Raw genomic sequence first — 59,633 nt, forward strand, 5'->3', positions numbered from 1 at the left:
ATTGCAAAAGTTAACATACAGAGAAAAATTTGTGAAATATGATGACTTTGTTATTTTCATAACTGCTATGTTGAATTATTTTGGTATTCCGTAAATTATTTTATTTATTATTATTGTACATTTTTTTATCTATATAATTTTTTCATTATTTTATCAATTGACTAGCGGAAGTTAGTAGTTTTATGACAAAACACGGCTTATAATTTTTCAAAGGTAGTGAAATATAGGACCGCAACTGTACAATTTAGTAGTGATGCGCGATAATACATTTTTCAACCGATAACGATAACCGATAATTTCCTCCTCATTCCAACCGATAACCGATAATGTCAAGCCGATAATTCTATTAAAAGATTTATGTAAAATTTTAAAGTATACACAAAAGAAAATTACTGTGCAAAAATATAATTTATTGCTGTTTTTTTTCAACGTAAAATATGAACAAGTATTCAATTCCAACATCTAAATAATGACAGATTGTCTGACATTGTGTAATGGTAAACTTTTGGCAACAATTACTTACAGAGTAAATACCTAAGTTGCATAAAAAAGCCTTTAAAAGTAAGCCATTCCTAACATATATAACATTAATACACTGCAAAACACACCTCCTTAAAACTAGTCAGTTTTAAGTGTAAATCTATTGGAAATAAGTGAAATTATCTGCCAGCGCTTCAAGTGTATTTCTCTTAGATTTCTCGGAAGAAAAATAGCTAGCTGAAAATAATCTTAACAGCCTTATTTTAAGCAATACAATATTATACTTAATCCTAAAAATAAAACTTGGAAGAAGAAAAGATTTTGAATAATATTTGTGGCTACAGAATATTATTGTTATTTCATTACAACAGGAATGTGCATATTTAAATTGATAAGTGTTAATAAGTGCCAATAAGTTTTGATTATCTACTGTGACTGTAATTGAGCAGGCAAATAAGTTAAATTAATTTGAAAAGTGATTGCTAATGTTATATGCATTGTTGCACACTGTGAAAATGATTAATTCCAAAAGAGCGAGATGTCATGTACCCATTCTGCAGCGCTTTGTTTACATTTGCGGCACTCACGACATTTGCTTTACAGCAGCTAAACTGATACACGGCAGTACTATTTGGATGGAGTTGGAGCTCGCATCTCCATGAGTGTGAGTTTTGTTAAGCCGAAAATAAAGGCAGCGTTACAAAGTCATCTGACCGCTCGTCATTTTACATACTGAATGCATTATTGACTGGCTGACTTCGTTTTCTCCATGTTTAAATTATCATCTAACCACTGTGCCGTCATGTTAAGCTTGCTTACTGGACATCACTTTTCCAAATGTACGTGGTGAAAATGTGATTGGCATGTTTATCATGAAGACTGGTGGTCGTATAAAATGCATTATTTTTTTATCCAGGGCTTTGGTTCTCGGGTCATTTCGGTAAAAAAAAATCGCATCTCGTCTCGGCGGCTACGTTTGTACCGGATAATCCGCCCGCACCGGCCAGTTCGCCGCGGCGTATTCGGGGCCTGGCTCTGCTCGCACGCCGTGGGGGAACGCTCGAGAAACCGGGGTGTTCGCCGGAGGTCCTGAAGCCGGGGAACCGGGCTCTGCCCACCCCGCCAGCGGCGAGGCGGCGGCCTGCCGGACCGGTCAGAGCGGTGGGCTCCGTCGGAAGATGGCTACTTGCAGACTATCGGTCTCCAGTCGTGCCGGTGTTTAGCCTTAGATGCGAGTTTACCACCCGCCTTGGGCTGCTTTCCCAAATAACCCGACTCTGTATTGTCACAAGTCCCGTAGTTTAGCTTGTGTTTACAATAGCTTTAGCATTCCCGCTAGCAGCAGCCTCGTATTCGTTCCAAAAATCTTTGTGATGCAGTTTTAAATGGATGCTGGGTTAGTGGTTTTGAATGAGGACGCTTTCTTTCGGCCTTGTGGAACTTTTGCGGTACATGTTTCGCAGATGGCGAGAACGTCGTTTTATAAGTAACTGCCGCCATAATTTTCAACTATTTCTTGTCGTGTAACTCCGCCTCCTCCGCCTCCTCAACCCTTCCTCCCTCAGGGGCTTCAGAGAGGGGAGGGGTTGAGGAGGCGGCGTGCTGAATTCTTCGGTTGTGCACATTTGGAGGCTAAATCAAGTATATAATTATCGGATTGCATTATCGGTTGAATTTTTTTATTTATCTGGATTATCTGTGTGACGTCATAATTGCCATTATCGGCCGATAATTATCGGCGACCGATATTATCTTGTTCTTTACAATTTACCCATCATGTTAAGTGAATTCAATTGTGACATACTTAATAGTTATTTATAAAGAGTCTTAAAAATTGCCAACAGTGTACAAGTAATCGCATGAGGTGCATTAAGCAAAAGGAAACAGAAAATTATATTTGCTTTATATTTACACTTGAGTGCTACAGAAAAATATTTGTGAAATATATGGAAGTATATTATTATTGCTTGCGAGAGCCTTAAATAATGCTGTATCGATGTAGTCATGTTGACAACAACTGGGGGAAAAAATGAATTTATGTCAAAGTTGTCCTAAAAAATTAATAGATAATCTTGATTTTTAACATCTTTTACTCATTCTCTGCCATTACAGGTCACAAAGTATGTGCTGTTGTAGTTGGTAAACATAGAAAAATGACATAAATTATTGAATCCCATTGACAGTGATAGGCGTCTTGCTCCGTCAATGACATTGGAACATGATCGTTCAATGCCAACCATCAGTCTATTGCTGTTAATGGCCGTGTAAAAGTTAAACGGTAACGGCTCAGTTTTATGTAGTCCTTTCCTTCTCCAGCTCTCTCCTAACCTGTTATTTGAGTGCACATGCTATAGTATATCAAATTAGTTTAGCCCTTAAAATAGCCCCAAATAAATCACATTTTGTACTTCTGTGTCGGCTTTTATTGCGAAAGGCTGCGGTTTTATGGCAAAAAAACAGGGGCAACTACAAGTTGACAGTGTGTTGGCATGTAATAAATGTGCACAGCGTGAAATATGAGGCCTCTCAGTGTAGTATTGCAAAGAGCGCCGCCCTCTGTTAGGATGAGGCACTGTTACGGAATTTTGAGTCAAAGCATGTTCTAGCTTTTTTTATTTTCTTGGTCACCAAAATTTTCTCACATGTGTCCTCTCACATTTCACACCCAATTCACAATGTTTCACCTCCAAAATGTTCTAAAAATTCACGTGGCGCAAGGCTGATTTTTTTTTATTAGCCCAGAAATGCACAATTCCCCCTCTTGCAAAAATGCTCTGTTTCCTATGGCATATTCATCCTAACACTTTGACATTGCCCATTCAATTTACATTGTCACATATTAACACCCACAAAATGATTTCCATACACTCATATTGATTTTCCAACTTGGACCCACAAAAAAAATCTCTATTGGCGGGCCTACAAAAACAAAATCTCTACTGGTTGTTATTATTTATTAAACAAAGTGACCCAAAATTAACAGCGCGTGACCTGGAAATGCCCCAAAATTAAAAAGAAATGACCCGGAAATGTCCATAAATTAATAGGAAATCACTTGTTTTTGGAACAAGCGAGTGAGGTAAAAAAAAAAAAAAATTAACAAAAGAAAAACGGCCACTGAAATGTTTGTTACTATGGGGTCCGGTTACCCACGGTTTCTTCAGAATCAGTACCAAATTGGTGCCGTGTTTCGGTGCCCAACCCTATTAGCAAGTGATCTGGGAACGCCAAAGTATGATCAGGAATTGACCAGAAATCGACAGGAACTGCCCCAGAATCTACAGGAAGTCACCCGAAAATATCACAATAAACAAAATAACTTCTTTCACTCTAACATTATTCCTCAACATTCACATACTGGCCAGCATGAATCATTTCTACGGAATCACATTTTGTAGTGTGATAAGCTTGTTTTTTAAGTGGAGATTGTGGCTCATTTAGCCAGCTCTATCCTGATCTCATAGAGTCGTGTCTTTGCGCGCATCCATTTGCCATCTTTGTGGCAAAGAGTGCTTGTCAACATTGGATTTGATCAGTTGCAGCTGGGAAACTTGGAAGTGGGGTGAAAGGAGCCGAGACAAGATAAACAGGGAGCTAACAATACGCCACATCCTGACCCGTCCCGGGTCGCACAAGCGCTGCGTGCCTCCGAACAAGAGACGCCTTGTTTGTCTTTCCTGGGATCGGTAAACATCCTCGACACAAAACAGGAGCGAGAGAGGAGAGAAACTCACACCAACGTGGGCAGCTGCACTCTCATCTCACTCCGCCGACTTCTTTGATGTGCCGCTGCGTCCGCAACTCAGCATCATGCACACTTTTCCATGTTAGATCTCATGTAAGCCTTGTTCTTGATATTTTGCCTGCTAGGAGTGGGGCGCGTATCTACTCTGGTGACCCATATTCTATTTTTGGATAGCTCCCTTGCAGTTTGTTTGCATTGTCAAGAATTTTCACCGTTGCAGCTGTCTTTGCCTGTTTAAAATAGAACACTTCTTCAAAACTTGCTGCTAATATTTCGGTATTTTTCCAGTTATCGGGTGCAATATTCAGACAGCGAATTTTGGCGGAAGTTGCATTCCAGACTCGTACCGATTATTTTTGCCATCACTCAACTAATCAGCTCATAGATAAAACAGTTCCACACACATCATACTCCACAGGAGAGGTCTGGCAAAGGGTGGTGGGACGGGCAGCTGGGCTGAATTTCCAAGCCAAGATCTCCTATTTTGATGCATACATAGCACTACCCTCCCCTCACAATCCCATCACGGTGCTGGGTTATGGCTGCCAGGCCACAGTAATAGGGTGGTAGGTTGGTCCCACACGTCTTTCTATGGCATGGCTCCCGAAGTGTGGCCTCCTCTCTGCCTGAGCTGCCAGCCGCGGGAGTGGGGGGAGGTCAGGGCTCCGGTCTCGCGTCGCCCCACGGCGGCTCCTTGGTGTTCTTCTGCCTCCGCCTTCCCTTCTCTTCTCTAACTGGGTATCTGCCCTGTGCTCTGCCGCGGATCGCTGGCTGGGCGGGGGAGTATCGGCTGGATGTTGCCTGCTACGGCGGGGGACCCTGCCCTGCCCTGGGCTTGGTGGGCCGCTGGGGGCCCCGTGGCGTGCCGTGTCGGCTGGGGGGCTGCGGTGGCGGCTCGTGGTGGGCGGACGGGGTTGGGGACGGGCGTGGGGTTGGTGGTACATCCCTTCTTGGCATCCCCAAGGGCCGGTAGATGGGTGCGCGGGTGGCCCGGGAGACCACCCTAGATTCCGGGGGGGGGTCCTTCGCTGGGGTGCAGGACGAGGGATGGGCTGCGCTGCACCCCCGCACCCCCACAGCTAGCCGACATGCTAACCCGAATCGAGTGAAATCTCAAAGTCTTATTTTCACTTTCGAAGCGAAAAATCACACAAAACTAGCCCAGATCATGTCACATGGCCGCGGCGTTGTCGAATCTCTTCGCTGATCGGCAACCCGCCCGGCGGCAAGCAAGTTACAGCTCGTTTCCCTGCTACGGACAGGAGAGCTCGCCGGGGAAGGAGCTGGAGAGTACCGCCGGACAAACAGGCTGACGTCGGAGGAGCGCGTAGCTGCCACATGGTTTAATGGTTTTAATCTGCCGGTTAGCCACGCCTACCATTATAGGGCTCTAGTGTCCCCAACAGGTGGATGACGTCAGCGGAGTCACGATTTCGTCTGATTTCGTATGCAGCCGATTGAGGGGGAATTATTCACAACGAGGAAAACGCGACAAAGAGAGCCGCAAAATGTCAGTTGCCACGTTTACATGGAGCCAAATATTCCAATTACAATCAGAATATTTGTTCAAACCGAATAAATGTGTTCCATATAAACACCTTATTCAGAATGAACAGGCCCAAACCGAATGGAATTTCATTCCGATTCACAGGGGTGGAATATTCCTTTTCCCAAACCGATTAGAAGTAAAATTATATCATGTAAACAGGGAAGCGGAATGGTGTCTGGTTGCGTTCTTTCTGCGCATGCGCCGTACTGACGTGGTGACGTCACTCGGTGACGTAAGTAACGTCACTTGCAACATGGCTTCCAAGCACACGCACAGCGCACCCACACAACTTTTTAAATGAACGGCGTATCATTCTGAAGTTTTGTTTCCACTCGAAAAGTTAAAACAGCAGCTGATCTGACGATCGATCTCCATGTTTTGCAACGTGACGCTTTGTTTTGATTAATCTGCGCATGTCAGACGGCAGTTGTCAAACGTCCTTTCGGAATAAAGGCAGTCACATGTAAACGCTGGATCAGAATAGATGAAGTGACATGTAAACAGCTGATGTGAAATTTCCATTCGGAATGATTTGAATCGGTATGAATAAAAGTCAGCATGTAAACGTGGCTACTGTTTCAGTCTCACTACGCCAATATTTTTACAGGATATTCTTTTTATCCAAGTATTTTCCCCAATAGGTAAATAAATGAATTGCGAAGGACCAGTCAGCCCGTTGAGGGGGAATTATTCAGAACGAGGAAAACGCGAAGAAGAGAGCCGCAAAATGTTATTGTTCCAGTCTCTCTCCTCCAATATTTTTACAGGATATTCTTTTCAACCAAGTATTTTTCCCCAATAGCTAAATAAATGGCTTGAGAAGGACCAGTCAGCCCGTTGGAGGGGAATTATTCAGAACGAGGAAAACGTGACATAGAGAGCCGCAAAATGTCATTGTTTCAGTCTCTCTTAGGGGTGCACGATATCCATTTTTTGAAAGCGATACCGATATCGATAACTTCCTGCTCCTCAAAGCCGATACCGATATCGATAACCAATAATAAATATACAATTCTTTAAATGTATAGCCTGAGTTTTTGAACACCTGGAGGTTTAAAAAAAAAAAAAAAAGTGGTGGATTCAACATAGATTTGCCTTTGATCTCATCAGATTTTTCATAATGACATGAACAAAACAGTGCGTTTCACTTCTGCACTGCCCAACAGCCAGCTAAGAATGAATGCACTTCCATAAACCACAAGGCTTCGTCTTTTCTTGCTTTTATGGGAAGACACTCATCTTACTATTGTGAAAGTACAACAGAAAAATACACATATTCAATACTCAATATACAACAAACTGCACAATACACTTATATACACAACTATTATATGTATAGCATAGCACACTAGCTTGAGCGACTAAAGCATTGGCTGACTTCTATAACACAACTTATGAAGTTCTGTACATATGACCCTTCACCACAGAAGTAAACATATTTTGCAAATCCATATGTAATAGTAAACATAAAATACTTACATATATTTCCGAGGCGGAAACGTAACAGAAAGCATTCACGACTGTCATTGCTACCACTAGACACTACAATGTGTAAGTGATTGAACCAAACTACTGTAACAAAAAATAGGTGCATTGAATTATTCTGACCAGCAGGTGGGAGCAATGCCCCGCAAATGGTCAACTGATTTCCCATACTATTGTGTAAACTGCAAAGCCAGAACAGTACATATTATTGGTCCTATTATAAATGTTATTGGATTTATCGGGATGACGTCATAATTCCTATTATCGGACCGATAATTATCGTGCACCAGTAGTCTCACTGTTCCAATATTTTACAGGATATTCTTATTATCCAAGTATTTTTCTCCAATAGCTAAATAAATGGCATGGCCATGACAAATAAGTCTTTTGCTAAATGGAATATGAAATAATAAAAATACATTTATTTTGGACGACATGGCAAAATTACTCCATAATGGTCAAAACTGTCGACTTCACCTTAACTGTTGCACCTTCCGAACGATATTTTATACCACCTAAATCGGGCTTATGTCATTTCCCTTCCCCGGCTTCGGAGAATGTAAACAAACCAAGAGGCGTGACAGCTAGCCGACATGCTAACCCCAACCGAGTGATGTTTCAAAGTCTTCGAAGCAGAAAATCACACATAACTAGCCTGGATCATTTCACATGACGACTGGGTTGTCGATTGTCTTCGCTGATCGGCAAACCGCCCGGCGGAGAGCAATTTACAGCTCGTTCCCCTGCTACTACGGACAAGAGAGCTCGCCGGGGAAGCAGCTGGACAATGACCGCTGAACAAACTGGCCGACGTTGGAGGAGCGTGCAGCTGCCAAATGGTCAACACGAATCTGGCAAAATAATGCTTTACTACACAGCGAAGTTGTAAACAGCCAGAGAGAGTCATAGGCGAGCGGCTGCAGTTGTTGTGCAGCTAACGTGTACAGCTAATGTGTATGAGGAGAGCTTTTTACATGCCTATCCATGATCAAACGTAAGTAGTCCTTTATTTAAAGAAAGTTTGTAGTGTTTACTTTGTAATCGCTGTATTCGTGGCTATTTTTAACTAAAAGTTGCCATTTCTGATCGGTCGGAAAACTTGACAGAACACCGGGCACATGAAGAGGGGAATAAGCCGAGTATAGTGCTCTCCCAGCGGGGGGATGTGTGACAAGCCGCCGGTTGTCGGCCGAGGGGGCAAGGAGCATGTCAGCCACAAAATGCAAGCCACCTACATATTAAAATGATCCCAGTATTTGACATAATACAAAACATGATGTTTACTCATTTCCTGGTAAGTCCAATGGTCCCACAGTAGTAGGGCTTGTTTTGGCCAATATCCACCGGTGAATGGGAACCTTTTGAAACCCCAAAAAAGCGCACACGCCTCTCCCTCGTACAGCAAGATTTTTCTGTAGCCGTTTGGCTGGCGTGATGCGAAAAATAAACGTATTAATCCGCAAAATCAGCTGAATCCTTAGTCCTTCTCATACAACAGTACGGCTGTATAGTGAAGAGGACTCCTTCCTTCGTGCACGTCACAGCGCCCTCTTTCTCAACTCGAGACTGTTGTCGGAAGTCACTCATTTTCATGGCGCGGGATTCAAAAAACTAAATAAATATAGCGATCGCTTCCACACACATCCTAGCGGTCCATTTCATTCAGGAGCATAAAATACCACGTGTATTGTGAAATAAACATGCTTTCTCGTGTCACAGGCACTTTAAGTAATTGCAGGTTCACAAATGTTCATATTCTGCGATATTGAGCCACAAAAAAACTCTTTTCTACACCTGGAATTCTCCCTTTAACTCATTCACTGCCACTCCATGTATCTGTGTAGTATTTACAAAGTATGTGTTGTAAATAATGATAAAATAAAAAGAGAAATTATATGAAATACACCAATTGACAGCCATAGACGTGTAATCGAAATGGATTGGACGTTTATGGCTGTCGAAATGGCACTTAACAAGTCAACAAATAATAAATTAGGAATTTGTTTTTATTAGCCTAGTATATGCTGTTTTGGTGGACTGTTGCTAAGGGGAAAGCAAGAATAGTGCAACCCCCGACCCCTTTGGCTAGCAGTGGTTACAAAGAAGACAACTTGTATCTTGCCCTGGGGAGGTCAGCCAGGCATTTGGTTCAGGCCGTGGCGTGTCAGCGCAGCCCCCGGGCCCTGTCTGGCCCGCGTGTCACTGCTTTTAATCAGTGACTTATGAGCGCGCTCAGCAGACCGCACTGTGACACACAGAGCATGTGAAGCATGTGCTGGCTTACGCGGCTGTGGATGTTTTGGTCCGCGTAAATTTGCTCAGTTTATCTTCAAGGGCCGGCTTGTTTGTACCTGCCGCGCGGTCACGCTCGTCCGCCCAGCGTGACACCCCATAGCCCCATGAGATCAAAAGAGATGGCTGATGTTTATCAGATAATATTCGAGTGCATCCTCCTCGCAGTGTGGACCCGAGCCGTGCGCGCCGTTCCTTATGGCCCTTTGGACTTTCCTCTTCTTATCAGTGTGATGGCCAGCCTGCGATAAGGTGGTCCGCCCTGGGGACACTGCTGCTGGCTGGCCACTCTTCTTCTTGCATCACATTGGAGGGCAGCAGGGAGGTTATCTGACCTTTATGTCGGCGGCACGCTCGCAAAAGTGGAAAAAGTGAGACATGTCCCACTGTTTAAATCGTTATTGTAGTTTGGAGTGCTTTAGCTACACTTGACAGATCATTGGCTTAATTGCAACCCTCTAAGTACCATCAAGCGTTTTGTCATTGAAGTTTTAATATCATTTTACTGGTAGCTAAAATTCACTAACATAATGCTAGAATATAATGCTAACATCATTGTGAGGCCATTGTATATGACTACAAATGTTGCTGTGAACACAAATGGTGCAGCGACACAAACATAGTAAACGATTACTGTAGTTTTCGTATTATAAGGCGCAGCTGACTATAAGCTACGACCCACCAAATTTGACACAAAAACGGCATTTGTTCATAGATAAGCTGCACTGGACTGTAAGCCGCAGCTGTCCTCACTGTATTATGGGATATTTACACCAAAAGATATTAACCCTTTAAGGTCTGGGCCTATTTTGTCTGATTTTGCATGCCTTTGAAGTTGCCTTTATATTTCAAAGAAAGAATTGTTTACGATGGCCTGGTTTGGTCCCTTTTTTTGTGACACCTTGAACTTCATGTCCAAACTGTTGTGTCCTTCACTGACCAATTATAAATCATCATTTTGGGCCCAAAAAGACCAAAAATTCCAAAATCGTTTTGTCAAAATTTGTAATATTGATGTCCAATTGACAATCAAACATGCGTAACGAACCGTTTTGAAACTTTGTAATATTTATTCAACATGTTAGGATGAACATTCAACCAAAAAAATTTAGAATAAATAGTCTTATATTTGACAATTCAACATAAACAACAGGTATAGCCATAGGCATTTTTTGCCTTTATACATGCTCTAGTCAAAACAGGTTATATACAGCAGCCCAAACAGTGAAGAACAGTGAAAAAATATACCATCTAACACAAAAAGTGTTTAGAGGCCATCTCTTTATGAGTTTAGGTATTGCGGCCCATCACCTGATGAAAACTATGTACACACAATCAAGCTTCTTGAACACACATTTATATACACAAATTGAGAAGACTGATTGTGGGAAAATAAAAAAATATATATAACATTGGGAAAAAAAGTATTTTCAAAAATATTTACAATAAACAAGTTAAATTTTTTTCAGGCATGCCACTCCGAAAAGCAGTTTCGTCATGGAATTAGACACAGGGCTGCATCACACAGCCCACACTTCCATGGGGTGTCGGTCCTCTTTCCACCCTTCCATTTTCATTTCACTTTACTTTCATTGTCACTATAAATGTACATGAAAAAAAGTCAGTATTTATGAAAATAATAAAGTATAAAATAAAAATATATACAGCAATAAATAATAATGGAAATCTATATGTATGACAATAGAAAGAATACCATAGCTGAATATGTGCTACATCCCTAATCTTCATATAGAAAGAAGAACACCACAAATTATAAATTCCTGCCTGGGATACACACAGTGCACGTAGGACTTTGATTTGATATGCACATTTTATTATTATACACACAAACACACTTATATTGCATCAAAATTAACTTTGTCTTGCAATATCAAAAGTAACTTTCCAAAAGAAACTTTTTCAGCATAAAAAAAAAAAAAAGTGAGTTGGCTTACCTCTGCTCGTCGTTGGCGTCACCCACGTGTTCAAATCCGTCACTATCTTCACTCGAGGACTCTTCCGAAGAAGACGATGATGACGAATTTGGACCATCCTCTTCCTCAAGTTGATCAAAAAGCACAATCGCTTACGCTAAATTTAGTTTTCCGTTCATTCTCAAAGTCACACAAAGTCGCTGCTCGATCCAAATGGCCGTCGCTCGCCACCTCGCTGCTTCAGAACACTCTCCCCTCTCGTTCGGTGGAACCTCGCACGGCAGTTATATTTATATTTTTTAAAAAAACACATTTTGTGCATCCACTGTGACTTCGAAAGGGTTCGTTTGATTTGTGTTTTTTTCCATGGAGCTTCCGTTTTGAAAAAGGACAAGAAATGATGGAAATATAGACATAAACAAATGATCCATGCAGCGTTTTAATGTTTTTTTGAGAGGACAATAAAACTATAAAACTTAAATGACAATATCTCACGTTTTAGTTGGTCGATTGACTTCAAATAATAACGAGAGTAAACCGCAACTTCCGCACTTTAAAACGAGACCAACCAACGGCATGTGAGTGACGTAATTAAAACGTGAGGGCCCTTCAAAGACGACGTGCGCTGAGGACGCGCCGGCGCGTCCTTCGACTCTCAAGGGTTAACCGGTAACACTTTATTTGACAGTGGCATCATAAGACTGTCATAAGACCAAATGAACCCCCATGTTTGAATCAATTTGCTGCAAAGCTTCATTGCATCAAGAAGCTTGATTTGGCCATCACTGCTCCGTACCTGTCAAGTTGTACGGTTTCGGCGTAATTTGTGCAAGTGAGCATTGATTTTTAAATGTGTACGCCGTACGTTCAAAATCTGTACGTTTTTCGTGCATTACGTTTTTTTTTTCCCGTTCAGATTTTGTCACTGTTTCGGAAACGAGACAATGTTCGTTACAATGCGTTACTACGTTGGTTGAATGACGCAAGAAAAGTCAGAGACACTGAAAGAAAAGTGTCTGTTGTGACACTTTAGCTAACGCGATGCTAGGCTGGGTGGCACCAATATTTCCTGACTGTAGCCGACAGCCTACAATCTACGCCCAAATCACATGCTTATAGAACTACATGTGAAATGACAGACGGTGGCTTTAATAAACAGCCGCCATTTTGAGACAGTAGCAAAAGAAATGTTCCCTGACTCTCAAAGATTGCATCGGTAAGTTAATTTTATCAATTGACCTTTTTAATTTATAATTGGACACACTAACGAACTACCTTCAAGTCAAACTGAATTGCAAGCTGAAGTGCCATGATGTGCAGCCATCAAGACATGATAGAAATAGCCAAAAGTGCTACATGCATTTATAACAAAAGTTTTTAAATTAAATTAAAGTGCCTGTGACACGAAAAAGCATGTTTATTTCATAATATACGCGGTATTTTATGCCCCTGAATGATATGGACCGCTTGGATGTGTGTGGAAGCGATCGCTATATTTATTTAGTTTTTTGAATCCCGCGCCATGAAAATGAGTGACTTCCGGCTTCGGTCTTGCATTGAGGAGGAGGGTGCTGTGACGTGTACGGAAGAAGACGTTCTCTTCACTATACAGTGTACTGTTGTGTATGAGGACGAAGGATTCAGCTGATTTTGCGGATTAATACTTTTATTTTTTGCATCACGCCAGCCAAACGGCTGCAGAAAAATCATTCTGTATGCGGGAGAGGCGTATGCGCCTTTTTTGAGTTTCAGAAGGTTCCCATTCACCGTGGATATTTACTGTGGGACCATTGGACTTACAAGGAAGTGAGTAAACATCTTGTTTTGTATTATGTCAAATACGAATACAGTGATTACAAACACTATAAAATTCCTTTAAATAAAGGACTACTTACGTTTGATCATTGATAGGCATGTAAAAAGCTATCCTCATGCTCATTAGCAGTTAGCTGTTAGCACGCTAGCTGCACAACAATTCCAGCCACCCTCCTCCAGGGAACGAACTGTAAATTGCTCTCCACCGGGCGGTTTGCCGATCCGCAAAGAAACTCGACAACCGGGTCGTCATGTCAAATAATCCAGGCTAGTTATGTGTGATTTTCCACTTCGAAGACTTTGAAACATCCCTCGGTTCGGGTTAGCATGTCGGCTAGCTGTCACTCCTTCTGATCTGTTTACATTCTCCGAAGCCGGGGAAGGGAAATTACATATGTCCGATTTAGGTGTCATAAAATATCGTTCGGGAGGTGTGACAGTAAAGGTGAAGTCGACTGTTTTGACTATTATGGAGTAATTTTGCCATGTCGTCTTGAATAAATGGATTTTTATTATTTTATATTCCATTTAGCACAAGATTGTTATTTGTCATGACCATGCCATTTATTTAGCAATTGGGGAAAGTACTTGGGTAAAAAGAATATCCTGTAAAAATATTGAAGTAAAGAGACAGAAACAATGACATTTTGCCGCTCTCTTCGTCTCGTTTTCCTCATTGTGAATAGTTCCCCTTCGACGGGCTGACTGGTCCTTCTCAAGCCATTTATATAGCTATTGGGGAAAAATACTTGGATGAAAAGAATATCCTGTAAAAATATTGGGAGTCGAGAGACTGAAACAATGACATTTTGCAGCTCTCTTCGTTGCGTTTTCCTCGTTCTGAACAATTCCCCCTCAATGGGCTGAATAGTAAAACCGATGAGCCTAGTCTACCGCTGACGTCATCCACCTGTTGGGGACGCTAAAGCCCTATAATTGTAGGCGTGGCTAACCGGCAGATTAAAAGACTAATTTCTCGTCATCTGCGCTTTGCTAAATTGTTGTATATAGTCGAATCGTCTCAAAATATGATTCTAATTCACATAATAATGCCATTTAAGACTTTTTTTCTGGTGTCATATGCTCTTTAAAGTTAGTTAAATTTTAGTAATCAAGATGTAGCTTAAGATGTTCAAGATGTAGCTGAAGATATTGACTGTTCTTTGATTGCACCAGGTTATGTTACAATATTACCAATAAATTCCATGTTATTTTAAAAATGAGTTTGATTTTTGTTTCATATTGCATGCTATATAGAATGTTGTAAGATTAGTCACCAATTTTTAAGGGCATACGTCACTATTTGTAAGATTGCCAATGGCCTCGGGTTGACAGATATGCTGCTCCCTTGAGGGAGACTGTCAACCTCTGCTACCACCTGCTGTCGTCCAACATGCCTCCTAGCATGCATGGCAGCACTAAAGATGTAAATAACAAATCGAAATTCATGATCTGTGCTAATTATTTCTTCAGTTACTGTTCCAGTTGTTTCATTAATTGCTAATGATGGTATTCGGGTATTCGGTAACACTTTATTTAGTGGTGCCATACGACTGTCATGACACCATCATAATTATGACATGACACTGCCATGAGCATAAATAAATGCTTATGACAGATATCATTTTGTGTCATCCGGCAAATGATCTCACTTTTGAATTGATGTAAAAGTTATGAACTGGACAGAAATAGAGTTAGTAACATAATTTGCCGGAGGACAGTTAATGACAACTGCCATATGCATTCACCTTAATGCCCATGATAGTGTCATGTCATAATTATGGCAGTCTTTTGGCAGTCTTATGACGCCGCTGTCAAATGAAGTGTTACCTATTAACCCAATAAATCAAAAAAATGAGCTGCACTCGACTATAAACCACAGGATTCAAAATGAGGGGAAAAAGTAGCGGCCTATAGCCCGAAAATTACGGTACTACGTACTTCTTAATTATAAAATATTCATTATGTAATTGTGAAAAAGAGTTCAACAGTAATATTGACAATTGAGGAGCAATGGTATTGGTGTTGTTAACAAATTGGGTGCCACAGAGATGGCAGTCCAATCTGTTTCAAACTGCCAGTTGACATGGATTGGATGTCTATTGCTTCCAATGGCAGCCAATGTGTTAAACAACCAGCATAAGAATACTTACACAAGCCCAAAAGAAATGCTGCAAAAATATTATTAAATAAACAATGAATGTAATGAATATGTATGAATATAATGAGATATTATTTATAAAAAATAAATAAAGTACACACACAATTGGGGATGTCCCAGATCTTATCATGTAATCGGAAATCGGACCCAATCACTTCACTTCAGAGGACTGGAATTGGGTGAAAAAGATCGAGTTTGTGAAGTGTATTTTATATTATAGATTATTATAGATTTTAAGTAAATAAAAGCAAAACAATCCAGCCATACATGGATTTTGCTAAAAGAAAAAATATACAGTACATAGATTTTAACACTACACCATATTGCAAGGATTTGTAAATATATATTTTTAATTGGTTGAATCCACTGCTAATTAATTGGTTTATTCCACTTTTATATGGCTGTCATGTTGGGATATTAAAAAAAAAAAAAGGGGGGGACCATATGTATATGTTCTTTTTCCCCCTCTAAATACTTTGCCAATGCATCGGATCGGATCTAGGTACCGGTAAATCTCAAAATTAGAACGGCTCGTTATTCGGGTACAAAAAACATTAACTGAGACATCTCTACCTATAATATGATATTCACACAGATAAATTTATATTGATATAATCATAATAGAAATAAGAATAAAATAAAAGTGATATTCAAGTATATTTATTTTGCCCCTGGTGGCCAAAGCATGCACAACAAAAGGAGCAGCACAATGTCAATTGTATTCAAGTAAACATTCTTGTTGTTTCAATTTAATTACAACTATTTTGTGAATTTTTGACATTTTGGAGGTGAAATATTCCCCCTTATTAGTTATGATTTTTTTATTTAACACATCCACTGTCTTATGCTATTTTCCGTAAACAAAAAACTGGAGCCGATCTATGCAATTCCCTACCATTTCATAGCCAAATGTTGATTTTTTTTTTTTTTTTATACTTGATTTATGATTTCAAAACTATCACAAGTTTCTAGTGGCATAGCATTTCAATGATTGAGAGTGATTGAGATAGACAGACTGACAAGGCAAGACAGTGTCCAAAGTCATGACCCTGCCCTGACCCGGATGAAGGAAATGGTCACGCTGGCGGAGACAAAGCAGGCCAAAAGAGTCTGAGAGGGGTCGGTCTGCTTGGTCCGCTAACAATGGCCGCGTGCTCGGAGATCTTTAGGAGCACGGGCCACACAAAGGCCACAGACCCCCGCCGCACCCCCTCTTTTCCCCTCTCCCACATTGCAATGGAACTGGCATTTCACACTGGCTTGTGAACAGCCATTCAATCAAACTACTGTTTAACCTGACCCCTGGCCTCCACTCAGACCTGGAAGAGTCTGGCGGGACCTCTTTCCATCTAAATGACCTTTAGGCCTGTCCTGTTCTGGCTGTCAGTGGCACTTTCAAATTGATGCGTCAAATCAATAAAGTGACCTTTCGAATTGTTGTTTTTATAGTGTTTGCTATGTAACAACTCAAGACTCTTAGGTAGCACAAAGCATTATTTTTTATTGTCGATTAAATCATTGGCTCCCATTGAAGGTGGTAGAGGTCCAAGCCATTTTGACAGGGAGGAATGGCAGCGAATGAACGAATAATGTCTCAGTTCCAGCCATCGCAAATGGATTTCATGTCCATTACCGTCAATGACAGGGAATGAGATAATTACCCATTATATTTGCCTCTAGTGGTCTTATCAGCATCACAGAAATCACGTTATTTACTGTTCTATCTTTCCTGGTGAAACATTTTAGCAATGACTTGTTTATTTTTTTAATAAATTAAAATAAATGTAAAAAGCTACTATTATTTTAATCTAAACTAATGATATAAAATGACAAAAAATACATTTTTTTTTCTTTTTTTCTTTTAAAAATATTGAAAATCTTAGAATTAAAAACATTTGGTTTTGTACTTAAACAAAAGATTTATTGACGATAAAATTTTTTGCTCTTGTTTTTTCATATTAAAAAAGTTTTTGTAAATATAACAGAAGGAAAATGTTTAGTTTTTTCCATTTTGGTTTTAATTTATTGTTATTTTGTTTTTACATTTTCAATATTTGAAATTCTTGGTGTTGCTTCATCTGCGCGTATTTTTTTTTTTTTTTTTTTCCCTGTGGCATTTTTAATGGCATTTTAATCATGGTATTTGGATATTTTCACCCCTTGACTTCAATGTAGTTAAATATTTACATACATCATAGATTACACTGCCTCATACTTCACGCATCATGAAATGTTCATCACAATCATGCCCATTATCTCTCTTTAACTTATCAGAATGAATTATTTAATTGTTTGTTCCTGTGCATTCTTGTAATTTTAGGTGGAAAATTGAATAGACCAAAAACTGGTGTTCATTTTGGCAGTAAAGTACATATTTGATATAGTAAAATCCATCATAATCTTAAAGATATTGTATTTATACAAGATGCAATTTTTTTTATTTTATTTTGCTTCCCTTGAAAAGATTAGATTTAAATTCCATCCATTTACTTTCCTTCCCGAGACAAATGTACGACCATTTCAGTAGGGCGTCCGTCCGAGGGGCCCCCGAGGGAAGGAGCGACAGCAGCAGACCCCTTGTCTGGGTCGACTCCCCTTCGGCCTGCTCAATGGGCTGCTCCTCCCCGCTACCTGCGCACGGGTGGGATCAAGGTGCGGGGGCCGCATATCAAACAGGCCGGGGGATCCCTTTGATGTGGATGGAAACACAAACACTGATTTGAGGAGAGTCGTAATAGCTTATTTGTTCCCTTTAGTCATTCATGGAGCCGCCGCTCGCATGTGTAAGCCTTCAAAGGGAGGCCCGACCGGCCAGCAGCATGCCAACCGCCTGACCGCCAGCCTGTCGCTAGCTACAGTAGCCGAGCGGGCCCTCGGAGCGCCCCGCTTGTGGGAAGGCCATCTGGCTTCCTCTTCCTTTAGATTTGATATTGATTTATTGGCCGTACGCGGCCAGATAAGGGCTACCAGCTGCCGTGACTTCTCCGCCGCATCCTCGCAGACAATGGGCCTCCCCGTTATCTACATCCTGCTAAATAGTTGATGCACCATTCCTGGGTAGGATTTACAACGGACTCAAATTCAACCTGGTTTTTGGAGATGCTGGGTTGCTCATCCAAGGCACAGTTTACATTGGGAAAAATGTCAAGGCACATTACCAAACAAGGTTCTTCTGGGAGAAGCAACACAAAGATCTCGAGATTATTTTTGCGATTAATCAACTCATCGGAACATATAATTGTTTTCAGTGTTCTATTAATCGGTATTAACATTTTTGCAAGAAATGGCCATTGAATACAACAAGCAGGAGTGTCCTTAAAATACTGTATTGGCTGAATGAAGGCTGTGTGAGCATGCCCTCTACTGATTAACTCGTAAACTACAGGCAACACAGGCACCAATAAATTTGAAATTAATTAATCAGCAATGATAGAAAACAATAAGAAACGGGAATCCGAGGATTGGTAGATACTAGCCCATGCTTCTCTAGTTTGACGACAATCGGTTTTCAAATATCAGAGGAGTAGGAGTTCAAAGTTAGTTTCCACAAGAACGATACGATGAAGAACTACAACTACTTCAGTGGTGACTTGACAGGATCCCTTCAGCCTGTAAAAATGATGCATTCTGAAAAATTGGACTATGAATAAGATACATCTATGAACTGTATCATTATTTTCCAACGCTAATGTTTGCAAATTTTGATCATCTGCTTTCATCAAATATAAATCTGGGAATGTTTACAGATGTTTCCTTTAGTTTTTTAAAATTAAAAAATAAAAATAAAATAAGTCATATAGGCTATAAACATTTTGAAAGATATTGTGAAAATAAAATATTTGTAATACCTCCTGTTTTTAAAATTTTGTAAATATCAATACATATACAGTGGGGAGAACAAGTATTTGATAAACAGCCAATGGGTTTTCCCATTGTGAGTGTATCAAATACTTGTTCTCCCCACTGTATATAGTTTTTTTTTTGTTTGTTTTTTGTTTTTTAATAAGAAAGAAAATATAATAATATAATAAATAAGTTTAAAAAATAACACTACTAGAGGAAGACTGAGAGAGCAGCCTAATTAGCCAAATTCAAAGCATCGCCAGTTTTAGTAGCGTGGGCACTCCCTTAAAACTCATTCGTTTCCATTGAAAGTGTTACACATCAAATCCATTTCAACTGGTGTGGCTGGCATTGAATGGTCATGTTTCATTGCCTTTCAAGGCGGTAGACTGCCAATCCAATTTGACTTGAGAGCTAGCAGTGGCTTCCCAGTCAAAATGGATTGGGCGTCTTCTGCTTTTTAAGGCAGCCAATGAGTTATGTATGAATAAAGTTATAGCTAAATTATTTTTCTGACATCTGTGACCTTTGACCTTATGACAGCAAACTTTAATTACCTCTTCTGTTTCATATTGCAAACATAACATGCAAATTTCACAATAATCCCTTTATTCGTTCTTGAGTTATTGCGAAACTTCTTTTCTGATTCATTTACCCTCTTTACCTCCAAATTTATTCACCTCTTCGGTTTCATGTTCCGAACATATCCTGTTTGATATACAGTGGGGCAAATAAGTATTTAGTCAACCACTAATTGTTTATGTTCTCCCACATGAAAATATTAGAGAGGCCTGTAATTGTCAACATGGGTAAACCTCAACCATGAGAGACAGAAAGTGGGGGGGGGGGGGGGGGGGGGGATAACAAATGGAAAATCACATTGTTTGATTTTAAAAGAATTTATTTGCAAATCATGGTGGAAAATAAGCATTTGGTCAATACCAAAAGTTCATCTCAATACTTTGTTATGTAAACTTTGTTGGCAATAACGGAGGCCAAATGTTTTCTGTAACTCTTCACAAGCTTTGCACACACTGTTGCTGGTATTTTGGCCCATTCTTTCATGCAGATCTCCTCTAGAGCAGTAATGTTTTGGGGCTGTCGTTGGGCAACAAGGACTTTCAACTCCCTCCACAGATTTTCTATGGGGTTGAGATCTGGAGACTGGCTTGGCCACTCCAGGACCTTGAAATGCTTCTTATGAAGCCACTCCTTTGTTGCCCTGGCTGTGTGTTTGGGATCATTGTCATGCTGAAAGACCCAGCCACGTCTCATCTTCAATGCCCTTGCTGATGGAAGGAGATTTTCACTCAAAATCTCTCGATACATGGCCCCATTCATTCTTTCCTTTACACAGATCAGTCATCCTGGTCCCTTTGCAGAGAAACAGCCCCAAAGCATGATGTTCCCACCCCCATGCTTCACAGTGGGTATGGCGTTCTTCGGATGCAATTCAGTATTCTTTTTCCTCCAAACACGAGAACCTGTGTTTCTACCAAAATGTTCTATTTTGGTTTCATCTGACCATAACACATTCTCCCAGTCCTCTTCTGGATCATCCAAATGCTCTCTAGCCAACCGCAGATGGGCCTGGATGTGTACTGGCTTCAGCAGGGGGACACGTCTGGCAGTGCAGGATTTGAGTCCCTGGCAGCGCATTGTGTTACTGATAGTAGCCTTTGTTGCTGTGGTCCCAGCTCTCTGTAGGTCATTCACTTTTTGCTCACCGTTCTTGTTATGTTGACGCCATGGAGTGAGATCTTGCATGGAGCCCCAGATCGAGGGAGATTATCAGTGGTCCTGTACGTCTTCAATTTTCTAATAATTGCTCCCACAGTTGATTTCTTTACACCAAGCATTTTACCTATTGCAGATTCAGTCTTCCCAGCCTGGTGCAGGTCTACAATTTTGTCTCTGGTGTCCTTCGACAGCTCTTTGGTCTTGGCCATAGTGGAGTTTGGAGTGTGACTGACTGAGGCAGTGGACAGGTGTCTTTTATACCGATAACGAGTTAAAACAGGTGCCATTAATACAGGTAATGAGTGGAGCCTCGTTAGACCTCGTTAGAAGTTAGACCTCTTTGACAGTCAGAAATCTTGCTTGTTTGTAGGTGACCAAATACTTATTTTCCACTCTAATTTGGAAATAAATTATTTAAAAATCAAACAATGTGATTTTCTGTTTTTTTTTTTCCACATTGTCTCTCGTGGTTGAGGTTTACCCATGTTGACAATTACAGGCCTCTCTAATCTTTTCAAGTAGAACTTGCACAATTGGTGGTTGACTAAATACTTATTCACCCCACTGTATTTTTTAACCTGTCTTGTTCAGCTGCCTAGCGACAGAGAAGAAGAATCTGAGTGTCCTTATAGAATGAACAGTTTTAACGTGCCACATGGAGTTTCATATACACCTCGCTATGTCGCGGCTAAACTTTCGTGCCCTCAGTGCATCAAAAGAGTTCTTAAACACAAACATAAAGACAAACAATAGATGAACAGACATATGCAACTGTATACATAACCTCCGCTACCGCAGGTTCCACCTGCTAACGGAGGTAATAATTACTGTTTAGAGGTTAAAAGTAGACGATTTCGAGCATTTTTGGTCAAATGTGTCTCTAAATGACTTAGCAACTCAAAGAAGGTGTCAATTAATTTGAAAATGGATTAGATTACAATTTTTCGACTCATAGTGGCAGCCCTCATTTTGGATAATTCCTCTAGCAAAAAAAGTGTATGTGAGAAATTTGACGAAGAGAAATTGGATGGCTTTCCGCGGCACCTCAATGAGTTTGCCAATGACCGTATTAGTGCAAAGAGAGTGTCAGCTCTAATGAGGTGCAAAGCTACGTTACACCAAACCCTGATAGCCTTTCACTGAAACTATACTGGAAAGTGGGCTCTTTTGCATAACATGTCTCCCATTCCTGCTAAGTGAGCCGGGAAGATTGGGGCGTTGGGGGTCTTGTTGTCAGAGGTGGCAACATCAATTGTGCTTATGCCTGATTTTTCTCACCAGTGCACCACCCCCAGAAGAAGACACACAAACAGACAGACTATGGTGTGACCACCCCAGCCTTTTTTCATTGGGGCGGGCTGCTCACCCTCCCCTACCCACACAAGCCTGTGATGTGACTGTCTCAGATAATGAGGTGAGAATTTTATTGTAGGCCTCTGTGATCCTGGCACCAGTCTGTGAGAATGACAGCGGGCCCAGCGCATCTCCCCTGATACCCCCACGTTGTGGTGCCGGGCGCCCCCTCTTGGCCCCCTTAGCTTTTTCGACATGCCATGAAGTCATTCGCAAAGCTTGGTGCTCCCTCTAGTGGTACATGAGAAAATCACGCAAGGTTCTATTTTTTAGCGCAAAAACTAACTCATTGGCTGCCTTTGACAATGATAGACAATGATAAACCCACTCCATTTGAACTGTGAGGGCTGACAGTGATGTCTACTTGTGACAAACTAAATTCACAGCAGAAGGATGAAACGAGCCACATGATTGGACGTTTCTTCATCAATGGCACTGAAAGAGTTAATGTTAGTAGTGCTCCCCAATGGTTTATTGGTCAAAGTTAAATTGCACCTTCTAGTAGACAAAAAATGACGGGTTATGAAAAAACATGAGTAAAAGTCAATGATCATATTTCAGGTTCACTGACAGAGATAAACAGCCAATCATTTGAACAGGCCAGCCCTGCAAGTTCACATTGATTGGAGGTCAGTGTCCGCAACCACTGAGTAAAAACTTGGTATGGACTAAAGGCGAAATCAGCTTTCCACTGTGCACTTCAAAGTGAGACTTCAAGGGTGGACTTGCGCATGCCATGTGAGGAATGACAATGCCTGAGCCACAGCGCTGCGCTGCTCCCTGAAGACACAATAGCCGGCAGCCCACTCCCGAGCTGAGGAAGTCCTCATTCAACAGTACCTTATACATACAGGAAGACGCTGGCCAGACTCTTTGCTATACAAACGAAAGAAAGAAGGCCACTGTGAAACACAAATATTGTCAATGCTGTCCTGTCACAACACTGCTCTTGACCTTTACCTGCATTGAAGATGAACCTTGAGTTGATGATATGGTGTCATGCTAGGATTATGGAAGTAATCGCTGCCATCCCTCCGAGTCCAAATGAATTAGACGTCTAGTGCCGTCATTCACAGCCAATGAGTTAAATCTGTGCCGTACAAAGGGTTAAAGCAGTTACAACAGTACTAGAAAGCTTGATGTGTTTCCTTAGTTTGAGGCAAGGGGTAAAATGCCAGTTACTGTGTGGTCCATGTAAAAACAGCTTATTTTTAGTGCAAATCTAGTTCAGGCTCACATTTCACACACACTGTACCTACAATACATTGGAGTTATACTTCCTGTATTTAGATGACACTTCAGCTTGTTGCTAGGCATGATTGCTTTACCTGCTCATTTCACAGGTGTTTGTGTGTCATCTTGTGGAGAAAAGGGTCTACTGCAACTCTCTAAAGCAGGGGTCGCCAACCTGTTCCACAAAGGCCTACTGTGGGTGCAGGCTTTCATTCCAACCAAATAAGATAAAATCTTTTCACCAAATTGGTGTTTTACAAGTGGAATCAGTGGATCGCAGTGAGGTGCTGCTTGTTTTAGCAGAAACCTCATTGGCTCAACTGTCGGCTGGATCGGTTGGAACAAAAGTCAGGACCCACAGCAGCCCTCAAGAACCGGTTTGGAGACCCGTGCTCTAAAGTGATACTACTTTTACCATTGTCAACAAACAGCGCGGAAATTTAAAGTGATCCTCTAACTTAAATACATACATGCTCTAATAAACCACAATTGTTCTCTTGTACTAAAATATGTTGTTAGAAACACATAAAATGTTAAATCAACGGCAATATTTTTTAAATTTTAGTCCATATTTTGACCGTTAGTTGGCGCCATGGTTTGCGGGCTCACAGTGATGATGTAATGGCGTACCGCAAGCAAGACGTCACTTCCGCTCATTCATGACATTAGCTACTGTTGCTAAGTAAGGACAAGTCACCGTTTGTCCCTAATAGGAAATGAATGGAAATCGTGTACGAAGGAGATGTTTACAGAGTTAAACCTACCAATTCTCTCTGAAAATGATGTGCCTGGTGCCAAATTCACTGGCAAAGATGTGGAAGAACATAAAAATGTTCAGTTAAAGACATGGCTTTAGTGTCGAAGGCTGAAAAAGACGAAAAAAACGAGCCGACCTAAGCATAGCTTTAGCTTTTTTATCGACGCGACTGACAATGACATTCTCCTGTTTCAACAAGCTATCCTTTACCATCAGCCCTGTCTTTCTTATATATCCTCTGGTTGTCCTATGTCTCTTACCGTTCTTGGGGGTAATTTAGTTAGCTTTGTGTAGCAATCGCAAATGCTACTCAGTGACAGCCAACGAACACTTTTAATTTTTTCATGAGAACACATCCTAATCCTATGATTTATTTACATTCCCCCCTTACTAATGTTGTTATATATATATATATATATATATATAAAACGGTAACAGTGGCAGTCAGATACCATTGTAATTCTTTTCTTTTCATTGTCAGACAGAAGCAGTATGGCACAACGTTACGCAAAAAAAATAAGTTAAAAATATGAAAATGGCTTACCTCTTTGTCCTCTGAAAGACCATGCCAACCCAACATAATGTTTACTGCATATGAAATGTGAATGGATTCACCGAGCTGGTGTTAAAGTCCGCGCAAGTTGATTCGGTCTTCACATTTTTACCTCCCGAGTTTTTGGTTTCCGGAAACGTATGAAGAAAACACCCTTCGTGTGTCGTAATGTCTAGAGTCGTTTCTACAAGTTCCAAAAAAGCAATGCGTGATCGGCATGTTCGTTTTTGAAAGATTACCGGCGAAAAGTAGCACTAATTGCGTTGTGTCTATGCGAGGGCGGGTCTATAATGTCCCACTTCGGCTTTACTTCCGCTTTACGATGCGACGTCACGGTCTAAAAATAGCCTGCGTGCGGTACGCCATTGGGATCGCTCCAAATGTGTAGCGTGTTCAACAATTGCTAATTGCTGCGTAAACTCGCAAAGTAAAATGCCACGATGTGCTGCTTTTGGATGCAATTTCCAGTCAAATGGAAACAAGGGGAGTAAAGTGAGTGGTCAAGGTGGAACTCTTATTTTTTGTGAATAAATGTGCATAAGTGGAAGCTTCTCCCCCTTTTTGGTCCCTGTATGCAGTATCCTACCCACCACGCGTTATAACTGGCGCCCGAACATTTTTCCTGGATCCTCAATCAAGTAAGGGATCTGTCTATTTTCTGGATCCGACGGTCCCACCGCGTCTGCAATATTGGTTTCGGATATTTTTTTGATTCGTCGGGCCCACAGCGGCTTTTCGGATCAGTCTTTTTTGTGGAATCGACGGCCTGGTCACGGCTGCGACTTTGCCATGGGATCGGTCTGATTCCTGGATCTTCGAGTGAGTAAAAAACGCGGATTTGGATTACTATTGCGATCTTTTTTGTTGACTATTCTTCGTGGGAGTTTTCCCCAAATCATACTAAATAATTAAAGCACTATGGCACGCTACAGTGACGACAGTGACTCTGACGTGGACTTTACAACAATGTTGGAGTTGGTCAGGGAACGCGTGTTTGCGTACTGCTGAGCTCCCGAGTGAAGATTGGTCAAGGTGGAAATATTATTTTTTGTGAATAAATGTGCATAGTTGGAAGCTTCTCCCCTTTTTGGTACTTTTATACACGTATCCTAGCTATCACGCTTTACAATGTACAAGACATTGATTACACAAGGTGTGCTCTTTGGCCTGTACTGTATGTAAAGCACACGACAGCTCTGGATGCTAACAATCCACATAATTATATTGGGATAAGTTTGAAAACGCAATATGCTTACCTTGACTATCTGCTAATAAAACCGGACAGCATACACTCTCGCTCTCAACCGGAGTTCCCAACAGGACTCTCTCGCATCACCAGTTTTGCCCAACTTTTGTCTTATCAGGTATTTGCTGCACGCAATTATTCCCTGAAGCTCGTCTTGTGAACGACCGACAGTGCTGTCCTGCTCTTCACTTTTCAGATCTGGTTCAAATAGGAAGGGTAGAACTGACGACATGTTGGGAACGCTAACGAGTGACACGCTGGAATTTCGGCAACGGGACCAGTGACGTCACGCACTGCGACGTAACAAGAATGGCGACCTATCACTTAAAATAATTTTACAAACTTTATTAAAACAAAAACATTAAGAGGGGTTTTAATATCAAATTATTATAACTCATACTAACATTTATCTATTAAGAATTACTTGTCTTAAAAATAGAGGATCCCTTTAAAAACTCTTTTTACTGGTTATGAGGAAAAACTTGAAATTAACCATAAGCATTTGTTCCAAATGTGATGAGTGAGTGACCTAATGAACATTAATTTCAATGTTTTTGTTCACCGAGTTAAAAATGGTTTCCTAGCTACTGGTCACTTAACAAATACAATTCCAATGAAGTTGAGATGTTCTATTAAACACAAATGAAGACAGAATGCATTGATTTTAAAATCATGTGCAATGTATATTTATTGAATACACTACAAAGACAAGATATTTAATGTTCAAACTGATAAACTTTGTTCAAAAATTGTTTAAAATTGTTTTTAGAAAATAATCATTAACTTTGAATGTTATGGCTGTAACATGTCCAAAAGAACTGGGACGGGTGGGAAAAAAAGACTGAAGGGCCATTAACATGGTGACGCTCCCAGAATACGACACATTTCATGTTTGCATTTACATGGTTCCAACTGGGTTCCGTCTCCATTCGAACGATTTCGCAATTCTGCTCGGAAACGATGTGGTATTCATGCCAGGCTATAGGGGGCGGAGCAGTTTTACAAGGCGACAGTCAATGATCCACTTCCTTGGCAGCAACCTCCTCACCCCAGAAAACAACAAAACGGCCCATTCGAAGCAATGGCGTCTACGTGTTTTTGCTTCAAAAGGCATTTAAAAAAAAAAAAAAACACTAACATAAAATATACTTACATAAAAAATATTATAAAAACAGTATATTAAAACCGACATTCCACCATGTTTGCTGTTTTGAAGGTTTAGTAGCAGCGACTGCGCATGCCCAAAATGACGTGTGCGAGTGCTGACGTCATCGGAGCGAGAGCGTTCCATTCATATGGTTGCGGAGCAATCCCCGCAATCAAATCGTTCTGCTTTGGAGGCCAGAATCAAAAGTTTGTGTCTTTGGGGCAGTTTACATGGTGACTCTCCGAAAAGACGAAAAATTTCTCATTTGCATTTATATGGTTCCGTCTCCATTCGAACAATGTCGCAATTCCACATGAAAACGATGTAATATTCATGCCAGGCCCTAGGGGGCAGTGCAGATTTACAAGGCGACAGCGAATGATGCACTTTGACCTCCTCAGCCCGGAATACAACATGCCCGCCAACTCCAAGCATTGGCATTTTCTTTTGTTATAAAATTAGGGGTGTAACAGTACACAAAAATCTCGGTTCGGTACGTACCTCGGTTTTGAGGTCACGGTTCAGTTCATTTTCAGTACAGTAAGAAAACGAAATGCAAAATATAAATGTGCTAGTTGATTAATACACGCTTTTGTGCTTTCAACAATTGGAACATTAGCCTATACAAAGCTAGAATTCCGCTCAAAATGTAGCGGGTATTTATCCAACAACAATTTGCCTTTCACACCCCGCGTATTGGTCAGCTTTCTTTCTGAAAGAAAGAAGAAAAAAGAAAGTCTTGTGCTAAAGACAAAAGCAATCCCAATAACAAAGATTTTAACATGTATTTTACAAATGAAATGCCTCAATGAATCATTTTTTTTTTCTTGTGAACGGTTTTCAAAAGCTTTATTGGTGGATTTTCTCAAGTTAAAGCGCCACACAGAAATTAATAAATTTAATTGTGTACGTAGGATCTGTGTATTTTTCTTATTATTTAATTACAGGTGTTTTAGCTCATTTCAATTTATTTTATTTAAATGGGCTATTATTTATTTTATTATGTGTTTATAGTTTACAAATGTGATGCAGTATTCATTTATATTGTATATTTTATGTTGTATAACTTTAGTTCCTATATGAATATTAGTTCCTACTTGTTTTGTTGTGGTAGCAGGGTTTTGTATTGAACACGGGCCCGTGTTGGTTATTATTATAGCGGAGAAGACAGCAGTAAATCAACAAAGACAAGTAAACTGTGCCCCGATCTACCACTCATGAGATCTGATGGACTCAAAAAGTGGGTTACGTTTGCATATTAGTTTGAAAATCGACCGGATCCACCGTATTTTTATACGAGTGACTTCCGGTCTACCTGATCCTAGCTAGTAGTATTGACACAGGAGGGCCGCGTCTCGCGTCAAATAATAAACTGCCGTTCTTTTCGCCTGTGTCGCGTTGAGCTGCTTCTGGGATGCGTCTAACACGCGCCCGCACTGCAACTGGTGTGCATTGGCTGATTGACTTTAACGCCCGCGTTTCACTGCGTTCTTGCGGCGGCCACGTTGTCGCGCCGTTGACGTTTCTGGGTTATATACTACCCACCGTGTTGGTCCTCATTATAGTAGAGAAGACGGATTAAATATAATCCACACAAAGAAACTGTGACCCGATCGACTCACAGCCTCGAAAAGTAAGGGTTACATTACGTCAGAAACTCGTTCGGTACGCCTCTGTTCCGAACCGAGCACCCCGTACCAAAACGGTTCAATACAAATACATGTACCGTTTCACCCTTATCAAAAAGCCACAAAAAAATGGAAACATTCAACATATTTGAATTTTAAAATAACATTAAAACGGTAAACTTAAGCCGACCTTCCGCCATTAGCTATTTTTAACGTTTAATAGCACCTGCACACGCTTAATGTGACGTGTACGAGTGTTGACGTTATCGGCGCGGGTCCCGCGCGGCAGGAGCTTTTGATATGCATGCGGAGGCAGCCCTCCTCAAGCCCCCGCAATCGAATTCTTCCACTTTGGAGGCAGTCTTCGCCGACACCATATGCACGCGAGGCAATTCCGCTACTCAGTCATTGCGTCTTCGTGTCGCAGAGTCGCCATGTAAACTGTCCCTTATTCTGTTTTCGCCGTCACCGTGTAAAGGCGAGGCCATTCCGCAACATAATTGTTGCGTCTCCGTGTCGCATCGTCACCATCTAAACGGCCCCTGAGAAAGTTGGGGAATGCTTATCAACCACCTGTTTGGAACATCCCACAGGTGAACATGCTAAATGGGAACAGGTGGCTGTCATGAATAGGTATTAAAGGAGCTAAATTGCTCAGTCAAGCGAAGATGGGGCAAGGGTCACCTCTTTGTGAACTAGTGCATGAGAAATAGTCAAACAGTTTAAGGACAATGATCCTCAATGTACAATTGAAAGGAATTGAGGGATTTCATGATCTATGGTCCATAATGTCATCAAAGGATTCAGAGAATCTGGAGCAATCACTGCCTATGAGCGGCAAGGGCGAAAACCAACATTGAATGACCCTAAACTAAATTTACATTAGATGTCTACTTGCATGCCTTTCTGGGCCTCTTACAGTCTAAATGGGGTTGTGTGATAAACAATAGTGTTTTACATTTTCATTCATTTAACTCATTTACTGCCATTAAACGCTCTTTCATTCGCCTCCAGACATCCCCAGTTCTAATGGATTGGAGGTTTACAGTAAACATAGATGGTTGCTTTTGCAATACATGCAAAGTTACCATCAACTAACTCCCTTAAGCAGAGGAATGTCAAGAGCCACAGGACTGGACGTCTATCATCGTCACAGGGTATGTGTTGTGGTATTTTTTCACAAGACAACTTTAAATTGTATTTCAACAAACCCCCCCCCCCCCCCCCCCGCCCCCCAAAAATCTCCATCCATGCCTGGCTGGAATTGCACTTAATGACCACTAGAGGGGGTCAAACAAGCATTTGGATTTGTACATGCATTAAAAAAATACCCTGTTTATTATTACATGAACTTGAGTTTATTGTAAAGAAAGGTACAAAATGTTGATAACAAAATATTTGATTTGGAACATAAAATGTTCAAAGTACTTAATTCTTCCCACCAACAACATTTTATTAGATTTCAAGTTTGCTCACCCAATCTGGTCAACATATGTTCAAGGCAGGTGAACGTTACCCCCGCATACATAAACCGCCACATCTGTGCACCCCTCTTTAGGAGCCAGTTTGAACCCCCCCCCCCCACACACACAAAAAAAAAACTCAGTGTTGATGCCATTTTCCTACCAACACTTTATTCGCCATTAAACCGACTTCCTTTTTCATACTTCCTGTTTCCCCTCTTTATTGTTTCCAACCTTCTCGTGACAACTTGTCTATTTGTCCTCAAAGACAAAATCGTCTTCATTTTCCTCTTTCCAGTACAAAGTCCAATTTTATTCATGGCTACAGCAAACAAAATTGGATCCAGGCGAAACGGTGCTCATTCATCAGTGCAATCAAATGTCATATTTCATCATTTTACATATCACGTAACATTTTTTTAAAACTTCAATCCGACTAAAGTATGAAAATGCATATACAGAACATGAAACGCTTCACAACCAAAACCAAAACTTAATGGCATCAAAATCCATCAATTCACCAAATATCAACTCAATACAACATTACATTTTGGTACGAAGGTGTGTCATGAGTAGACCCACAAGAAGTATCAGAAAGTTAATATAGAAAAGAAAAGAATTTTGGTTTGATGTTACTATTTTCAGTAGGTTTTTTTTCTTTTCAGAAATCCTTGCTACCTTGACTATTATATAAAAATTCAGCTCAAAGAGCCAGTTTCTCTGAGCCAAAAAAGGGTATTTTGAAATTTGGTAGACATGTGAATCATGACTAGATGAACAAAAAGGTCTCAAAAAGCTATACTATTTAATTAATAGGAAAGCTTCTAGTCTGGTTTGAAGCGTTAATCTTCCGAGTCATTTTCTGGAATCTTATGGTCCTTTATTTAAATTTTTTTTTTTTTTTTAACATTTGGCACGTGAAGCCAGTTTCACTTTGCTGCATGAAATTTGGTGGACATGTCTATCACAAGTAGATCAATAGGGATATTTTTTTTAAAAAGGCAGAGGAAGACTGACATCTTGACGGCTATTTCTACATTCATTTGTTCCCACGGCACATATGGAAGATGCTGAATACCAAAAGTCATATTTTTGGTCATTGGTTGCAATCTTGACCAAATTTTTATCTCTTTCGTCATGTTCCAACTTGTGGTTATTTTTACAAGGTGTGTATGCTTTTGTGTAATTTGGCATGTAAATGTATTTCTGAGTTTGTAAAAGTATTTCATATTTTGTTCTTATTTTTGTAAAGTTGATTGGCTACCCTAACCACTATAAGTACAAAAAAGATAATAAAAGCTAGCTTCAAATGACGATTGTCAAAGGAAATATGGGTATTAAGGCACTATTTGGACACACATCATGTGTGAAAAGGTTGCAGTCAAGCCAAAACAAATCATTTTAAATTAACAAAAAAAAAAAGAGATGATGTAACATAAAGACTCCTGTAATTTGTTTGGTATCCAGTGTTAAAAGCGTCCAGAGCGCGGGTCCAGGTCCCTCCTTGGGCTGCCAACAGCAGGCGTGGCAGGGTCCGCTTCTAGTGAGCGCCGATACGCCGAAGACAGCCGGTAGAGGACATCGGCCCGAGGACCTGGGTGTGAGTCGGCCTTCTGCGTCATCAGCATTTCAAAGAGCGTGCTGACTTCTGACAGCAAGGCCCCGCCTAGTTGTCCGTCCTTGTCCGGGGTTTTCCCTGGAAGAGATAACAAGAGTACCAGTGGAGGTTTGAATCATTTATGGTTTAATACAGTATCTCGAAAATGCACTGAATTACTCTAAAACGGTCACTTCAAACCAAAATGGCAGACTTAGGTCTTTTTGGCATAAGTTCTTGAGACTTTTTAGTGGATCTACACATAGTTAATGTGCTTGCCAAAGTTCATGTAACTACGTCAAACTGGTTCTGGCGGCAGATTATTCAAAAGAGATCCCACGAGACAAAGATTCTTGGAAATTATACCTAAAATTATTTTCTGTCTTGAGACATTTTTGTGGGTCTTTTCATGGTTAATGTGTCCTGTCAAATTTCATGTTGCTATGTAAATCTGGTTTTAGGCCTGCATTTTTAAAAGACATCCCATGGGGAAAAGATTCTTGGAAATGACACCTACAACGGTCACTTTACAGTAAAATGGCATATTTTCTGTGTCTTTTCAGGCATATTTTCTGTGTCTTTTCGGGCATAGCTTCTTGAGACGTTTTTGTGGGTCTCCTCACGATAAATGTGCCTGCCAATGTTCATGGTGCTATATAAAACTGGGGCTGAAATTTCAAAAGGCATTCCACAGCGCAAAAAAAAAATGGAGGACTTATGATGTTTTTTGGACATACCTTCTGGAGACTTTTCGTAGGTCTATTAGTGACATGCCTGCCAAAATTCGCGAGGCCATGTAAGACTACTTTCAGGGGCTGAATTTTCAAAGGAATTATCAGAGAACGCTACTGTGTCAATACAATTTTAGGAACTAAAATGTAGTGACCATTCTATTTTTGAATGGTTGAAATGTTAGTCAAATTGCTTTATAAGACATTATGACAGACAAATTTGTTTAGTCATACCGAATGTGGAGAAGGATGACGAGGAATCCAAGGTGTGACGTGGCATCAGCTCGCTGTCAGAGGACGGCGGTTCATTGGGCACAAAGACGTTGTCGTGGTAGTCCCCTGACAGAGTGACAGACAGACGTGCCATCCACGATGGGTCGACAACTTCCGAGAAGGCGTCTTCTGAAGGAACACAAAGGTCGTGTTTGAATGGTGGCTTCCTATTTGTGTTGTTTAGTCTGTTCTTGCTCTTTGTTGGTCTGACCTAGTCTTTGTTATATGTATTCTTTTATTGTTGTCCTTGTCAGCTTTTGTCCTGAACTGCTATTTTTTCTAGTTCTGCTCTTTTATTCTTGATCTAATATTCTGTTTGCCTTCAGTACTTAATAAAGGCTGTCAAGAAGCAACTCAAGTAGTTCTTCTTGTGGACTCGAGCTTTGAAGTCTTCCTCCTCCTTCATTCGTGAACTGATCGTCTTGAAACTTGGTCGCGATGTAGCATGGACCAGTATCTAATGATCCTCGGTGATCATTTACAATGATAGACATCCAATTATGTGAGTCTTTTTGTGCTTCTGTGAATTGAAATGAGTGTGTCAATAGTAGACATCCAATGGATTGGATTGGATGTCTATCGCCGTCAATGGCAGCCAATGAGTTAATACTTCTTCTGTCACTGTCACTCTCCTGTCTAAAAGTTCTTGTCCTTATTTATGTATTTATTTTTGGACAACTATTTTCTTGGTATATTCTGTCCTGTGTTGTATAGTTCCTTTTCTGTCCTGTTCTTGTTCACGTGGTCAAATATGTAGTTTTATTTGCTTTCTTCCCCATACTTCTAGTTGAAAATTAAGTGTTGGAAAGTGCATGTCAAGTCCTGAATGAAACCAATTGAGGAACAACATTAACAATGATTGAAAACTCAAAAAACAGTAACAGTCCAACAACAAGAGTCGCCTCAGGTGTCGTTTCAAAAAGGTCTAACTCCCTTAGTCTCCTTCATTGTTGTAGCACAAACACATGCAAGCCATTAGGACCCCCACACAGCCAGAAATTGTGGATGTGGTGCCCGGTCAGTTAAGCCCCTTCTTTCCTGTCTTTGTTTAAACCCTCTTGAAAACCTTTCAAGTTTTTGCTGGAAGCAATAACAAACAAAGAAATCACATTCTGCCAGAAGCGGCTGACACGTCACACTCGCAGTCCTTACGTTCTGGGTATGAATTTATACTGAATCAGTAACATGAATGTTGTGACAAAAAAATGATTCAACAGATATTCCTTCAATTGGAAAAAGAATAAGAGTGTATCAATAACAAGCTCCTCAATCAATACAAAATCCGCCAGTAATCCAAAGATAAATCGATTGTCTAGCTTTGCATCGGCGATTGTGAGGCTAGGAATCGTTTTTTTCTGTGGCTTCACATTGTTTTCTTTTTTAAAATACTGAGCACTCTCAAAAAAAGTGCTGTTGTAGACAAACTTAAAAATAAAAGACTTACCATGTATGGCTTGTTGTTTCGCATGATTTATCGGGCTTTTATTTTTAAGCTTGCCAGCGTGTTTCCGAAATCATTTCTGCAGCATGTTTGATATATAACCAAAACTCTGTGAAATTCTAGGAAAATAAGATTTAAAATATTCCTAGACATTCTGAAAATATATAACCAAAGACATGTTTAACACTTTTAACACCTTGAAAATGTAATTTTAATGTAATATTTTTTTTTCAATTTATCCTTGTTTTTACTTTTGACGGGTGGTTTCTTTTTTATATGCATACCGGCTTTTTTTTTTTTTTCTTGGCTTCTAACGCATTCCCGCAAACTACAGTGTACACAATAGATCCGGTATTGTTACCATTCTACTCCATCTTCAAGTGTAACTGAATCTTAAGCCCGCAGGAACAGAAGGAAAAAATGTCAAAGGGCCCAAAAAGAAAAAAAAAAAACATCGGAATGTTGGCAGCGGAATCAAAGGTTCCACTCACTGTATATGACACAGGTGTGAGCTACACACATATACACGTACAGTGTTTGAAGGTTGCCTGATAACTCATGCAGTGCCATTGACGATGATAGATGTCGAATCACCCTTTTTTGCAAATTTGAATAAGTTTGTCATTGGAGATGTCCAAACCCTAACCTAATTTGGAATCCTAACGCTACTTTGAAAAGCTACTTTGTAACCTTTGAGACCCTACTTTGAAATTCTAACCCTAGTTTGAAATTACCGAAACTACACGTTATACACTATACGTTTTATTTTTCCTTTTAGTACTAAATTGCTGCATACCCACTTGAATTGTAAATAATTGCTTTCATGATTGATCAGATGCTGCTTAACCTTTGTGCTTACCTGGTATGGGTGAAAGTAAATGAATGAACAAATGAAGAAGTCCACAGTCAGTGCAATTACAGCACATTAGTACATTATCTTAGCTCATGTGCTCACTTACGCCAGCACACAAGGACACAAGTTCGCAAGTCTACTTTTTGCTAGCTTTCCCTACGTCTAACAAAGCTAACATCTTAGATGCTCATGTCAATGTCATTGTTGATAAAACTTCAAATCCAGGCTGTTATTACCATTTACATCGACATTCATTCATCCGCTATTTAAAGTATAGGCCCTCAAATATAAAATATACATTCAACATTTACCAGAATATAAACTCTCCTAGGCTAAAAAAAAAACAACAACAAAAAACACTTATTTTTCCTCTTCTTCGTCTTCTGCTGCTTCTTCGTGGGGATCTTGGGGGGCCAGTAGGCGGTTGGAAACTAAATCTCGAAGAGTACATATTGCACAGTATCGATGCAATATTTCTTAGTACTAAGCGATACCGATATTGGTATTGTTGCTACACTAACAATTTTTACATGTTCCAGTGGCATAATTGTTTTTACTTGTGATGCATTTTTTTACTCATTTCTTCCCACTGTGGTTACTTCATGTTCAGGTGAGGGTTTTTTCACTTTTGACTTGACTAGTGCAGCATTAGCGTGGATAGTAACTTGCAGACAAGCTAACTGCAAGTGGATATATGTGATTTCCTCTTTGCTTTGCTAGCATGGCTTTTGTCCAAGTTTTTTTCCCCTTTTTTTCACCAAAGTAGCTTTTAACAGGAAGTCAGTGGAATTACAAACAAGTGTGTGATCTGCTTTTAGACCAAAGTCAATATATCCGTCATTATTCGTACCTGTGTTTTTGAGCAGGTCGTGTAGCCCCTCCTCCAGTTGCGGGTCGATGGGCGAGTCCCTTCCTGCCTCCCAGTCCATGTCGCCGACCTCACTCTCGCCATGCCCGCTGTCCTTGGTGCTCTGCCAATCAGAACAATCCTGGCCTGCATACCTACAAAGACATTTGTCCATATGTCACCACTTAACTCAATTACGGTTGTCGCGATATTGAAATTTTATGCTCCCAAAATACTAAATACCATCGATACTTTGATACTTTTGACAGTACTAAACTCATTGACTGTGATAGACTTCTTATTTCCTAGTTACCCTAAATTAAGTAATTTCTTTCTCTCAGCGCAGTCAAGGGCAGCCAATTGAGTAAAAATTCAATTGAGTACGTTCTTGCTCGAAAAAAAAATGTCAGGTGATAACACAATTCCTGTGACTGTTTGACTTCCTGTTTATCTGTCCTATTTATTCCTGGCACGGAAAGTCTTAAAAATTCATCATCCTGAAGGCTGTCCTTAATATTTTGAGTGTGTCAATGTTTGGAAATTACCCTGAAGTCAAACGCTCCAATAAGTTGATGGTGCTTTTGCAAAAAAAAGAGGAATAAGGTGAGAAAGAGGATGAAGTCTGACCTTGTGCCTCGGTGCGAGTATTTGTTCCCGCGGAAGTTGGTCCGAGGCTGCAACTGACCTTGACGAAGGAGCGACAGCAGCTGGGAAATTTGCTGCAAGCCACAAACAACAAAAAGTCAATTGACAATTGAATGGATAAATAACAAAGTATGTACGCATGCCTGTCCTCAGCAGTCAAGATTTTGCAGAGGAATCAATGTCAGAGCCCCTGTTTACCCACATTTCTCTTTGACCCCTCAAGGGTCAATTCTTGGACCACTCTTATTTAACATCTATATGCTTCCGTTAGCTCAGATAATGGAACAGTATGACATCTCCTATCACGCCTATGCAGATGACACACAACTGTACATTTCTGTGTCCCCACATGATTATAGTCCCTTAGTCACCCTGAGCAAATGCATTCATTAAATCAATGAATGGATGTGCCAGAATTTTCTCCAGTTAAATGTGCAGAAGACAGAGGTGATCATTTTTGGGCCAAAAAAGGAAAGGTCAAAGATAAGCAGCCAACTTAGCACAATGTCACTTACAGCTACAAATCAAGTCAGAAACCTTGGCGTAATTATGACTCAGACCTAAAATTTGATAGCCATTTAAAGTCCGTCACTAAATCCGCTTATTACCACCTAAAAAATATAACCAGAATTAAGGGGCTTCTGACTCAACAAGACATGGAAAAACTTATGCATGCATTCATTTTCAGCAGATTGGACTATTGCAACGGTATATTTACAGGTCTTGATAAAAAATCAGTCAGGAAGTTGCAGCTGGTACAGAATGCTGCAGCCAGAGTCCTCACAAATACAAGGAAGCTGGACCACAGTACACCAGTTTTGAAATCGCTACACTGGCTTCCAGTAAGTCAAAGGATAGACTATTAAATACTACTGCTCGTCTACAAAACACTTAATGGCCTTGGACCAAAATACATGCTTGACTTGTTAGAGTCCTATGAGACATCTAGACCCCTAAGGTCGTCTGGAACCGGTCTTCTGCATGTTCCAAGAACAAGAACCAAGCAGGGTGAGGCAGCATTTAGTTATTATGCTCCTCACCTCTGGAACAAGTTACCCGAACGTCTGAAGTATGCTCAAACTGTTAGCTCTTTTAAATCAGGGCTAAAAACGCTTTTGTTTAGCACTGCATATCTATAACTGTCTATATATTTCAATCTACCTGCTTTCTATTCCTCTTGTTTTTATCTCCATTGCTGATTTCTATTATTATTAGTAGTAGTAGTTTTTGTTTTATTTTTATTTTATTTATTTATTTTTATTCTGTGATTAAATGCGATCTTTTGTCTTCGTTTCTACGTTGTGTTGATTTAAATGTGATTTTTATGATCTTCATATGATGTAAAGCACTTTGAATTGCCTTGTGTTGAATTGTGCTATATAAATAAATTTGCCTTGCCTTGCCTTGATTGACATTAATAATAGCAAGTCACTTATTATTTTTTAGAATTTTGTTTTCCCCTAACCCTATGACGCCAAATACCCTTAATTTATTAAATTAAAGCTGTTCGAACAGTAGGACTGTTCTTGATGTGTTCCCTCAGTGTCGTAAGTGGTGATATGCCGTAGTTACAGTGTGGTCAATGTAAAAACTGAGGTTGGGAATCTTTGGCATGAGGCCGATTCGATATGGATCTAGATCAGTTGTCTCCAAACTATTCGGGTGCAGGATTTCATTCAAACAAGACAAAACTTTTACACCAATATGGTGTCTTATAAGTGTAATCAGTTGATTGCTGTTTTAGCATAAACCCCATTGGTTAAATTGTCTGTGCTCAGTCGGTTGGAACAGAAACCAGGACCCACAGTGGCCCTTGAGGGCCAGTTTGGAGTCCCCTGCTCTATGTGTGATTCGATACAAAAATATTTTCTTTAAAGCCATAACGGTTTTGATTATGATTCAGTTCAGTTTGGAAGCAATACAATTTGATATGATATTGGGATATGAAGCGAAACAATTCGATACCACAACACAAAAAAAACACTCAGATTTTCAACTCCACACAGGACTTGAATTACAGTAATAACAGTTATAGGTCATCCTAAAAGTAAAACATGGCCTTTTTTTATGTTCAGTACGTATGTTACATTATACGACAGAAAACTTTTTTCTTTTTTTTTTTTTTTTTTTTTGATTGATGGGCCATGTTTTGAAACCTCGTAGATATCTACATCTATCTACAAACACGGAAATCAAGCAAATCAGTGCAGCGCAGTGGCTTCGCCCAGCGGATACAATTTTTGATGGAGGTAACTACATTGGCACGACACCGGTCCTAAGCAGCCTGGTTTAGAATTCTCCTCAAGAATGATGGGAAACAAAAAAACGCTTATTTTCAACTTATTATTATGAATATTCTTGTAAGTTGATTGTATTGCTGACACTGCGTTTCGGAGTCATCAACATGTTGTGCCCCCCCCTGCCCCAGAAGTCAAACTCCGCCTATGAATTTATTGTTTCTTCATGGCCCTATAAGTAACAACAGAATCTCAAAAACAACCATGACATCAAAAACAGTGAAATACATCCATGCTTGTTCGGTAACAAAAGTGCTAAATTTAATCCTAAATAGAGCCTAGTGCTTAGTGATATCAAGTGGGTGAAAATGGGTAACAAATGTGGCATATATTGGTCTGAATATTGAACTCATTGTCTCCTTCAAGGAGGAGGGCTGATTCACTGGAACCCTCAGACTTCAAATGGATTGGAGCATTGGACGACTACTGGTGATAAATTAATTTAAGTTTAAAACAAGGATGAAAATAGACAATCACCGTCAATGGCACTGAAGGAGTTCCCAAGTAAAAATGCAATTTCAATCTGTTCATGCAAAATTCCAAATCAAACAGGTTTTAACTCTAGGATGATGTATTTTTGGGATGTTAAGGAATAGTTTGAATATTATTGCCCCACAAGTATGCTGTTTCAATAGCAACTCAAGCATGGCACCACAACCATTTCGGAAACACGCTGTTCAGCTTCAAAGTAAAAGTCAAATCATGCATAACATGAAGCAGCACTTGGTAATGCTTTTATTCTGAAGTTGGTCCACAGCTGCAGTCATGCCACTACTTTCTCCTTTGCCAACACCTGTTATGTGAGCGTTCTATTTAAAAAAAAAAAAAAAAAATTGTGAAACCTCAGATAAACAGCCCCAAGACTCATGCTAGCCGATGAACAGCCTGACAATAGATGTATCTTTGGATTACTTGTGTATTTTGTATCGATTGAGAACCTTGCTATCGATACACTTGTATTTCTTGGCCTAACAAACAAATATCAGTCGAATCAGTATGTTTTTTTGTCAGAACTCTAATAAAACAGTTCATCTTAAAGCAACTCTGGTCGTCAGTGGCAGTCAATGTGTTAAATTATGGAAAAACATAAAGCGGTTATGGCACAAGGAAAGTTGTTGACGTGTTTCTTAAGTTTGAATAATTCTAAGTGGTTATATGCCATATCTACTCAGAGGTTACTATAAAAACAGCCATTTTTTTTAAACAACTCTGGTTCGTCTATTATCAACTTCATACATTCAATTTCTTCACCAATTTTTTTGTACAGATGCCATCTTATTGCGTTATATCACAGGTCAAGGTCACCCGCATGCGTAATCCTCAAGCCACAACCATAGACAATGGATACTAAGTGCCTCATTGAATTGGGCATGTCGGCCTTTCTACATGGCAATAGCTAGCTTGCTATAATTCCTGTAAATTGTTTGCAGTCGCGTGTAATAAATAGAATTAGTTAAACTTTGTTTTCTGTTTTGCATTCATCTGTAAACAAAAAAAAACATGTTTGACAAGCATTTACCATATTGGATCATATCGCAGTACGCTACCAAGCCCTGCATGTTAAGTATGTAAGGGTATTTAATATAGCATACTGTATGTTTAGTGGGGCAAATAAGTATTCAACCACTAATTGTGCAAGTTCTCCCACTTGAAAATATTAGAGAGGCCTGTAATTGTCAACATGGGTAAACCTCAACCATGAGAGACAGAATGTGAAAAAAAAACAGAAAATCACATTGTTTGATTTTTAAAGAATTTATTTGCAAATCATGGTGGTGGAAAATAAGTATTTGGTCAATACCAAAAGTTCATCTCAATACTTAGTTATGTACCCTTTGTTGGCAATAACGGAGGCCAAACGTTTTCTGTAACTCTTCACAAGCTTTTCACACACTGTTGCTGGTATTTTGGCCCATTCCTCCAAGCAAATCTCCTCTAGAGCAGTGATGTTTTGGGGCTGTCGTTGGGCAACATGGACTTTCAACTCCCTCCACAGATTTTCTATGGGGTTGAGATCTGGAGACTGGCAAGGCCACTCCAGGACCTTGAAATGCTTCTTACGAAGCCACTCCTTTGTTGCCCTGACTGTGTGTTTGGGATCATTGTCATGCTGAAAGACCCAGCCACGTCTCATCTTCAATGCCCTTGCTGATGGAAGGAGATTTTCACTCAAAATCTCTCGATACATGGCCCCATTTATTCTTTCCTTTACACAGATCAGTCGTCTTGGTCCCTTTGCAGAAAAACAGCCCCAAAGCATGATGTTTCCACCCCCATGCTTCACAGTGGGTATGGTGTTCTTTGGATGCAATTCAGTATCCTTTCTCCTCCAAACACGAGAACCTGTGTTTCTACCAAAAAGTTATATTTTGGTTTCATCTGACATAACATATTCTCCCAGTCCTCTTCTGGATCATCCAAATGGTCTCTAGTGAACCGCAGACGGGCCTGGACGTGTACTTTCTTCAGCAGGGGAACACGTCTGGCAGTGCAGGATTTTAGTCCCTGGCGGCGCATTGTGTTACTGATAGTAGCCTTTGTTACTGTGGTCCCAGCTCTCTGTAGGTCATTCACTAGGTCCCCCCGTGTGGTTCTGGGATTTTTGCTCACCGTTCTTGTTTTCATTTTGACGCCACGGGGTGAGATCTTACATGGAGCTCCAGATCGAGGGAGATTATCAGTGGTCTTGTATGTCTTCCATTTTCTAATAATTGCTCCCACAGTTGATTTCTTTACACCAAGCGTTTTACCTATTGCAGATTCAGTCTTCCCAGCCTGGTGCAGGTCTACATAGTGGCCATAGGCCATAGTGGAGTTTGGAGTGTGACTGACTGAGATTGTGGACAGGTGTCTTTTATACCGATAATGAGTTAAAACAGGTGCCATTAATACAGGTATCGAGTGGAGCCTCGTTAGACCTCGTTAGAAGTTCGACATCTTTGACAGCCAGAAATCTTGCTTGTTTGTAGGTGACCAAATACTTATTTTTCACTCTAATTTGGAAATAAATTCTTTAAAAATCAAATAATGTGATTTTTTTTTTTTTCACATTTTGTCTCTCATGGTTGAGGTTTACCCATGGTGACAATTACAGGCCTCTCTAATCTTTTCAAGTAGGCGAACTTGCACAATTGGTGGTTGACTAAATACTTATTTGCCCCAATGTATTTTTTTAACCTATCTTGTTTAGCTGCCTAGCGACGGAGAATACGAATCTGAGTGTCTCTATAGAATGAACAGTTTTAACGTGCAAGTCATGTGACATGTTAGTCACATGATGTGCAGATGTTGAGTTTTATGTAAATATAAATGCCAATAAAACAAAACTGACAAACCACAGTCAGAGTTTGTTATCATATCATATGAGAAGCAGCTGTTGATGTCCATCACATATGCACACACAACTGAAGGTTAATCTGTCAGCGCGTGTGTTTTTGCACGTGTGTTTCACAGGAAGTGACCTTCATGTTAAAAAAAAAGTCTATTCTTCTTTTCTGGCTGCTTTCCTTCCAGGATGGGCGCTGAAATGAGCACAGCATCGGTGTGCTGCCAAATGGGCCACGAGGGCGGGGGGAACGGGGTCGGTGTGGAGTGATGCATGCTGGGTAGAAACATTAATAGCTTCCTTTTCCAACCCAGGAATTTTGTCGGAGTGTCACGAGCGTAACATGGACATCCTCCGTCATGACAAGAGATGAATGCCCCTTAAAGCACATTTGCCCCTTAATATGAATACATAAATTAAAAAACAGGAAGTGGCTTCAAATCCAAGAGGTTCCCCAAAATGAACGGTAATGTTCATGATGTGTGTCTCAAATATGCACATGCATGAAGTACTCCTATACAAAGACACGTGCACATGGACACATGCAAACACAAAACAAACACATAAGCACAAATACAAACAAATACTCCCAAGCACTGACATTAAAAAACTGCTTTCTAAATATACAAAACAGGATAAACAACCATAGTGGGTGTATGCGAAACTCCGAAGTGGCATGTTAAAACTGTTCAGTTTATAAAGATGTTCAGATTACTATTCTCCATATCTAGGCAGCTGAACAGCAAAAATGGGAGGGGGGGGCACGGAGTTAATGCAAAAAGTTTCAGCGAAACAAGGCTCAAGAAAAAGTCTCATGAAAACAATACATGCCATTTTTTTTTCCGAATGTTTTTTGATCCTCTCTCTTGTGAAAAGCCTTTTTCCCAAAAAGAAAAAAAAAAAAAATCCTAACCGCAGTTTTCCCAAAAATACGTTTGAGTGGTCTAAAACAAACTTTCAAAAAGTAAACATAGTACTTAACCCTTTATAGGTTGACTATTATATTATGTATATAGAGTGACTATTTTTGGTCATTTAAAAAAAAAAACTTCATTTAGTCATTATTAATTATTATTATTTTGTATTTTTTTTTTCATTTATTTTAGGATTTTTTTTTTCAAAAAAATTGAAATGTACATCCATCCATCCATTATCTTCCGCTTAGTCCGGGGTCGGGTCGCGGGGGCAGCAGCTTTAGCAGGGAAGCCCAGACTTCCCTCTCCCCAGCCACTTCAGCCAGCTCCTCCGGCGGGATTCCAAGGCGTTCCCAGGCCAGCCGAGTGACATAGTGTCTCCAGCGTGTCCTGGGTCGAGCCCGGGGCCTCCCGCCGGTGGGACATGCCCGGAACACCTCTCCAGGGAGGCGTCCAGGAGGCATCCGAACCAGATGCCCGAGCCACCTCAACTGGCTCCTCTCAACGCGGAGGAGTAGCGGCTCGATACCAAGCCCCTCCCGGATGACCGAGCTTCTCACCCTATCTCTAAGGGAGAGCCCGGACACCCTGCGGAGGAAACTCATTTCGGCCGCTTGTATCCGGGATCTTATTCTTTCGGTCACGACCCACAGCTCGTGACCATAGGTGAGGGTAGGAACGTAGATCGACTGGTAAATCGAGAGCTTCGCCTTTTGGCTCAGCTCCTTCTTCACCACAACGGACCGGTGCAGAGTCCGCATCACGGCAGACGCTGCACTGATCCGCCTGTCAATCTCCCGCTCCCTCCCACCCTCACTCGTGAACAAGACCCCAAGATACTTGAACTCCTCCACTTGGGGCAGGATCTCATCCCTGACCCGGAGAGGGCATGCCACCCTTTTCCGGCTGAGGACCATGGTCTCGGATTTGGAGGTGCTGATCTTCATCCCAACCGCTTCACACTCGGCTGCGAACCTTCCCAGTGAGAGTTGGAGGTCATGGCTTGATGAAGCCAACAGCACCACATCATCTGCAAAAAGCAGAGATGCAATGCTGAGGTCACCAAACCGGAAACCCTCAACGCTTCGGCTGCGCCTAGAAATTCTGTCCATAAAAATTATGAACAGAATCGGTGACAAAGGGCAGCCTTGGCGGAGTCCAATCCTCACTGGGAACGAATTCGACTTACTGCCAGCAATGCGGACCAGACTCTGACACCGGTCGTACAGGGATCGAACAGCCCTTACCAAGGGGCTTGGTACCCCGTACTCCCTGAGCACCCTCCACAGGATTCCCCTAGGCACACGGTCGAACGCCTTCTCCAAATCCACAAAACACATGTAGACTGGTTGGGCGAACTCCCATGCACCCTCGAGGACCCTGCCGAGGGTGTAGAGCTGGTCCACTGTTCCACGGCCAGGACGAAAACCACACTGCTCCTCCTGAATCCGAGATTCGACTTCCCGACGGACCCTCCTCTCCAGCACCCCTGAATAGACTTTACCGGGGAGGCTGAGGAGTGTGATTCCTCTATAATTGGAACACACCCTCCGGTCCCCCTTTTTAAAAAGGGGGACCACCACCCAATCAAGTCATGCCAATCAAGAGGCATTGTCCCCGATGTTCACGCGATGTTGTAGAGGCGTGTCAGCCATGACAGCCCTACAACATCCAGAGCCTTTAGGAACTCCGGGCGGATCTCATTCACCCCCGGGGCCTTGCCACCGAGGAGCTTACCAACCGCCTCAGTGACTTCAACCCCAGAGATCGAAGAGCCCACCTCAGCGTCCCCAGACTCTGCTTCCTCAAAGGAAGGCGTGTCGGTGGAATTGAGGAGGGCTTCGAAGTATTCTCTCCACCGACTCACGACGTCTCGAGTCGAGGTCAGCAGTACACCATCTTCACTATACACAGTGTTAATAGAGCACTGCTTTCCTCTCCTCAGACGCCGGATGGTGGACCAGAATTTCCTCGAAGCCGTCCGGAAGTCGTTTTCCATGGCCTCACCGAACTCCTCCCATGTCCGAGTTTTTGACTCGTCGACCGCCGAAGCCCCAGTCCGCTTGGCCAGCCGGTACCTGTCAGCTGCCTCCGGAGTCCCACAGGCCAAAAAGGCCCGATAGGCCTCCTTCTTCAGCTTGACGGCATCCCTTACCGCTGGTGTCCACCAGCGGGTTCGGGGATTGCCACCACAACAGGCACCAACCACCTTACGGCCACAGCTCCGATTGGCCGCCTCAACAATGGAGGTGCGGAACATGGCCCACTCGGACTCAATGTCCCCCACCTCCCCCGGGACAAGGGAGAAGTTCTGCCGGAGGTGGGTGTTGAAACTCTTTCTGACAGGGGATTCCGCCAGACGTTCCCAGCAGACCCTCACAATACGTTTGGGCCTGCCAGGTCTGGCCAGCAACTTCCCCCGCCATCGGAGCCAACACACCACCAGGTGGTGATCAGTTGACAGCTCCGCCCCTCTCTTCACCCGAGTGTCCAAAACATGTGGCCGCAGGTCCGATGACACGATTACAAAGTCGATCATTGAACTGTGGCCTAGGGTGTCCTGGTGCCAAGTGCACATATGGACATCCCTATGTTTGAACATGGTGTTCGTTATGGACAAACCGTGACGAGCACAGAAGTCCAATAACAGAACACCACTCGGGTTCTGATTGGGGGGGCCGTTCCTCCCAATCACGCCCCTCCAGGTCTCACTGTTATTGCCCACATGAGCGTTGAAGTCCCCCAGTAGAACGTGGGAGTCCCCAGAGGGGGTGCTCTCCAGCACACCCTCCAAGGACTCCAAAAAGGGTGGGTATTCTGAGCTGCTGTTCGGTGCATAAGCGCAAACAACAGTCAAAACCCGTCCCCCCACCCGAAGGCGGAGGGAGGCTACCCTCTCGTCTACCGGGGTAAACCCCAACGTACAGGCACCAAGCCGGGGGGCAATAAGTATGCCCACACCTGCTCGGCGCCTCTCACCGTGGGCAACTCCAGAGTGGAAGAGTCCAACCCCTCTCGAGAGGATTGGTACCAGAACCCAAGCTGTGTGTGGAGGAGAATCCGACTATATCTAGTCGGAATTTCTCTGCCTCACCCACCAGCTCAGGCTCCTTCCCTGCCAGAGAGGTGACATTCCATGTCCCAAGAGTTAGCTTCTGCAGCTGGGGGTTGGACCGCCAAGGCCCCCGCCTTTGGCTGCCGCCCAACTCTCTGCGCACCCGACCCCTTTGGCCCCTCCCACAGGTGGTGAGCCCATGGGAAGGGGAACCCATGTTGCCTTTTCGGGCTGTGCCCGGCCGGGCCCCATGGGGACAGGCCCGGCCACCAGACGCTTGCCTTCGAGCCCCACCTCCAGGCCTGGCTTCAGAGGGGGGCCCCGGTAACCCGCGTCCGGGCAAGGGAAACTGGAGTTCATGTATTTTTTTCATCATAAGAAGTCATTTTGAGCCACGCTTAGTCTGGACCCTCACCTAGGACCTGTTTGCCATGGGTGACCCTGCCAGGGGCTTAAAGCCCCAGACAACATAGCTCCTAGGATCATTGGGACACGCAAATCCCTCCACCACGATAAGGTGATGACTCACGGAGGAGCCATTTTCATGCCTGAAAATTAAAATAGATAAATACAAATACACTCTGGTTATATCCACCCAAAACACTCAAATTTTATATCCGGTGTTGTATTCAACTCATTGCCTGCCATTGACATCGATAGACGGCGAATTCATTTAAACTGGGAGAACTGGCTATGAATGCTCATATTCCAGTGCCATTGACGACGCAAGACGTCTGATCCATTTTGACTGGGAGGGGCAAATGAACATTGAATGAATCTAGTGCCGTCACTGCCACTCAATGTGTTAAATGAGAGGGTTAAAAATGTTTGTGTACTCGATCTAACTGACTTTAAAGCTTTTCCTTGTTTGTCTTTCTGATTCGGTCAGGAAAAGTAACTTTTTAGCTGGTTTAGTTAGCGTGCAGCCGTAGTGTTGCCTTACACACTTTCATTGTTCTCTGATATCCGAGCTGGACTTGAAAGCAGCATTTCTGGAGGCAGATGACAATGATGAATGACACCACAGCATGCATACAAATTCTGCTTTTGGCCTTCATACACCCTTTCCAATTTTTTTCCAAGCTCCTGTTTGATGGCTTCCTCAGACTGTGTGTGCGTTACTCCCAAGTCCCTAATGGACTTTGCTTTAGATTCATTTCAAAGCCTGCGGGGGAGGGCGAAAGGGGAGCGACGACGGGTTGGGTTGGGGGTGTGCTAGTTAATTAGCGACACACTAACTGTAAGCACATGTTGGATCCAAAATGATCACAGATTGGTGATAGTGGGAGAACAAAATCAAAACCATAGAGAAAGGGAATGGGTCAATATGGGATAAATAAAAAAATAAAAAAGTAAACGAGATTTACAGAAATCATTATAAATTCCAGGCTCGCTGCTAATGTTATAGTGGTCCAAATATACTTCAAATCTATCATAATCTCGCAAAAAATACCACTTGTACCATACTTGTATATCAAATGTACTTAGACCCAAATTAAAACAGTACTTATTTACATCTATTTAAGTGATGTTAGGCCAGTGTTGCACTGATGAATGAGTGAAAATTCAAAGTAAAAAAAAAATAGGCTGCTGCCTGCCTGTTGAAAAGGCTTTTTTTTTCTATTCAATCGAGTACTTTAAATGACAAAAATTGATTTAGCCCACTGGAGTTCAGTGCCTCAATTAATCCTTGGTTTGAATAACCATGTTTTCCATTCCATTGTTTTCAGCAGATGCACTTGGACCCATGATAAACCACCACTTATTTTCTTATATTATTGTGTTGTTGGCCAACTGCGGCACTGATGTTTGAGTTACAAGTTAGTGAAATAATGAACTACTGCCTATATGTTGAAATGTAGACTTTTTTGTATTTAATTCAGGATTTCAAAATTTTAAAAAAAAATCCATTCAGCCAACTGTAGTTCAGTGGCTTAATTAATCCTTTACATAAATAACCCTTTATTTTTTTCTGATGTTTTATTCGTGCCCACATTTGTGTTGAGTGTGAAGTGTGAAAAAGTGGAAAATAGCTGAGTGCAATAATTTTCAAGTCCGGAAAAACTTTCCTTTTTTAATGTGACGTTAGCCCAGTGTTGCACTGGTGAGTTAATTGAAAGTGGATGAAATAATGAAATCATGGAATAAAGTCATGTGATAGCATATACAGTGGGGCAAATAAGTATTTAGTCAGCCACTAATTGTGCAAGTTCTCCCACTTGAAAATATTAGAGAGGCCTGTAATTGTCAGCATGGTTAAACCTCAACCATGAGAGACAGAATGTGGGGAAAAAATCACATTGTTTGATTTTTGAATAATTTATTTGCAAATCATGGTGGAAAATAAGTATTTGGTCAATATCAAAAGTTCATCTCAATACTTTGTTATGTACCCTTTGTTGGCAATAACGGAGGCCAAACGTTTTCTGTAACTCTTCACAAGCTTTTCACACACTGTTGCTGGTATTTTGGCCCATTCCTCCATGCAGATCTCCTCTAGAGCAGTGATGTTTTGGGGCTGTCGTTGGGCAACACGGACTTTCAACTGCCTCTGCAGATTTTCTATGGGGTTGAGACCTGGAGACTGGCTAGGCCACTCCAGGACCTTGAAATGCTTCTTACGAAGCCACTCCTTTGTTGCCCTGGCTGTGTGTTTGGGATCATTGTCATGCTGAAAGACCCAGCCACGTCTCATCTTCAATGCCCTTGCTGATGGAAGGAGATTTTCACTCAAGATCTCTCGATACATGGCCCCATTCATTCTTTCCTTTACAGAGATCAGTCGTCCTGGTCCCTTTGCAGAAAAACAGTCCCAAAGCATGATGTTTCCACCCCCATGCTTCACAGTGGGTATGGTGTTCTTCGGATGCAATTCAGTATTCTTTTTCCTCCAAGCAAGAGAACCTGTGTTTCTACCAAAAAGTTCTATTTTGGTTTCATCTGACCATAACGCATTCTCCCAGTCCTCTTCTGGATCATCCAAGTGCTCTCTAGCGAACCGCAGACGGGCCTGGACGTGTACTTTCTTCACCAGGTGGACACGTCTGGCAGTGCAGGATTTGCGTCCCTGGCGGCGCATTGTGTTACTGATAGTAGCCTTTGTTTTTGTGGTCCCAGCTCTCTGTAGGTCATTCACTAGGTCCCCCCGTGTGGTTCTGAGATTTTTGCTCCCCGTTCTTGTTATCATTTTGATGCCGCGGGGTGAGGAGGGAGTTGAAAGTCCGTGTTGCCCAACGACAGCCCCAATACATCACTGCTCTAGAGGAGATCTGCATGGAGAAATGGGCCAAAATACCAGCAACAGTGTGTGAAAAGCTTGTGAAGAGTTACAGAAAACGTTTGGTCTCCGTTATTGCCAACAAAGGGTACATAACAAAGTATTGAGATGAACTTTTGGTATAGACCAAATATTTATTTTACACCATGATTTGCAAATAAATTCTTTAAAAATCAAACAATGTGATTTTCTGTTTTTTTTCTCCAGTTTCTGTCTCTCATTGTTGAGGTTTACCCATGTTGACAATTACAGGCCTCTCTAATATTTTCAAGTGGGAGAACTTGCACAGTTAGTGTTTGGCTAAATACTTATTTGCCCCACTGTAGGTCGTGTTTTTCAGAAGCTTGAGGACTTACCTGCACTTCTGGGGATGCAGATGAGAGCTCAATGGAGTCCGCAAAGGCCGCCATGGACAGCCGCACCAGATTCCGGAGCATCTGTCGCTGTTCAGCATCACTTGAGCCCCGACCCTCTGACATCTTGGACCTCCTGAGCGTCGGCTGACCTGTGGGAGCCGCCATAGGAGTCGTTTCCCGCTTTAAGGTGCTCGAACGGGACCCCGAAGAAGACGCAGATGATGGGTTTCTTGACTTCCGAAGGGTTCGATTGGATGCAGCGGGCGTCAGAGGTAAAGCGACATCCAGCTGGATGTTTGCAGGTTTACGTAATGTTCTGCCGGGAAGGGCGTCAACCTCCAGGTGGGTTTGGGAATGTAAGCTTGAGTTCATCATCAGCGGTGTCAGTTCATAAAGTTTCTCTGCATGTTCGTCATGTGACGGAGTCAGCAGAATCTTTTCACTCTCGTCCAACGGGGGCTCCTCTTTGCGGTCCCTCATAACAGGAATCAGCTGAATGTCCGACTTCCTGATGTTCTTCTGCGGGCGTCGCGGGTGGCGGGTGTATGTGGACTCAGCTTGCCTGCAGTTGTAGGCCCGGTGGTCCCTTTTGTCAGACCGACAGAAGGTGGTAACCGAGGCAATAGCGAAAAGCAGCAAGAGGCACGTTGCCCCCAAGCAGATGGCCAGCATCATTGTGAAGCTGAGCCGCCCCCGGTCCCCAGTGGATGAGTTCTTCAAGTGATCCTTGAGGTTGATGAAAGTCACCTCTAGTGTTGCCTTGGTGGACAGGCTGGGGGTCCCCATATCAGAAACAGAAATGCCCACCTTTACTGTTTTCCCAATTAGCTGGGTGGCATTGGTGGTGTTGACGAACAATTGGCCCGTGACCTGGTCCAACCAGAAAAGCCCCTCAGGGTTCCCATCGGTCATAAAGTACTGGAGTTCTCCATTCAGTCCCGAGTCAGAATCTTCTGCCTTTATAACAGAAGCAAAAAATCTGTCGAATCCCTCTCGGACTGAGTGCTCAATGGCCGACCCTTCCTCTGCATCATTTCCTAGCTCCGAAACAATCTCCCCATGATCCGCATTGATGGGAACACTTATTCGAGCAACACCATGTTTGACTCGAGGCTCTTTGATGATTGGGTAGTTATCATTCTCATCCTGGATGTCAATCTGCACTGTGGCCGTGGTCCTAAGAGGCGGGTGACCCTGATCAACGGCCTCCACTAGGAATGAGTATGAGTGGTGCTCTTCATAGTCCAAAGGCTGAAGGACATTTACGACACCGCTTGTTGGGTGGATGGAGAAGGGCTGGTTGGGTGGCTTTGTATTGCTGGAGTTGTGAAGGTGGTACAAAACTTTGCCGCTAAGCTCCGAGTCGGCGTCGTGTGCTTGGACCTTGAGGGCGCGGTAGCCTGCCACATTGTTCTCCCTGAATGAAGCTTTGTAGACCGTAGACGAAAACACCGGTGCGTTATCGTTCTCATCCAAAACTTTGACGGGCAGGTGTTTCACACAGGACAATGGCGGATCTCCATAATCCTGTGCCACCAGCGTCACATTATAACCCATCACCTTCTCCCGATCCAGGACACCTGCAGTTAAGATCATGTAATTGTCACCATGGACTTTTTTGATACGGAAGGGGCCAGAACCATGTTGCATTATAGCTGTCACTTTTCCGTTTTCTCCTGAATCAGCATCAGAAATAATCACCAAAGCAAGGAAGGTGTCCACCGGGGCACCCTCCAGCACTGTCGCAGCCGGGGAGCTGGGATGAGTCCAGGTCATGTGGATCCTCGGGGCATTGTCATTAACATCCAGAAGCTTCACATGGAGCTTGCAGTGTGAGGGAATGGAGTTGGGTCCGCGGTCACGGGCCTGGACAACCACTTCGTAGCTGGTCTGGGCTTCATAGTCCAGGGGAGCTCTGATGCTCACAGCACCACTCTGTGGATCCACGAAGAAGAGCCTCTGAATGTCAGGATGCGTGTGCTTGCTTAAAGAGTACTCCACTTCCCCATTGCTGCCCTGGTCAGGGTCCGTGGCTCTGAGGTTGATGATTGTAGTCCCACGTTCCGTATCCTCAGGTATCTCTACCGTGGGGGCGTTGTCCTCAAACGTGGGACTGTTATCATTAGAGTCCAGAATATTAACTCTGATTAAAGTACTGCCAGACCTCGGGGGGTTCCCCTTGTCCCAAGCCAACAGGGTGAGTTCGAAGGACCCCTGAACTTCCCTGTCCAGTTCTTTGATCACCACTAGCTCCGCCTGCTTAGTCCCACCGTGCGCGGAAGCCAGAGCAAAATGTTGGTTGTCGGACAACGAGTAGGTCTGAAGACCATTGGCTCCCGCGTCTGGATCCACTGCACCCTCCAGAGGAATCTGCATCCGTTGGCCAGCCGTCTCTGAAATCTCCACTTCTTGGACGGGACTGGAGAAGCTAGGACTGTGGTCATTCAGGTCCATCACCTCCACGTGAACTCGCAGGTAGTGCACTGCCCCGCTCTTCCTGTACAGGACACTAAAGGAAATCTCACACTCGTCTGCCCCGTGACACAGCTGCTCCCGGTCCAAGCGTCCCTGGGTGGAGACCTCACCGTCACCAGCGTTGACGGCAAAGGGAAGAGCCCGCCCGTGCTCCACGACCTGGAAGTTCTCCAGAGGACCCACCTGGTCCATTTGCCAGAGGTCATCTACCAGGCAGCCGACCCGAGTTCCCGGAGGTTGCTCCTCCCAAACGCGGTACAGGATGGTGATGGGCTTGTGCTCAGAGCAGCCTGCCTTCCAGCTTATGCTCAGGACCAGAAGTAGATGAAGAAGAAGCATGGTGAAAATGTCTACTGAGTTACCGGTAGAATCATCTAAAGTGATTTTTTTCCAGTTGCAAAACCCAGAGGAGAGGTTCAATCTAGGTACAGGTCTGGTCCAGCTTGGTCAGGAGATCACAATCATATTTTTAAAAAATACAAAACAATGAGTTTAGCATAAAAGTGAGGATCAAATCATTTTTTCCAGTTGTAAAACCTCCCCAAATTAGCTGTTTTAGTCCAGATGCAGGTTCACTTTAAGTGCAGAAGATAATAATTTCCATTTTGGCGTTCACTCCAACAGCTGCTCCCACCATTCCGCTGCACACTTCATCCTCCTCCTCACCGCTGGAAAGTTTTTCCCTTACTGAGGAAGTTTGGAAGTGAGTATCCGCAAGCTGCTGAGCTCGGCCAATAGAGGAGCAGGTGGGCAGGATGCTATGCAAATGAATCCTTCCCCGTCTGAAGGAAACTTGACACCGGGATATAGTTTTTTTTTCCCAACCTGAGGATTATTCCCAAAGTTTTTTGTGTTGAGTGGAGGCGGCTGGAGGACATTGTTGGTGGTTTTGTGGGGACGTTTTAAATTTGGCGTCAAGTCACACATTACAATTATAGCCTTCATATGCTCTTTGCAAAGCTTGTTGTTGTTTGTGGTAGTGGACAGCAAGGGTGAATTTAAACTCGGAATGGCTTCAGTGCCATTGAAAGTAATAGAAATCCAATCCAGCCAATAACTTAATGAATTCCAGGCCGCCACAAAATGTTGGACGATAACCTTTACTAATACTTACACGCAGAAGCCTTTTCACCTAAGCTAAAACACTACCTAATTCACACAATACAATACAAAACACTTTATTGATCCCTTGGAAGGGTTCCCTCAGGGAAATTAGCTTTCTAGCACACACAACACCAAAGCAGCAATGATACAAGTGTAAAGTGCAAGTTAGTAAAAGAGTGCTACAGTAAAAAGATTAAAAAGATAAACGGATATAAAAATGGAATAAAATACACTACGATATGCTGAAAAATACATTAAAAGAAATGATACGCACCAGGCAGACAAGAGCAAGAGAACAGTGAGAAATCCTATCTATTAATGCAATGGTAGCCCAGTGTTGCACTTATGAGTGAGGTGAAATTTAGTGAAACATTGGACTGCTGCCCACCTGTTGAAATTGGGCTTTGTGTTCATTTCTGAAGTTCAAAATATCATAATAAAAAAAATGGAGTTACCCCACTATAGTTGAGTGGCACAATTCATCCAAAACGTAAATATAACTTTTTTTCCCCATATGTTTTGTGTGAGTGCGTGTCTGTATTGTTTGAAGTGTGAAAAATATAGTTTAGTGCATGTGATCTAAGTCAAAATATTAATCAAATCTACCAAAATTTTAAAACACGAGCAGATGCATACCAAGCTAAAGCACTACTTACTTTCTTCTATTAACTCATTCACTCCCAGCCATTTTCACCGGAGCAACCCCTTTCGCTCCAGGCCGTTTTACTGGATTTTGACGGATTTTGCAAGGCCCACAGAAAATTCTGTTCTATTGCTATATAAATATGGAACCCACCAAAAGAAAGATTAGACTCTCTTCTTTTAGCAGGAAAAAAAAGTTAGTTCATATTTTCTCCATTCTAAAGAAATCAGCATTAGAAAACAGCTTAGTTTGAGCAATTTTCCGATTTCTGATGAAAAAACTGAGAAATTGAGCTTTTTGTAAAAGCATACATTTCAAACATAACTTGGACTTTAACACAGCTATCTTTTGCTTTTGTGACATCCCAAACATCTGAACAATGTTTTCCTTCTACAAAATAACAAACAACAAGACAAATAGAGCTTTTGATGGCAAAGTAACCATTTATTTACACATAAATAAACTATTGAACTGAGAGATGACGCTGTTGTGGCCGTGTGTATCGGCAGACGGGGTAAATTTTTCCATCATCACCGCCTGTCCTGTCTCATCAAGATCAATTTTTTTTATCTTTCTTTTGTAGTGACCACTACCTCATAACAGAATTCACCTAGGGAATTTGTGTGGGGCATGTGCCTTGTGTTTTCCATCGTTCTCCACATTTTTCTCACACTTCTTACTTCTTCCAACTTCCGTTTCCTGACTATTTCTCTTCATTCATTTCCTTTCATGGTCCGATGTGAGTTCTTACCCAATGCGCTACTGCCCTCCAGTGGCCAGTTTTATTGCTTTAAAATGGATTTTGAGCATTATGCTTTGCAGCAAAGTTGCATCAGAACCTAGAGATGTCTCTTGTGAAAAAAAACGTAAAAGACGTATAAATATGTTTTTGGGACAATGAAACAATTAAAAAAAAGAATGTATTTATACGTTTTGGGGAGCAAATGCGATGGCACCTCGTTGTTGCACTGATGAATGAGTTGAAATTGTGTGAGAAAATGTTTTGCTGGTTATGAAATGGGGATTTATTTCCCCTGGATTCATTACTGACCTTCAAAATAATAAAAACGGGGGTTAGCCCACTGTAGTTTAGAAGCTAAATGCATCCTTGGCATTAACGGCTTTGATGTTTGCCCTGTGTTTTGTGTGTGTGTTTGTATTGTGAGTGCAGAATGAAAAATGGCTTAGTTGTATAGGGGTCTAAGTCCAAAAATTCTTCAAATCTAAAAAATTTTTTACAACACACGCAAATGCACAAAGGACCCAAGCTAAGACTCTGATATTCTTCTATTAATGCGATGATAGCCCAGTCTTCCACTATCTCTGTCACGATTTAATGTTTTCAATAGGGCTGTCAAAATTATCGCGTTAACGGGCGGTAATTAATTTTTTCAATTAATCACGTTAAAATATTTGACGCAATTAATGCACATGCTCCGCTCAGACAGATTTAAATGACAGTACAGTGAAATGCCCACATGTTGTGTTTTATGGAGTTTTGCCGCCCTCTGCTGGCGCTTGGGTGCGACTGATTTTATAGGCGTCAGCACCCTTGAGCATTGTGTAATTAATTATTGACATCAACAATGGCGAGCTACTAGATTATTTTTTGATTGAAATTTTTACAAATTTTATTAAAACGAAAACATTAAGAGGGGTTTTAATATAACATTTCTATAACTTTTACTAACATTTATCTTTTAAGAACTACAAGTCTTTCTATCCATGGATCGCTTTAACAGAATGTTAATAATGTTAATGCCATCTTGTTGATTTATTGTTATAATAAACAAATACAGTCCCTATGTACCGTATGTTGAATATATATATCCATCTTGTGTCTTATCTTTCCATTCCAACAATAATTTACAGAAAAATATGGCATATTTTATAGATGGTTTGAATTGCGATTGTGATTCATTACGATTAATTAATTTTTAAGCTGTAATTAACTCGATTAAAAATTTTAATCGTTTGACAGCCCTAGTTTTCAATCAACTTTTGTGCGTCAACAACCATTGAACTCGTTCACCTTATTTCTCTTCAATTGTTCTGCGCCGCTGATTGTGCGCTGACCCCTGACCTCTCGGCTTCCCTCCCCATCAGCACCTCGTCGCCACGCCGACTCCTTTGCCTGTCTTTGCCTCCCTCGCAGCTTTCTTTTCGCTTCCCGTGAAGGAAGCTTGGAAGGCTGCAGGAGGAAGGAGGAGGGGTCTTGAAGGGGTGCACAAGACACAACAAACCTGCATTCTTTGCTGGTCTGTATTCACTAGAAATTATATTTGAAATGCTTCACCGATATGAAATATTTTTACATATAGTACAGTATAGTATGTTTATTTTGATTTATCTGATTTGCTTACATCTTGACAAGATGGATGCACACCTGGTAGAAAAAATGTTTAATATTTTTTTCCCCTCTCTATTACTGTATATACATCATATGTCTTATCTTTGCCAGACCCCGATGGACATCTGATAGTGTCCACCTCCCCCCGCACAAAGCCCAAAGGTCTCCCTGAAGCCTCCATCTCTCCTCAGACAAATAAACACTTACCCCAGCCAGGGGTCAAAGGTCACGCATTTACTTGGTGCTACGTTACAAGCAGGTAAGGTAACACGATGACGTACTAGACTTTTTGAAACGCGTTTATTGTCAAGTGACACTAGAAAATGTTGGTGGTCACAATTTTGGTGTTATTGAAAGGGGACTTGGGTGGAATTCCTAATTTCTTCCACTATAGGATGTCTAAAAATTAGTGTGTGACCTGATAAGTTTGTCAACTATCAGATTTGAGGTTCGATTGCATTTTTAGAGCTGGAGCGGTTTACAAAGAAGCAGATTTGTTTTTGTTTAATCATTATTCTTATTTTTTTCATTTATTTCTAATTTGATTTTATTCTATTTTTATGTATTAATTTTAAAATTGTATTCATTTATTTATTTACTGCCAACTTTGCGCTTTCTAAATGCCAATGGCTAATCAGACTCGTTTAAGTTCAAACATTAAATATGGAAAATTCTAATAAAATGAGGCACCTGGTCCTGAGAAGAAAAAAGACTCAACTAAAATATCTAGAAAACGCGAACTTAAATTGTTTTGCAAACCTGATGAAATTACATCAAAGGTTATAAAAATAATGTTATGAATCAAATAAAGGCACATCATTCACAGAGTACTTGTTGTGGTAGTTAACTAAATTTATTTCATTATTATCTTAAGTATGAGAGGAATTCATACGCACATAAAGAGTTCCGCAAGGTTCTTCATTAGGGCCGCTGCTCTTCTCTATTTTTACAAACGACCTCCCAATTGTTTGTAAAAAAAATTCCAGTGTGTCTATGTTTGCTGATGATTCAACACTCTATAAATCTGCCCAAACAGTGGAGGAAATCACCTCAGCCCTCAACAAAGAGCTGCAGTTGGTGTTCAGTTGGATCTCTGATAATAAAATGGTTCTGAACATGTCAAAAACTAAGACCATTATTTTTGGGACTAAACATTCATTAAGATCCAAACCTCAGTTGAATCTTGTACTAAACAATGTGGTTGTACAGCAGGTACAAGAAACCAAGATCCTTGGGGTAACATTAGACTGCAATTTATCATGGTCAGCAAACATTGATTTGTTAGTGCAAAAGATGGCTAGGAATATATCTGCAGTAAAAAAATGTTCACCTTTTTTAACACCTCAATTGACCAAACAGGTCATGTAGACCCTAGTACTGTCACACCTGGACTACTGTTCGGTGTTCTGGTCAGGGACAACAAGAAGAACCTACAGAGGCTCCAATTGGTACAAAACAGAGCTGCTAGGCTGGCTCTTAAATGCAGCCAGAGAGCCAACACAGACAACATGCATGACCAACTCTCCTGGCTTAAAGTTGACACAAGGCTGCGAGTATCGCTTCTCTCCTGTCTGAAAAACATTATGACATTGAGCAAACCAAACAGTTTGTTTATGTATTACACTCTGAGCTCAACTCTGCACCCATACCCCACCAGACATGCTACTAGCGGTAACTATACTACACTCACCGGCCATTTTATTAGGTACACCTGTCCAACTGCTCGTTACACTTAATTTCTAATCAGCCAATCACATGGCGGCAACTTGGTGCATTTAGACATGTAGACATGGTTTAAGACAATCTCCTGCAGTTCAAACCGAGCATCAGTATGGGGAAGAAAGGTGATTTGAGTGACTTTGAACGTGGCATGGTTGTTGGTGCCAGAAGGGCTGGTCTGAGTATTTCAGAAACTGCTGATCTACTGGGATTTTCACGCACAACCATCTCTAGGGTTTACAGAGAATGGTCCGAAAAAGAAAAAATATCCAGTGAGCGGCAGTTCTGTGGGCGGAAGTGCCCTGTTGATGCCAGAGGTCAGAGGAGAATGGCCAGACTGGTTCGAGCTGATAGAAAGGCAACAGTGACTCAAATAACCACCCTTTACAACCAAGGTAGGCAGAAGAGCATCTCTGAACGCACAGTACGTCGAACTTTTAGGCAGATGGGCTACAGCAGCAGAAGACCACGCCGGGTGCCACTCCTTTCAGCTAAGAACAGGAAACTGAGGCTACAGTTTGCACAAGCTCATCGAAATTAGACAATAGAAGATTGGAAAAACGTTGCCTGGTCTGATGAGTCTCGATTTCTGCTGCGACATTCGGATGGTAGGGTCAGAACCGTTCAGGCTGGTGGTGTAATGGTGTGGGGAATATTTTCTTGGCACTCTTTGGGCCCCTTGGTACCAATTGAGCATCGTTGGAACGCCACCGCCTACCTGAGTATTGTTGCTGACCACGTCCATCCCTTTATGACCACAATGTACACAACTTCTGATGGCTACTTTCAGCAGGATAATGCACCATGTCATAAAGCTGGAATCATCTCAGACTGGTTTCTTGAACATGACAATGAGTTCACTGTACTCAAATGGCCTCCACAGTCACCAGATCTCAATCCAATAGAGCATCCTTGGGATCTGGTGGAACGGGAGATTCGCATCATGGATGTGCAGCTGACAAATCTGCACCAACTGTGTGATGCCATCATGTCAATATGGACCAAACTCTCTGAGGAATGCTTCCAGCACCTTGTTGAATCTATGCCACTAAGAATTGAGGCAGTTCTGAAGGCAAAAGGGGGTCCAACCCGTTACTAGCATGGTGTACCTAATAAAGTGGCCGGTGAGTGTATACTTATCATGAAAACTAACTCAAAACAATGTGCAGTATTATGTAGAGCTATGACTGAATGGAATGCCCTCCCAGACCAAATTTCAAAAACTCTAAAGTTAATTTCAAATAACAAAGCAGTATTTTATGGTCAACTGTATTTGATCACTGATGCAAATTGTAATGATATCCTTT

At 41.7% G+C, this 59,633-nt stretch overlaps 1 protein-coding gene across 2 annotated transcripts; it reads right to left on the minus strand.

Moving 5' to 3' along the window:
• Positions 1-30,560: 30,560 nt before the first annotated feature.
• On the minus strand, positions 30,561-53,272 carry pcdh12 (protocadherin 12). 2 transcript variants are annotated; one of them, XM_057850087.1, is made up of 5 exons: positions 50,036-53,272; positions 36,794-36,885; positions 36,170-36,321; positions 32,987-33,151; positions 30,561-32,120 (listed from the first exon to the last, which is right to left on the minus strand). In XM_057850087.1, the coding sequence occupies exons 1-5, from the start codon at positions 52,847-52,849 to the stop codon at positions 31,894-31,896; spliced, it is 3,450 nt and encodes a 1,149-aa protein (XP_057706070.1). In that variant the 5' UTR covers positions 52,850-53,272; the 3' UTR covers positions 30,561-31,893. The 2 variants fall into 2 exon arrangements, with proteins under 2 accessions (XP_057706070.1, XP_057706069.1); XM_057850086.1 differs by having other exon boundaries at positions 32,987-33,154; positions 50,036-53,210.
• Between the last annotated feature and the right edge of the window lie 6,361 nt (positions 53,273-59,633).

Source organism: Corythoichthys intestinalis, chromosome 11, assembly GCF_030265065.1.
Source record: "Corythoichthys intestinalis isolate RoL2023-P3 chromosome 11, ASM3026506v1, whole genome shotgun sequence".
Classification (NCBI taxonomy): Eukaryota; Metazoa; Chordata; class Actinopteri; order Syngnathiformes; family Syngnathidae; genus Corythoichthys; species Corythoichthys intestinalis.

Excerpts from the sequence above, each read along its gene's own strand:
- pcdh12 (XM_057850086.1), bottom strand. The coding sequence starts at position 52,849 with ATGCTTCTTCTTCATCTACTTCTGGTCCTGAGCATAAGCTGGAAGGCA. Across the intron at positions 36,322-36,793 it reads TACTCGCACCGAGGCACAAG|GTATGCAGGCCAGGATTGTT; the intron begins GTCAGACTTCAT and ends ATGTCTTTGTAG. Across the intron at positions 32,121-32,986 it reads GTCATCCTTCTCCACATTCG|GGAAAACCCCGGACAAGGAC; the intron begins GTATGACTAAAC and ends TATCTCTTCCAG.